General features: G+C 42.7%; 1 long non-coding RNA gene across 1 annotated transcript; it reads right to left on the bottom strand.

The window, feature by feature from the left end:
- Positions 1-13,134: 13,134 nt before the first annotated feature.
- LOC117360261 lies at positions 13,135-52,401 on the bottom strand. The gene is made up of 3 exons (XR_004539405.1): positions 51,951-52,401; positions 16,033-16,054; positions 13,135-13,193 (listed from the first exon to the last, which is right to left on the bottom strand). It is a non-coding gene; the product is annotated as an uncharacterized LOC117360261 (long non-coding RNA).
- Positions 52,402-72,089: the final 19,688 nt, after the last annotated feature.

Below are 72,089 nucleotides of genomic sequence, written 5' to 3'. Positions count from 1 at the left end.
AAAAACAAACTTCTGTCACCTACTTTAATCTTAGCATAACAACTTCAATCTGTCACCTTAAGAAATATTGTGCAGTAAACCAGATATTATTTTTCTTAACTGTCAGATATCATTGTATTAGCATTAAGCTTCTGACCTTTTATTTTTAATATCTTGTAATACAGGCACTTTTTTGTGTGTACCAGCTTCAGTACAGGTTGGTTGAATGCCATCTTGCTACAATACACAGAAACTGTGTTTTCTTGTTGACATCAAAAGTAATCCTTCTTTTTTTATAGATTAAAGCTGCTTAGCTGAAACAGACAGTCTTGGTTTTGATTGTTCTTTGTGGTATTTGTTTCTGCTTGTGCGGTAGAATTCAGAAGCTTATAGCCACAACCACTTGGAAATATAATATGTTCAGGAAACTCCAGATTAAAATGATTGATAACAATCAACACAATATGCCATGAACTCTGAATATTGCAAGTGTTACTATTCTTATACTTCCTTAGCATGACCCTAAATGGAGTACAGATTCTATAAACCTTAGCAAACAGTTTGAATAGACAAAGCTTATGTCTGCATTAAATAAAATCAGCTTTTTGGTTTTCCTTTAGTCATGGTGCCTTTTGGAGACCAATAGCAAATCCCCTAAAAACAGAGAAAAGATATTCTTTAAGGTACATGTAGGATTATATGGGGGCTAGAGTTAATAAATAGTGCCACAATTTATGCTGGGATTATCCACACTAAGCTAGTATTTGGTAAAGGGTACTCTGCATATAGCGACCTTTATAGATTACTAGTTTAGCATGATCGAGAACTTCCTGAAGCCCAAGCTGGATTTCATAAGGGCAGAGGGACCCATGATCACATCGCAAACTTGAAGTGGATCATAGAAACCTGTGTTTCATTGATTATACCAAGGCTTTTAACTATATAGAGCATGGCAAGCTTTGGAAAGCACTTAGGGCCTCTTCTATCAAACTGTGTTAGAGTTCCTATGAGCGTCAGGAGCAGCGCGGGCCATTCAGCGCAGCTCTCTGCGCTAAAAACTGCTAGCGCAGTTTGATAGATGAGGCCCTTAGTGAGGTAGGAGTGTCAGTGCAACTGATCAGGTTAATCAGATCACTCTACTACAATCAAGAAGCTACAGTGTGAACCAGGTATGGACATATAGAATAGTTCAAGATCCAAAAGGGTATAAGACTGAGATGAAACCTCTCTCCTTTTCTTTTCAACCTCTATGAAGAAGTAATCATGAGGAAGCTGGACTTAGATGATTCAAGTGTTGAGGTGAAAATAGGCAAAAGAACCATATGCAATTTGCAATATGCAGATGATACTACCCTGCTGGCAGAGAGTGAGAAGGACCTCTAGAAGTTGATCCTGAAACTAAAAGAAGAAAGCAAGAAGATGGGACTTTGCCTGAACATTAAGAAGACCAAAATGATGACTACCACCAACAAAAAAGTCCACATAAAGATCAACAACAAAGAAACAGAAGTGGTTAACAGTTTCATTTTCCTTGGGTCCCTCATTAATCATAGCGGTGGTTCGACAACAGAGATCAAGCATCAATTAGCACTGAGGCATGCAGCCATGGTGAGCATGGACCAAATATGGAAGTGCAAGGACGTCTCAGTCACCATCATATAAAGACTGATCACTGCCATTGTGTTCCCAATCATGACTTATGACTGCGAGACATTGACACTCACAAAAGCAGATAGAAGAAAAATTGATGCCTTTGAGCTGTGATGCTGGAGAAGACTTCTAAAAATGCCATTGACAGCTAGAATCACCAACAAAGATGTTCTTGATCATATAAACCCAGAGTTATCCCTACTTTTTATTCTTCCTGGCTCCATTCCTCTTGTGTCACTTTCCCTTGGGGAGGAGCTTCATAACATAAGAACATAAGAAAAGCCCTCACCAGATCAGACCGAGGTCCATCCAGTCCGGTGATCCGCACACGCGGCGGCCCATTTAGGTCCTCCTGATTGGAGACCCAGATATACCATAGTCCTCAATACAATTTGCAAGAAGGTGTGCATCCAACTTGCGCTTGAATCCCAGAACAGTAATCTCTGTCACAACATCCTCCGGGAGAGCATTCCAAATTCCTAGCATGCGCTGCGTAAAAAAGAACTTCCTGACATTCGTCTTGAACCTGCTGCCGCTCAGTTTCAGACTGTGACCTCTTGTCCGTGTCACATCTGAAAAAGTTAGCAATGCTTCTTCTTGGTCAATTTTATCAAAACCCTTTATTATTTTAAAAGTCTCTATTAAATCCCCTCTCAGTCTTCTCTGCTCGAGGGTAAACAATCCCAATTTCCTAAGGCGCTCTTTGTAGCTCAAATTCTCCAATCCCTTGACAAGTTTTGTGGCTCTCCTCTGTGCCCTTTCCAGCAGAATTATATCTTTCTTGAGGTATGGAGACCAGTGTTGGACACAGTATTCCAATTGCGGTCTGACCATTGCTCTATAAAGTGGCATTATTACATCTTCCGATCTACTCGTGATCCCCTTCTTAATCTTGCCCAACATCCTGTTTGCTTTCTTCGCCGCCACCACACATTGTGTCGAAGGCTTTAGGGTTCTGTAAATCAGTACACCCAAATCCCTTTCTTGTTCGCATTTTGCTAATGTCACCCCCAACATCTTATACTCGTGTTCTTTGTTTTTTTTTCCTAGATGCATCACTTTGCATTTGTTTATATTAAAATTCATCTGCCACCTTGTTGCCCATGCTTCCAGCTTGTTCAGATCCTTCTGGAGTTCATCGCAGTCCCTTTGAGAGTCAACAGCCCGACATAGTTTTGTATCATCTGCAAACTTTATTATATTGCAAGTTGTTTCCTCCTCCAGGTCGTTTATAAAAATATTAAATAAAATAGGCCCAAGAACCGAGCCCTGGGGCACTCCGCTAGTCACCCTCTCCCAGTCCGAGAATTTCCCATTTATGCTAACCCTCTGCTTTCTGTTCTCCAGCCACTTGCCGATCCATCTGTGCACTTCTCCTCCTACTCCATGGCTTAGTAGTTTCTTCATAAGCCTTGCATGCGGAACCTTGTCAAACGCTTTCTGGAAGTTCAAGTAAACTATGTCCACTGAATCTCCACTATCCACTTGTTTGTTCACTTTCTCAAAGAATTGTAATAAATTTGTCAAACATGACTTCCCTTTCCTGAATCCGTGTTGACTAGCCCTTATTAGGTTGTGATCCTCCAAATGTTGTACAATGATGTCTTTAATCAGTGTTTCAATTATCTTCCCAGGATTAAGGTTGCTCTGACACTGTGAAGGAGTGTCCAGCAGGGGGCAAAGTAGCATCCTATAGACTCTCTCACAGCACCTAATTGATGAATTAGCTTACACGTAGATTTGGGATTTGCACCAAAATCTGGGAGCCCAAATTTGGGTGACCTGCAGAGAGTCCAAGAGATATATTTCAGCATGTACATTAATGAGATTTATAGTTAAGATCAAAATACAGTAGAACTGAATATTCTCTGTGAGCTGCAATCTGAAGGCTAGACTATGCAATATTCAAAAGAAGTTATGGCAACCTTGAGGAAATGTTTCAAATTCTGTGTTTTTAGCTAATTCAATACAAGTTTGTCTTAAATAAAATGGCTTGTTAGTAAATGAAGATCGGATATGTCTGTCTATATACTTTTTTATGCTTAACTGATAACCGCCCTTATTGATTAGCATTAAATAAATACGTGGGTTTACAATATACAAGAATATGGAGACAGTAATTTTTTTTTTTTTTGCAAAATTTCAGCATAACTGTAGCTCTAACTGTGCTTAGAAATCAATGAGGTCTATTTACTAAACAGCAATAGTGCTCTACTAGGCTGTGGAGAGCATTAAGATCTCATTATTGCAGCTTAGTGAATTTAATTTTAGCATTAACACATCTTCCCACCATGGTGCAGGAAAGAGGATTTTATGAACTGAGCAAAATTTTGAGGAGGGGGAACAATTTAGAAAGCATGGGTTCCAACTTAGCCAAGTTAAACCAGTGTGCTAGCAGTAAAGGAAATGGCCAATCTAACACCCCCCCCCCCCCAATCTTTACAAAAACGCACATTGGTTTTTAGTGCTGGCTGCAGTGGTAACAGCTCCCACGCTTGTAGTGAGTGTGGGAGCTGTTACCGCTGCAGCAGGCGCTAAAAACCACGCTATGGTTTTGTAAAAGGAGGAGTAAATAAATACAGTGGTACCTTGGTTTACGAGCATAATTCATTCCAGAAGCATGCTCGTAAACCAAAATACTCGTATATCAAAGTGTGTTTCCCCATAGGAACTAAGGGAAACTCGCTTGATACGTTCCCACCCACCACCACCCCCCGAGGCCAGCGGCGCTGCTCTACCGCCCCCCCCCCGAGAACTGGCATTGCTCCCCCCGAAGTCCCCCCCCCCGCTTGATTCCCCCCCACCCCACGATCCAGCATCCCCCAGCACCCACCCGAACATGCTGCTTACCCCCATCTGGCACCGGCACCAACGCACAGGACATGCCAGTGCCCGAAGATCTGTGTCGGAGAGAGCATGAACTCGAAGGCCTTGAGCATGCGCAGATGCTCAAGGCCCAGCAAAGAAGAAGACGCAGTTCTTCGGGCACCGGCACAGGCATGTCCTGTGCGTTGGTGCCGGTGCCAGATGGGGTGTTCGGGTGGGTGCTGGGAGATACCAGATCGTGGCGGGGGGGGGGAGGTGCAATGCGAGCGGGGGATGCCGGATCGCAGGGGGCGCCGCTCGCTAATCGAGGCAAGTTCGGTTTCCGAGGTGCCGATTTTGCGAATGTTTTGCTCGTCTTGCAAAACACTCGCAAACCGGTGCACTCGTAAACCGAGGTACCACTGTCCTTTACATCACTAAATCAGCGTTCAAGCAATCAAGCTAAGCAAAGCAGTTGTAACAGAAGGAAAAGCCTCAGATGTAGAATGGGCACTATTAAACTGTGCTCACATTGCAATCAATCATCATCATAAAAATCTGAAAATTATTTTTCAAAATCCTCATACAATAGGAGTGCATACGCATCTCAAATAAATTTGTAAACAAAATTTTATTTTGAATAAAACTTCACACTTCTATTCAATAGATAAACTAGAAATAGAGCAACTTTTAAATTTGAAAGTAGACTCTCAGGGCCTGATTCTCTATAGGATGCCCAGTCTCATCAGCTGCCTGAGCGGCTTTTGAGAATCAAACACGAGCGTCCTATACAGAATTGCGTCTGTCCTAACGGACTGATGCCTAACTCCACCTAACTACCCCAATTCTCTAATCCATATCACCCTAATTCTCTAATCAATCACATTAAGGGGCCGAAATCCAAAACACAGGCTAAGTCGTGGGCCAGACCCCACCCAATCTACGCCCCAGAGCCCGCCCCTATAATAGTACTAATTGTAACACCACTTTTCCATTCATTTTCATATGTACACAGCAAAACAGAAAAAGGAGGCAAATTTATTTATTTAGATTTTTATCCCGTCCTCCCAGTAGCTCAGAACGGTCTACAAGCAAACATTCACAGTGGAGCATATTTGGACAATACAGAGACTATACAGTAGTTTAAATACATTTGGTCAGTACAAGACTATACAATAATTTAGTACAGGTTAAGAATGGACTGTACAGAAATTTAAGTAGAGGTTTCAAAGGGGGAGAGAGGTTAGAGGGGAGGTTTAAGGGGAGAGGAGTAGGCTGGTTGAATTTTAGTTGAAAAGGAGGGTCTTTACCGCTTTCCGGAAGGTCATCAATGAGTTCTGTAGTCTGATTTGAGGGGGGAGTTGGTTCCAGAGTTGGGGGATGAAGTGGCTGTAGGAGCGTTTACGGGCAGTTTCTGAAAGGAGGGATCTTCCTGGGGGGATGCATAGGCGTTTTTCCATTTCTGAACAAAGGGGGTAGGTGGGGGTGTACAGGGATAGCTTGGATTTTATGTATGTAGGGGTAGTGGCGTAAATTCTTTTATGTTGTATTACCAGGGCCTTGAATGCACAGCGTTGGTTAATTGGAAGCCAATGTTCAGCGCGGAGGGCTGGGGAGATGTCAAATGAGATGTCAAAAATCAACCAAAACTTTTAAAAAGGATAACCTATAAACAATGAACATCTAAAAGTATATTCTGCAATTTATAAAAACATATGTATCAACAAATGGCAAACAAGTCAATGTATAATGATAGAAGCTGTAATATGAAAAAGCAAATAATATGACCTGTGGTATGAAAGGCACCTATACAAAAACAGAAGCACCCAGTGAAAATGAATGCAATAGAGCAGGAAAACAACTAAAAGCATGGGACGTATACAGGCAAGCTGGCAGAAAACGAAACCAACAGTGAGCCAGCAGATATAATGAAGTTGAAAGGCAACGTATGGCACATATAAAGAAATAGCATATAACTGAAGCAAAAAGGTGTGTAACAGTAAAACAGCTGTACACTGGGAGAACAAAATGGAAAATACCTGCCGTTGATGATGACAATATAAAACAGCAGATGGGAGCCACAGTGTGCACAAAGCTGTGGGTGGCAACTCCTCATGCATCCCACACCTGAACCGGAACACTTAACTCTGACGTCGCAACATCAGAGGGAATGCTTCCGGATGAGGCGCAGGACACATGAGGAGTTGCCACCCATGGTTTTGTGCAAACTGTGACAGTGAGGAGGGAGCCAGCTAGAAGATAATACTGGAGGCATCACATCGCGGGCCGCATAAAACGGTCAGGCGGGCCGGATTTGCCCTGGGGACTTTGAGTTTGACACTTGTGGTTTAGAAAATCACATTGCCACTGAGATGATCACTGCAAGGGAACCGCAAAGCTGCGATCAGCTAACTGGCAGTGACAGGGAACCCCTGGACCCCACTGCAAGTCAGCTAACAGGAGGAATGCCCACTCCCTCCTGCCGCTATCTCCAGCCCTCCACAGTGTCCACAGCAGGAGAGATTCCCATTTCCTCCTGCCAGAACCCCTGAAACAACCTTCAGCAGGAGGGATGTCCAATCCCTTCTACCACTAACCCCCCCTCCCCCCAGCATCCCTAGCAGGAGAGATGCCCACCCCTTCCTGCCAGCACCCCATCCCTCAATGCCTACCTGGCCTCCCCGAACCTTTATCAACAAGGCCAACCAGAGGAATGCCTACTTTCTCTGGTCAGCAGGCCCGCCTCTTCAGAATGGCTGGCCTTCCACTTCCTGGTGCATTCTGGGATGCACCAGGGAGGGGCCTAAGGCCCTGATTGGCCCAGGTACCTAAGGCCCATCCCATAGGAGGAGCTTTAGGCACCTGGACCAACTGGAGTCTAAGACCTCCTTCCCAGTGCATTCTGAGATGCACTAGGAGTGGCCTAAGATTCCAATTAGCCATATTCCTAAAGCAATGTCCATGGGGGAGGGGGTTCAGGGGTCATGTGTTCATGGGGTGCTGGCAGGAGGGAGTGGGCATCCCTCCTGCCAGGGATATTAAAGGGGAGGGTTCTGGCAGGAGAAATTGGGCATCCCTCCTGTCCGGGATTGTTTCAGGGGTACTGGCAGGTATACTGGTAGTTGGCATCCTTCCTGCTGCAGACAGTGGTGGTGGGGGGTTCAGGGAATAACGGTGGGAGAGAGTGGGCATCCCTCCTGTGTCACAATCCGTCCCCTGTGGCTCCGCTCATCCCAGAGCTGCCGGTGACTAAACCCTATCCAGTCATACAGCGAGCTAACCACGGGGATAGGATTGTGACTAGTCCCAGGGAAAAATGTGTATTTCCCTTTAACTTAAAGCAGGCTGAACTGCAGGGAGTAGAGGAAGGGGAGCAGAACAGCTCAGAAGAGCTCCAGAGGAACCTCCCTCCTCCTGTTCACTCTCAGCTGAGACCCATAATGAAAAACCCAAGACAAACTAAGCAAACAGTGCAGGTAACTCCTCCCCCTCAGAGAGCAGGGTGTGTTCGGTTGAACAATATAGAGGCTGCTCTGAGGAGAGGAAAGTTAGTTGGCCCTGAGCCAGCTCAGGGAAGGGTCTCTCCTGATTATGTTCCTGACTGTGAGGATGTGATAATGCAGGAAGCTGACACTGACCCTATTGCCAACCAGCCAGCTCTGCCTGAACCCATGGATTGGGGAGAAAACCTTGGACTGCCTGAAGACATGCTCCTGGAGTGAGGATAAGTGGCAGGTCTGGAGGTTTGTGCAGGCAGGAGCTTTCTATGGTTAATAGAGTATTGTTGTGCAGTAGTGCTGTGTGTGTGAACTGCATAGACTTGTGCTAGGGAAAAAAAAAAAAAACGTTTTTTTTTTGTTAATTCAATTGGCCATGAATTGGGGACTCATTTATGTGAATGTGAGGGAAGTAAATGTTATGATTTTGGGGAGAATTCACTTAAGATCCAGGTTGGGATAGTGGGGCCATTATTGGCATTCTGAAGTATCAGAAAAGTAATAAGTGAATTCCTTTACTCCCCTCCCCCACCAACAGCTTCTCTGTTGGTTATAGCCAAGCTTTAAGACTTGCTGAGCTTGGAGGCCCAGAACTTGTGTGAGAGGGAAAAAGGTTCCTTTACCTTCTTAGGGTAAAGACAACTCCTCTAGAGTTCTGTTAGTAATTGCATTACTGAACTGTGACTTACCTGAATTGCCTGATTGAAGGTAGCAGTGGTAAACCCATTCCAGGGAATCCACTCCATACTTTATTTTTGATATTTGTTTAAAGCATTCTATTTGGACTTTGTTTTTTCTTTGAATGCTTAAGGGAGACGGTGCTCCCAACATCGTTTCACTGAATAAAGGGACTTTGAACAAGTGAAGCTGATTTGTTTTATTTTTGATATTTGATTCCTGACAAGTAAAGATATTCCAACAGGACTTCCTTCCTTCATCGGAAGCACGCCGGAGTTGCGCTCGGGTGAGCAGGGACCGGGTTCTGGAGAATACAGGTACCGGCCCTGTCACACCTGCCAGACGATTTGCGGTGGGATTCGGAGGTTCCCTGCCACTGCCACCCAGCTGATCGCATAAGGGAAATTTTCTTGCCACTATCAGTTTTGCGGCCATGTCTATTTGAAATGTAGGCCAGCATTACTCTGGGTGGGACTTACACTTAAGCACATCTCCAAGAATTATGACAATACCACTGAGGATTCAGCTAACCTCACTACTGACTTCCTCATGATGTTACAATAACGTTGATGTTCATATGCTACAATCAAGACTTTTATGTTCCTGTGTTCTGCTAATATTTGAGACATCTATTTTTCTAAGATGGATTTCATGTTGCATGAACCAGTACATGAGCTTTCATTTCACCAAGTATATTCACACATGCATATGACATCATTGTATCAACATCTGAACTCTCCAGACATGGCCTTGAAGTCAGGGACTTCCGAAACCTTGGCATACCTGGGGTTTTGGAAATCCCTCCAGGCACCCAGAGAGTTCTCTAAAAAGAAGACATTTCCAGGTTTTACCCAGACATCTAGTAACCCTAGCCTGGAGTATCTAATATTAGTACTTCTGACTGGGGGATGTTCATTCTCTTCCAAATAGAGCCACAAATATTTAGCATTCAATATTCAGATGTCTGCAGTGAGCAAGATGGCATTATTCCTGGATATTCAGAGCCGAGACCTGTGCAGGCTTCAGCTTTGAGTATCTGGCTGCGTACGTCTGGTAGCGCTTTAGAAATAATTAAGAGTAGTAGTAGTTATATTTAAGCCGGCTAACACCTAGCCTTTTAAGTCAATATTCTTCACTTATGTGGCCATGGGTTACCACATAAAAATAGGACAGGCATTTATGTGTCCTTTTTATGTGGTAATATCAGTCCTTAAGCAACCAAATGCTGATTCTGCCCCGGAATTCCTCCAAGATAGTTGGATATCTGTCTGGTGCTAACTGTAATATACAACTGCATTTAGCCAGCTGGGTTCAGCAGAATATTAGTGGCTAGCCACAACTGAGTGATTTAACTACTGACTGGTTAAATCGCTCAGTTGTGGCTAGCCAAATCATTTTAAATATTGGGCCCTTAATATTCCCAAACTTACCCTCTCTTCTACAAAGCCGCGCTAGTGGCCCCGAAGCCCATAGAGATTTGAAGGGCTTCGGGGCTGTTGCCGTGCGGCTTTGTAGAAGAGGGGGTTAGTGTGAGCGTCTGAGTGTGGTTACAAAAACTACAAGAAAAGTCAGTATACAAGTCCCAATCCCTTTCCCTAATACACTGTGAGATGCAAATCCAAACATTCTCCCAGAATTTCGATCTTATCATTAGGGATCAGCATTTCCTTATCTAACTGATTGTATGGACCGATATATTGCTCTGATCTACAGCATTTCTGTGTGTAAATTAGTTTATTTAGAAGTAAACAGTGCTCAGTCCTGCGCAGCCATTCATTCCGGTTTTGATAGCTACTTCTCGGTCTTTCCCTAGGGGACAATATACTGTAGCTGAATATCATTAGTAAACATGGTGTGGCTGATTTCGAACCATTCAATAATTTGTGCAAGTAGATGCATATACAGCATAAACAGCACTCATAAAATAACAATGGATTCCTGGTGACCCCTGACTGCAAATCCCATAGGGTAGAAAACACATTTCCCTAATTAATATACTGCATGCTGCCCTCAAACATAATGAGAACTAGTTCAGGACACTGCCTTCAACACCATAGCTGAACAACTTAAATAATAAGATATTGTTAAAGACAGCAGAAAGATCCTGAAGAATCATAAGTCAAACCCATTGTTCACTCTTCAGTATGAGTAATCAGTTAAAGAGACCAAGAGCTGGACTGTCTTGTAGCTAAGATCTTGGTTTTCTCTTGCAGACTTGCAGGTTTGTCAATCGGTCACGTTTTCAGGATATCCCTAATGAATACACATGAGAAAGATTTGCAAATTTCTCTCATGAACATTCATCAGAGATATCCTGAAAATCTGAACTTGTTGGCCCTCCAGGACTAGGATGGATTACCACAGAGCTAAAATATGGTTATCACCTGTCCTAGATTATCTGTTAGTTGCCTAGCCACAGCTTTCATGATTAACTTCCCTATGAAAGGTAGATGCAAGATAGGTTTAAAAGCCTTAACACCATTTGCTTCTGACAGACCAGTCTTTAAAATAAGATGCATGATAGTTTCCTTTATACAGTCTGGGAATTACTTTCAGCTAAGAGATGGCAAGTGTTTCCTTAGAGACCTTACAAACCAGGCTGGCACTATATCTAATGGAGAGGCACCAGGGTACAATTCTAACAATAAATTATTCACTAACTACAGTGCCAAAACAGAAAAGGAAGGCAGCGAGAAACACTGGTTGACTTGGGGAGGCTTCATTTGCTTACTAGTTTGTTTAACCAAAGCCTCTCCTGAAAGGATAGTATCATAAACAGGAGTGGCTGACTGAATGATAGCATCTTCCCCTTTCATTTTTACATCTAATTCCAGGCACTGACTAATGTCATGAGTTTTGTTAGAGAAATATCTTGCCATTGCATCTGCTTTGTGCTTTTCTTTGAGAAGGGATTTACATTTTAACTGCTTTCTTAAACTAGAGTCCTTCACAATATGGAAAAAGATCTCTAAGGGCTCTTTTTACAAAGGTGCACTAGCGTTTTTAGCTGGATTAGTGCACGCTATAGCGCGCGCTATCCGAAAAACTACCGCCTGATCAAGAGGAGGCAGTAGTGGCTAGCGTGCGTAGCATTTTAGCGCGTGCTATTCCACGCGTTAAGGCCCTAAAGCACCTTCGGAAAAGGAACCTTAAATGTGTTCAATGTCGACTTCCAGAAGTTTTGTGCCTCATATTTCACCCCCCAGGTACATTTTACCCCCAGAATTTTCACCCCCCAGGATCTTTTGCCCTCAATATTTTGCCCCCAACATTCACTGCTTCACTAAATTGCAATAATTTATTCATTACTAACTCAGTACTGACCTCTCATTTTGTGAATGTTTGTTCATCTGAGCATGCCATTATAATCTTTGTTCACTTGACCCAGAATTTTTGGCCCATTCATAATAGGTAGGGGCAGGAGCGTGGGAAGATCACTCCTGCCTGAAAATCCGCTAAACCACCAGGTAAGGCTTAAGGGGGGGGGGGTGCTTAACTGGCCTGAATATTATTCACAGTTTTTTAATATTCGCGGGCCGGCTCTGCCCCTAACCACCACGAATATAGAGGGGGAAATGTACATACATTTAAGCCATATATTTAAGCACTAATATTTGGCATTTATATGCATGTTATAAGCACATATAACAGAATGTCTACATATATCCAGTGTTGCATAGTAACTAAGTAAATGTGACTAAGAAAAGGTTTATAGTACTTTTACTTGTAAAGGATAGCATTTGTTACTTTTACATTTACTGAAGTAAAGTTTCACCAGTTTTTACTATTTTTACTCGGTTACATCTGATGCAGTTAAAAGTAGAAAGTAAAATTGAAAGCGATATGTAAGTGACAATTTCTCAGCAAACTGAAAAATAAACAGCAAAATTGGGAGCAAGATTTTGCTATTGCAGACCTCATCACTCAGACAGTAGATTATTTCATTTTATGTAAATTTTGCAGACCGGTGAATATAGCTTATATAAGAACTGTGTTTGTTGAACTGGTTACTGGTCTCCAGCCAAGCAGAACTGTTTGAGTTGGGTCACTTTAAAGCAGAGATGAGGCTGAAGCTGGTAGCAATTAAGAGTCCTTGGAGAGGAAGTCTGCTGGTCTGGCCTTAAAATGGAAGGGTTCTCACACGTTTCATGTTCTTGCATCAGTTTTTGCAGATATTCAAACAGGTTGCCATCAGATGAAAAAATTGTTAGAACAAAAGACAATAATTCCAACTTTGTGAAAGCTTTCTTTGTAATTGGCCAGCATAATGATGATAACAAAGATAAAGACAAAGAGCTCCTTTTACAAAGCTGCAATATCATTTTTAGCATACCCTGAATTTTAGCACTACTCACTAAACCCACCCTACGTGGCTAGAACTAATGCCAGCTCAATGCTGGCGTTAGCATCTAGCGCGCGGGGCAATTTAGCGTGCACTAAGCGCGCTAAAACCACTAGCACAGCTTTGTAAAAGGAGCCCAAAGATGCAAGTGATGAATTCTGGCCATCTCTAGAGGAGGTCCTCTGCTGGCGGTGCTTGGGGATCCCCACCAGTCACAGCAAGGGTCAGCAAGTACTTCAACACTGTAGAAATAAAACCAGAAATGCATTTCCTTTTCTTTTGAACACAATACAAAGACATCTGCTATATACATTTCCCAAAGCTAACATATTTTAGTCTTTTCCTCCCTTCACGCATCCCCTACCCTTTCTCTTCCCCCCTTTATGCAACCCCAACCCTTTATTCTGCTCTTCCTATATTTAAGTTCTTGTAAACAGTGCCGAGCTCTACATCCGTGGAGAAGATGCGGTATATAAACTTAAGGTTTAGTTTAGTAACAGTGATTATTCTTTGCAATATGGAAGTGAAGTGTTTCAGACAGAGATTTCCATGATTCATACCTGCATCCCAGTCAAAAGAGATCAGTAATATTGCAGCCTGGCCTGATTTCTAGTATATCCCCTCCCTCCATTCTTGTAGCCCATTATCTTCTCTCCCTCTCTCATGGCCTGACATCTCCCTATCCTTTTTCCTTCACTATCTTCCTATCCCATCTCTCTTCTCTCCTGTCCTTCCTCTCATGATCCATCATCTCACCTCCTCTCTCTTCCCTCCCCACCATGGTCCAACATTGCTCCCGCTTTTTTTCCTGCTGTTCTCTCCTCCTCTCACCCTATGATCTAGCCCCCCTCCCACCCTTGTCCAATTTTTCTCTTTTCTCCCTCCCTCTCATCCCCTGCTCCAACATATTTCTTGTGGTTAAAGCTACAGCCTCAGCACCCTGAGGTTGTGAGTTCAAACCCATGCTACTCCTTGTGACCCTGGGCAAGTCACTTAATCCCTCCGTTGCTCCAGGTGCATTAGGAAGATTGTGAGCCCACTAGGACAAATTGGGAAAAATGCTTGAGTGCCTAAATATATTTATGTAAATCGTTCTGAGCTCCCTTGGGAGAATGGTATAGAAAACCAAATTAATTAATTAATTAGGGGTTATTTTTAATCGCATTGAACAATTCACTTTCTGCCAGTGCAGTTGCAAAACTCCTTCTTAGATGCTCTAGATCAGGGTTGCCCAAGTCCGGTCCTCGAGATCTACTGGCAGGCCAGATATTCTGGATATCCGCAATGAACATGCATGAGAGAGATTTGCCTGCACTGCCTTCTTGGTATGCAAATCTCTCTCATGCATATTCATTGTGGATATCCAGAACACCTGGCCTGCCAGTAGATCTCGAGGACCGGACTTGGGTAGCCCTGCTCTAGATTAATGATTCATAAGCACAAATGCACGAGGGACTGTCGTTTTCAAAAATGTAGTTTTATTAAAAACAAAGTGGATAGACTTGCAGAGCAATAAAGTTTTTGGGATAAAAATGTGAACAATACATGCATTCATTGTAGTTGTAGTACTTTTACTTTTTACTCAAAAAGTGTTATATTAGGCAATAAAGTTTTTACTTTCATTTAAGTAAAATTTTAAACTGTTTACCATTGTACTTTTACTTAAATATTAAAAAATACATTTATTTTTACTTTTTACTTAAGTATGTTGACCCAGTACTTTGAACACTGCATATAACTAAGGTCAGTGTTAGGGGAGGGCAAACAGGACAGCTGCCCCCATGGTCCGGGCACCTCTTCCCCTTGTCAGGCCATCTCTCTCCCTTCCCCTCACCTTAAGGCGCTTTTCAAAGTCAAAGTTTTCTCTCTCAGAGGGGCTACAATATGACAGCCATTCTCACAAGGTGTACATGGCTACCCTGAAGCTTCTCCTCTGCTCAGGCGGAAACAGGAAGTTGCATTAAAGGAGAAGCTTTGAGGCAGCCGCATGCATTTTGTAAGAACAGCTGCCACGTTTTAGCCCCTCTGAGAGAGAAAATTTTGAGTTTGAAAAGCACTCGCGAAGGTGAGAGGAAGGGAGGGAGATGACCCGACAAGGGGAAGAGGTTGAGTGGCGCTTCAGGTGTATTGTGTGGAAAAAGAGGAGGGGGAGCAGACTCTGGCTGGAAGTGGAGAGAGGAACAGATGCTGAATAGAAGTGGAGAGAGAGAGGGGAGCAGACGCTGGATGGAAGCAGGAAGGAGAGAGGGCACATACCGGATGGAAGGAGGGGATAAAGAAAAAAGGGTACATGCTGGATTGGGGAAGAGGATAGAGTTAGTAAGATACTGGAAGAAGTGAGGGAAAGAGGTGGCAAGCTGTAGGTAGATAATGAAAAGATGGAAATTGAGAACTGGATAGTAAGAAAGAATTTAATCTAGACAGAGGCAGAAAATAAATTGAAAAGGAAAACCAGGGAAGGAAAGGAAGGGAGAGGAGAGGAAAGCGAGATGCCAGAGCATGAGGGAGGGGGAGGAGACAGATACCAGATCTGGGCGGAGGAAAGGGGGAAGGAGACAGATACAAGATCTGAAGTGCGGAAAGGAGGAGATAGAAATGCTAAAACGCTCTGGGGGGAGGGAGAGAGGGCTGGAAGGAAAGAAGACAGAGATACCAGACTATGGGGAGGGGTATGAAGGGAAGCAGATGGATGCCAGACCAAGGGAGGGGAGGAAGAAATGGAAGGGAGAGGAAGACAGTTTCAAGAAGTAGCATAAAAAGAGAGCAGATACCATATGGAAGAGGGCAGACAGTGGATGGAAGGAAGAGAATGACGAGAAGATGAGAAAAGTAGAAACCAGACAACAAAGGTAGAAAAAACTTTTCTATTTCTCATATTTAGTTAGTTAGTTAGTTGGTTATTTTTGCTTTAGGATAAAATAATATTGTATCTGTGTTGATAAACATTTATAAATAGAAAATGGAAATAAGTTGATTCTTTTATTGGACCAGTTTTAATACATTTTTGACTAACTTTCAGAGACCAAATCTCCTTTCCTCAGGTCAGGACAGGATATTGTAACAGGAGTATACTTTACATACCTGAAGACAGAGGTTTCAACTTCTGAAAATCAATTGAGAAATATATTAGTCCAATAAAGTGGTGAGCACTACATGTTCTTCCCGCCTTACCCATGCCTCCTACCCAAATGCAAATTATAAATACCTAAGTTGGTGGGTTTCCCAAAGACCTGTTGGCTGAAGATCTTTTCCTCTAGTTCCGTGGCCAGAACTCCAAGTTCTGCAGCTGGTGGCAGCTCAGAGACACTATTACTACTATTATTTCTACAGCGCTACTAGATGTAAGCAGTGCTGTACAGAGTCATGAAGTAGACAGTCTCTGCTCGAATTGCCGCTAGCTGCAGAGCTTGGAGATTACTGGCTGCCAAACTGGCATGGTTTTGGGATCCCCCATCAGCCACAGCAAGGGAGATGGCTAATTTTTGGTGGACCTGGGCCTGGGATCTCTGTGTTTTCAGTACAGAAATGGTGCCCATCCCCCACCCTCTTCTCCACCCCCCGTTCCTCCCTGATCCCCCCTGCCATGCGTGCGCCCCTTCCCTTTCCCGTACCTCTTCAATTTGCTTGACACGAGCAGCTTCGCAAACTTGCTGCCCGCATCGGTGTCAGCTCTCTCTTACATCACTTCCTAGGCAAGGGACCCGGAAGTGATGTCGGAGAGAGCTGACACCGATGTGGGCAGCAAGTTCATGATGCTACTTGCACCAGAAAAATTAAAGAGATATGAAGGAAGGAAAGGGAATGGGTGCGCGACAGGGGGGTTGGGAAGGAATGGGGGCAGAGAAGAGGACAGGTGCCGGCACCACTGCCAAGATGGCACCTGGGGAAGACTGCTCCCCTCCCCCTCCCCATACTATACCATCGAGTGCATATCTGTTTTTATTTCTCCAGTGTTGTAATACTTGCTAAGTTTAATTTCTTGGGGTTCCCAGTTCAATTTCTATTTGTGATCCCTTGTGTATTTGGTAAAGTTCTGTGTTTTGTGTATAAAGAAGTCACTTAAAGTTGTTTTATGTGTGGTGGTAGTAGTGAGAGGTGGGTATATCGGGGAGGGGATGGTTATGTGTGGTAGTAATGGGAGGTGAGAATATTGCAGGGAGGGTTCAGAGAGGAGAGGGGATCAGGGGCCCCGATCATGTCTAAAACCAGCCCTGCATATACCTACGATGGGCCGCTGAAAAAGTTCTCAGTCCAACCAAGAAGAAAATGATGTGGAGCCATGACACTTAAAAGTTATTCTGCACTTTTCCTGAGACTTTTTGTTTCAGTGATATGAAATGAAAAATGTCGAGAAAGGTGTTAAATAACTTGTAAATAAGAAACAACAGGAAGCTGTGTAACTGGGGGCAGACTGCAGCAGAAGGAGAGCATAGAGGGGGCCGTAGGCAGAGCTTCAGAATCACTGCTGCGGCCAGTTTATCAGTGGGACGGGGAAGGTAAAGGCGACATCAGTCTGGCACTGAAAGAAGGGGGAAGGCATGCCCTCCCACAGGGGGCCCCTTAGAGTTATGGGGTCCAGGGCAACTGCCCTGTTTGCCAGGGCCGCCATCAGGGCAGTACTACCAGTCCTGCATTCAGGGGCCCGGAGCTGACAGGGGGCCCGGGCTCCCCCAGGGTCCTAGGCAGTGTTCTAAGGCAGGGGCGCCAGTAGCTCACCAAGGCAAAGTGAGTCAATCACCCAGGACTCACTTTGTCTTGGCAATCTAATCTATCGGGCCGACCAGTCTTCCTCTCCCCGACGTCAATTCTGCAGTCAGAGAGGAAGTTCAGGCCAGCCAATCGCTGCCTGGCTGAGTGGAACTTCCTCTCCGACGGCAGAATTGACGTCGGGGAGAGGAAGACTGAACGGCCCGAAGCAGGGAGAGCATGCGTCGGCGTCGGCTTTGAGGCCTGTTATCCATTGGTGAGTCCTGTTCCCCGATGGCAGCGGCAGTGGCAGTGGCTTGGGGAACGGCAGGGAGAAAGAAAGAAAGGGGGCAGGCAGGGAAACAGAAGGAAAGAAGAGAAACAGAAAAAAGAAAGAAAGGTCAGGGAGAGAGGAAGAAAAAGTTGGGGGAGGGAATGAGGTGTGGAGGAGAGAAAGCATACAGGCTGATAGAAGGGAAGAAAGATTGGATGCACAGTCAGAAGAAGAAAGTGCAACCAGAAATCATCAGACAAGGTAGGAAAAATGATTTTATTTTAAATTTAGCAAAGTGGAGGCAGTATTACCACAGTTTTCAAAGGAATTTGCCCAAATAACTTAATAGTTAATTAGGTAAATTCCCAGAGATGAAAACTTCCCTTCACTTACTATGCACAGTTCTGAATTTATATCTGCTGTCTATATTTTACAATATGGTCCCCTTTTACTAAACCACAATAGTGGTTTTTAGCGCAGGGAGCCTATGAGCGTCAAGAGCAGCGCTGGGCATTCAGCGCAGCTCCCTGCGCTAAAAACTGCTATTGTGGTTTAATAAAAAGGATGGAGGGTATATTTGTCTATTTTTGTATGGTTGTTACTGAGGTGACAATGCATAGAGTCATCTGCCTTGACCTCTTTGAAAAAAACCCAGAATAGGAATGATAATTAAAATTTTCTCTGGTATAGTGTGCTTTGTGTTTTTTAATTTTATTGTTGGTAGATCATTTTGACTTGATCATTTTAAAGTAGCTCACAAGCTCAAAATGTTTGGGCACCTCTGAGCTAGAGCGTTGAAACTGTGTATTTCTATTTTATCCCCCCTTTTACAAAACTGTGGAGCGTTTTTTAGCGCCAGCCGTGGTGGTAGCAGCTCTGATGCTCAGAATTCTATGAGCGTCAGGGCTGTTACCACTGTGGCTAAAATCCGCACTACAGTTTTGTAAAAGAGTGAGGGGTTAGTTTGTGATGACATATTCCATACTAGGCGAAGGTGTTTTCTGTGTTCTGTGTGTTCGAAAGACATGGTTTTCTGTTAGGATTGACGGTGTAGGATTGATCTGTGCTGGTCTGGCTTGTTTAGTTTTACAATGGGTGTATTGAGGGGTTAGTTTGTGATGACATATTCCATACTAGGCGAAGGTGTTTTCTGTGTTCTGTGTGTTCGAAAGACATGGTTTTCTGTTAGGATTGACGGTGTAGGATTGATCTGTGCTGGTCTGGCTTGTTTAGTTTTACAATGGGTGTATTGATGTACTGCTCACTGCAATATGTAAGATGCTGCCTTTTCTAGGTACTCATGTGTGACGTGTGGTTTGTTACTAAAAATCATGTTTTTCTTACAGATGGGGGGGGTGCCAAAAAATGATGGGCCCCGGGTGTTACATATGCTACATACACCACTGTATGTAAAGATACCAGAAAGCTGGCGTAGCAAAAACTTTAAGTAAATTGTTATTCTTCTAAGTTTTGAGTATTTAATCCTCCCACAATCTCACGGGCACTCGTTTCAAGTTTCAAGTTTATTGAGATTTTGATTTAAACGCAATATCAAATATTTTCAATGCGTATAACAAAAATAAATTTGGGGAAATAAATAAAACCATTTGAACAATAAACATACAAACATATCCATAGATGATTAAAATTACATAAGGAGTACAAGGATAAACTACATTTGTTTAAAAATGCATTCTCCGCGCCTGCTCATAAATTTGTTGACTGGAAGGATCCAGCAATGTGGCCAGATGCCATTCAGGACAAAGACAGAGAAAGAATTGTGCAATTTGGATTAATGATGGAAGATGATTTAAAGCAAATGGCACAGTCTATGAGTAAAGATCTTGACGGACGTTCTTTTTATGAATATCTCCTCTATACCAAATCACCCAATGGACGTGAGAAGATTTTACGGGACTGGCTTAGGTGGAGCATTAGCAGAAAAGTATGTGTGTATTCGGCCCATGGAAGAAGGGGGGGTGTTGGGGGGGGAAGGGGTGCTTGGGGGGCCCAATAGGATTGCTCAGTAAGGGGCCCAGAAATTTCTGATGGCGGCCCTGCTGTTTGCCCTCCCCTAATGGTCGCCCTGCCTGGCTCCAAGGGTCCATTAGCAGCTCTGAGCTGCTAATGTACTATTGGCTGAAGGATGCAACTGGTGGAAGGCATAGGTGAGATACAACTGGAAACAGTTCAATCCTAAGCCCAATGAAGGAGCCAATGCAGAAAAGCTTGCATCCTTATACTGTTGGCTGAGTGCACAGCTTCTAGCACAAACATAACAGCAGTACTTCTTTACATCATCATTAGAGAATGACACGGGGGAAAAATTTGTCCCCATCTCTGCTCTGTCCCCGCGACTCACCATCACATCAGCTTTGCTATGGCATACCACAGGGATCAGTAATAGCCCCTTTACTCTTCAATATTTTCTTAAGCCCTATTACCACTGTAGAAAAAGATCATGGCATTACTGCCTTCTGTTACACAAGCAACATTATTATTTTATCCAATGTTGATTCTTTTTCCTATGTTATTCTATCTATGCAGTCTTGCCTATTGTAAAAGCTATTGCTACCTGGCTTAATGAAAATCATCTTGTTTTTAACTACATGGTTTGCTGGCCAGCCTTCATCTCCTTCTCTTTGTCCCTGTTCTGCTTGAACTTACCTTGTTGGTTGTGTTCCTTTTTTAGTGTACTACTTAAATGCCAATAAACAGTTTGAACTGAAAATATTTGGGCATTTACTTTGATAAAAAAATTGTCTTTTGAAATTCAACTCTCAGCAGAAACAAAATGTAGTTTTCTGGACGTCCTCAATTAAGGCCAGTTAGCCACTACTTGGTTCATTTTTCTAAACAAGCCCTTTTGTATCTTCTAATAACTTCACAATTAGACTATTGCAGTACTATGTATACAGAAATTCCAGCTTATCGTCCTAACAGATTAACTACAATTAGAATCCTCTGTTATGCCAAAAAGTATGATCGTGTTACCTAGCCCCCAAACCCCTTCTAATTCAACACCGCAGGTTACCAATAGAGTGCAGGATTCAATACAAAATACTTTGGCTTATTCATAAAGTACTTCACAGTGGCACTCTGTCTTCTTGATAATTCTCCCTACACCGGCCAGGGCCTTGTGATCATTGCATGGCAATCATTTATTTATTCCTACAACAATATATGCTTAATTGGACTTTGCTCGACATTTGGCCTTCTCTTTCACTGCATATTTCCTCTGGAATACTCTCCCCAGGAACCTGGGTATGGAGGCCTACCTTTTCTAAGTTTAACATGACTTTAAAAATACATCTGTTCTGTTTGGCTTACCCTAGTCAATTTAATGGCTGACAATTCGCTGTAGTACGAGATCCACAAGCCTTTATTTTCACTCTTCCCTCCAGGTGGTCTGATTGCAATGTATGCGTAATCTATTAACCCTAGAACTAATGTGCACTGAGCGATGCCTTAAGATTCTATTATAGCCTACTGAACGTGCTGTATTTCCCCAGAAAAGAAACATTGATTGCGCCTCTTGAAAAAGGCACTCAGAAATTTTAATGCAGAGTTTAATGGCTGAATGGCTTATTCCTGCTGTTTTCTCCAAAGTGATTTGGAAGTTTCTAGTGCCCAAAACGGTGAGGGGTAGAGTTATATTCAGCTATACAGGTATGGCATATCCTCTCCTAGCAGAAGGCTGCAATTCATCCTGTAACATCTGGCATAGGTATAGAATGGTCTTCTTAGCAAACCTATATCTATAGTGACATAGTAAGGGGGGGGCAGGCCGCCCCGGGTGCCATGTTGGGGGGCACTGGCACCCCTCCTCCTCTCTGCCCCCTGCCTCTTCCCATTCCTCCCCTCACCACGTGCGTGTCCCTTCCCTTCCCCCATAGCTCAAGCTGTTCACCATCACAAGCATCAACTTCAATGTGCTCCTTCCCAATGTCACTTCTGGGTGCCACGCATAGGAGGTGGTATCAGAGGGAGAGCCGATGAGGTCGCAAGGAGAATGTTGAAGATCTTGTTGTTCGTGGCGGTGAACAATTGGAGGTGTGGGGGAACGGAAGTGGGCACATGCATTGTGGGGGCAGAGATGTGGGTGGGGTGGGTGCCTCTCACCCTCGCAAAGCCACTGTATACCTGCATCGGCTATCCTGACAAGTCCAGGAACTGGGTGTCGAATCTGTGCATCCTCTACTACCGGGAGTACCGATAACGTGGAAGACATGTGGTCGACTTTGAAAGCAACCATACAAGAAGCAACAAACCGCTAAGTAAAATCAGTAAGTAAACGGCGAAGGAACAATAAGCCACAGTGGTTTACTGCGGAGATCTCAGACCTGATCAAGGAGAAGAAAAAAGCATTCATCTCTTACAAACAATCAGGGAAGCAGGACTCTAGAGCAGACTACCTGGCCAAATCAAAAGCCGTCAAAACAGCAGTCAGGGAGGCTAAATTCCTCATGGAGGAGTCTCTAGCAAAGAACATCCAGAAGGGAGATAAATCCTTCTTCAGGTATATCAGTGATAGAAGAAAAAACTCAGGCGGGATTGTACGTCTTAGGAAACCAGACGGAGACTATGTGGAAAAGGATTCGGAAAAAGCCCAGCTATTAAATGAATACTTCTGCTCAGTCTTCACCTGAGAAGCGCCAGGGCTTGACCCTCAGCTACAGACAAGGGTTGGCTCAGTTGACCCGTTTAGTAACTTTGAGTTTACGCCCAGCAGTGTCTACGGTGAGCTGTCAAAGCTCAAGGTTAACAAAGCAATGGGGCCGGACAACCTGCACCCCAGGGTGCTTAGGGAGCTGAGTGATGTCTTGGCGGAGCCACTGTCCGCGCTCTTCAACCTCTCCCTTAGTACAGGCAGCGTCCCGTTGGACTGGAGGACGGCTAACGTCATTCCACTCCACAAGAAAGGCTCAAAGATGGAGACAGCAAACTACAGACCAGTGAGTCTAACATCGATAGTGAGCAAACTAATGGAAACTCTAATCAAACACCAATTAGATAAGATCCTGGATGAGGACAACATGGATTTACTAAGGGGAGATCCTGCCAATCCAACCTGATCAGCTTCTTTGACTGGGTAACGGGGAAGCTGGATATTGGGGAGTCCCTGGACATCGTATACCTGGACTTTAGCAAAGCATTCGATAGCGTACCACACCGCAGGTTACTGAGCAAGATGAGTTCTATAGGATTAGGTAACACATTGACGAAATGGGTTGGGAGCTGGCTTGGAGGTAGGCTCCAAAGGGTGGTGGTGAACGGCACCCCCTCCGAAATGATGGAGGTGATTAGTGGAGTACCACAGGGCTCAGTCTTGGGCCCAATCCTATTCAACATCTTTATAAGAGACTTGGCAGAAGGGCTTTGAGGTAAAATAACATTATTCGCCGATGACGCCAAACTGAGTAATGTAGTGGGCAAATGCACAACAGACGAAGATTCAGTGCCCGACAACATGATGCACGACCTACTCCTACTGGAGCGATGGTCTAGGACATGGCAACTCAACTTCAATGCCAAAAAATGCAAAGTTATGCACCTGGGCAGCCAGAATCCATGCAAGTCTTATACCCTTAATGGCGAGATCCTAGCAAAAACGGTAGCAGAACGAGACTTGGGGGTAATCGTCAGTGAGGACATGAAGTCTGCCAATCAAGTGGAGCAGGCTTCGTCCAAGGCAAGACAAATCATGGGCTGCATACGAAGGGGTTTCGTCAGTCGTAAGGCGGAAGTCATTATGCCATTGTATAGATCCATGGTAAGGCCCCACCTGAAATACTGTGTGCAATTCTGGAGGCCGCATTATCGCAAGGATGTGCTGAGACTGGAGTCGGTGCAAAGAATGGCCACCCGGATGGTCTCGGGACTCAAAGATCTACCATACGAAAAACGGCTTGACAAATTACAGCTATACTCGCTCGAGGAGCGCAGAGAGAGGGGGGACATGATCGAGACGTTCAAGTATCTTACGGGCCGCATCGAGGCGGAGGAAGATATCTTCTTTTTCAAGGGTCCCACAACAACAAGAGGGCATCCGTTGAAAATCAGGGGCGGGAAACTACGAGGTGACACCAGGAAATTCTTTTTCACTGAAAGAGTGGTTGATCGCTGGAATAGTCTTCCACTACAGGTGATTGAGGCCAGCAGCGTGCCTGATTTTAAGGCCAAATGGGATCGGCACATGGGATCTATTCACAGGGCAAAGGTAGGGGAGGGACATTAAGGTGGGCAGACTAGATGGGCCGTGGGCCCTTATCTGCCGTCTATTTCTATGTTTCTATGTTTCTATCTCCTCCTCCTCTGAATCAAGGCCATGCAAACTACTAAACCAGTGTGCTCAGTCAGATATATAGTAGTGCCCAATAGTGCTGGCCGATTTCTGATTCGATTCACCGATTCATCGATTCGTTTTTGGTTGGGTTTTTTTAAATCGGCTTCCCGATTCAGTAACTGACACCCCCATCCCCCTCGCCCTCTAAAGCAGGAGTGGCAGCGCTGCCTCTTGCTGGCCGGCTGCTGCCATTCCTACTTTAGAGGGCGAGGGGGGGAGGTTCAGTCAGGAAGTGCTGCAGTGTCTTCTCCCCTGGCCTCCCACTCTACAACGCAGACAGCATGTAAACTAGCTATTGCAGCAGCCCTAGAGCGAGCGTATGCCCCGCCAGCAGTGCCTATATGACCACCACCACCTTTAACCCCCGGGGACAGAAAGAACTGAAGAACTGTGAATGCTTTTTTGGCCACATCTGCATTGTGCAGGGTGCTCTCCTGTAGCAGATCCTGGATGTAGACCTCGCAGAACCTGCTTAATAGTCTGTTAGCCATACCACGTAGCACGCGACCGCTCTTGCCAGTGAACATCGTCAGGTACTCCATGACAGTGGTGAAGGGGGGGGCCGTCAAGGTGAGAAAGAGGGGATGAGCTTAGAAATGGGAAGAGTTCCCGAGACTCGGACAGACTCAAAATGGACTCCGCCATTGTTGGTTAATAAGCTAAAAGCGATAGCGGGCCCATGTTTTTGTAGCTACTGCTGACTTCGGTCTCTCTCTTTCTCTCACTACCATTCCACGTCTTGCACACAAACAGTACAGTAGAAGGAACAAGGTAAAACCAGGATTTCCAGGAGCGCATGACACAAACTTTACTCACGCCATCCTGCCCTTTCACCCTTTGAGAGAATGCGTCTTCTGTCCCATATCCTCACCTCTCCCCCCCCCCCCCCGAATAGAGAAACTCCAGTCCTGCTGTCAACAAAAGTCAAGCGGCCACCCTGCTCATCTGCGCTCCAACCTGTCAGACTTCTCAGAGGCCCATGTAGCCCCCGGTTTCTACATAGGGGTGGAGGGGGAGATGTTAAAACAAAAAAAAGGTAGAGAAATCCATCTCGTGCCCACCACTTCCCTCTTTCGGGATGATTTGGGCTTGGCCATTAGCTGACTTCTCCAAAAGGTGTATGTCTATTATTTTCTAACAGCTGCTCTCCTGTAAGTGGTTGCAGAAGATGGGACATGTTAATTTCGTCGCAGTTTAGTAGAAAGTTCATTTATGTGTACTGCAAGGCCTACTACAGTGTGTTTTAGGGCTAAGCCAACCCTCAACTTTATGCTGGTTTCCCACACTGATTCTCAATTAGTTGTCAGATCCCTAGTCTAGCTCATCTGCTCCTTCCTCCAAGATTTGGAAAATTGAGCTCCACAATCTTTATCTCTCTAGGACAGTTCTATATAAAAAAACATAATTAGATGGATGGTTAGCATGGAGAAAGAAGGAGACCCTGATTAGAAGACAACCAGAGCCTGGGACCAACATGATTTGAAAATGCCCAGACAACAAAAGGTAGAAAAAATAATTTTATTTTCTGTTTTGTGTTACAATATTTCAAATTTAAAATGCCAGAGCTAGTGTTAGACCACGAACGTGAGCTAGGATTTAACAGAGAGAGGAAAAGTCTTTTTTGTTTGTTTATTTTGTTTACATCTCAGTGCCAGTGTGGGTAGGAGAGGGGAAAGGGGGTGAAGAGGCTATACAAGGGTGAAGAGGCTATAAAATAAACCCACCAGGATGTTTATTAAAAAAAACTTTAAAAAAAAAACCACCCAATTGAGCAGGAAAATTGAATTGAATGGGAAAATCAATTCAATAGGCTAAATCGAATCAAATCGAAATTTTTTCCCCTGAATCGGGCAGCACTAGTGCCCAACACCAGCACATTTAGGTACCCTAACAACATGCCCAGAACCACCAATCCACCTAAAACTATCAACAATTAGCTTTACAGTCTGAGAATCAGATGAACCTTGAAGTTTTGTCACTGAATCTGGTGAAATCAGTAAGAATGTGTCAGTCTATGGTGTCAACACAGAGCACAGTTTTATGGAATCTGTTGCCAATTGAAATTAAGCAGTCTTCTGCTGTGATACAGTTTAGAAAAAGTTAGAAACTTTGCTGTTTGAGAGAGTATAAAAGTAAATGCTTTCATTTATTGTCGGCAGGTTCTTTTTATTATATTTTTGCAAAATAAGTAGAGATAATAGTAGTTGAGTGTAATTTTATAGGAGTTTTATCCTATTAGGTTGTTTGTTTTATCCTATTAGGTTATTTGATTATGTGTGTTTTCGTAACCCACACAGAACTATGGATGCAGTGGGCTATAAATTTTTAAATAAATAAAAATAAACAAACCCAGGCCCTCTACCACTACTCCAGTCACACACATACACAACACACACCCACACCCTAGATGGTGCCTAGATTTGCACACCAAAATTTAAGCATGCTCCTGAGATGAGCACACAAATTAATTTGGTAACTAACATCAATAATTGAGCACTAAGAACCAATTATTGACATTTCTTGGCATCAATCAATATTTACTTGTGTATCTGGCTGCATGAACTTAAGAACATAAAAATTACCATACTGGGACAGATCGAAGGTCCATCAAGTTCAGCATCCTGTTTCTAACAGTGGACAATCCAGGTTCTAAGTACCTAGTAAAACAGATTTTATGCTGCTTAACCTAGGAATAAGCAATGGATTCCCCCAACCCATCTCAATAAGGGCCTATGGATTTCTCTTTTAGGAAATTATTGAAACCTTTTTTAAACCCCGCTAAGCTAACTGAGAAAAACATCACTGTAGAGAGAGAAGACACCAGGGCAGAGCCCAAATGGGATTATGTCAGAAGAACGTCACTGTATTCTAAGAGTGTGTAACTGGGCATATCAGGAGCATTTTGAAAAGTTACGCACATTGTTACAGAATACTGCTTCAGGATGCCTAACTTGGGCATTAGCGCTTTCACCAGGTTTCAGCAGAAATACGTCTGCTACCCAAAGTTAGGTACAGGAATCGGCACTAAGCATAATTCTAAAAAAAGGTATGCACCCGCTGAGAGATGATGTTTTTTTTTCTGCACCAAATTGTCAGCACCATTTATACCCACCATTTATACTCACCATTTATACCCACCATTTATACTCACCATTTATACCCACCATTTAAACCCACCCATTTATACCCACCATTTATACCCACCATTTATACCCACCCCCAACACCCACTATGCCTATCTGTTCGGTATCTGAACCTTCTTTTCATAATTTAGGAAAGGCCTGAAAAGATTTTTGTTGTCTCAGGCTTTTCCAGGCCATTAGATTTTGATTTGTGAGGAATGTATTGATGCCAATCTCTTTTTATTTTATTATTATTGTACAAACCTCTTCACTGAAATTCTGAGTATATAAAATACACGAAAAACAAACAGTACACAAAGGAATAGTGCTATAAACCAATTATTAAATGCCACCTCTAAGACTCAACTTAGCCCATATAAGAAACCAAAGCCCCATTCTATCAAGCTGTGTTAGGGGTTTTTTTAACGCGGGTCGCTGCTGTAAAAGCTCTGACGCTCATAGGAATTCTATCAGAGTCAGGGCTTTTACCAGATTTTTTTAAAAACCCTAACGGGTTGATAAAAGGGGACCCGAATGTCTTCACAGTGTTTTGAATGGACCGTCCAGTCAGTTGCAGCTATTTCACATCTGTGTGTTAAACACACAAAGGGGTCCTTTTACTAAGCTGCGCTAAAAAGTGTCCAGCACTATTATTAATGAGGGGCTTTCTTGCATGCTGAGGCCACTTTTAGCACAGCTGTAAAATGACCACATTTCCTATTTCCTCCATTAATGCACACATGCTAATTTCCCATTAGTGCATGGGAATAGCACATGAGCCATAACTGATACCCATTTTCTAGGCGATAAGGATTAAACTAAAGTACACTAAAATTTAGCTTTATATACCGGGTCATCAACCAGAGGAAGCTCGACTTGGTTAACAATAATTAAGAAAAATCTGCTGAAATTACAAGGGAATTAATTTTCGAAGTGTTTAGCAAATAAAAAGGTTTTTAATGATTTGCAGAAGAATTGGAAAGGACCAGGGCATCTCAAAATTAAAGGAAGTTCATTCCATAATTAAGAAAATTTGAAAGGCTAAAGTTCTTGACTCCTTTAATTCCTTTCCTGGAAGGGAGGGAAAGTTTGAATTGTTGAATGCCTCTTGCATAGGAAAATCTGTAAACGTTCCATAGCAGAGGAACAAGAGGAATAAAAATAGCACATAAGATTTTGAAAGAAATGCAAGCACATTTAAATTGAATCCTGAGATAAATCGGGAGCCAATGAAGGCTCAAAAGCAAAGAATTCACATGGTCGAATTTGCTTTTTCCATATATCAGCTTTGCAGCGGTATTCTGAATCAGTTGTAACCTTTGGAGACAGGTCTTTATGATGCCAATACGGCCATTTTTGGCATGGAGGAGAGGCAAACACCCACCCTTTCCTCCTCATAGTCGAACCCTTTCTCCCTTCCAAGGTACAGCCCTCCATAGGTTCAGGTCCTGCATGTAATGGCATAGGCGCAAGAGAGAGAGAGAGAGCAACCCAGTTGCTCAATCCTATACCTACCATGCCCCACAGTCATGATAAAACAATTACAAACAGTACAAAATACAACTCTCAGACTGATCTATTCACTGAACAAATATGACACATCACCACCGCATACCGAGACACTCACTGGCTCCCAGTACAAACACGAATACTATTCACATATTACTGTCTACTATTCAAAGCCCTCAATGTCAACGGCCTAACCTACTTGAATGATCACCTTATCCAGAACAACTCTACCAGACCAAGGAGAACCCAGACACCATTTACTCACCCCCTAATCAGAAAATGTATGATGGAATGTATGATGGCCTACTTGCTACACAATCAGCAAAACTAGACTACCACCTTTCCAACCTACTGATCATAACACCAGACTACAAAACCTTCAGAAGAGAACTAAAGACCTTGTTATTCAAGAACTTTATCAGGACATACTAATGTCGTATCTGATCATTTCAATCTATTCCCAGATCCTACAACTTTCCAATTAAAAAGCTAACATGTAATTGGCCCCTATTATTTGTTCCTAATCCAGTAATTCGCCTGGAGATGTCCAAAATAACTCTTTTGTAATTTGTCTAGAACCGCAAGGTAATGGAGGAATAAAAGTCACTAATGTAATAAGAACATAAGCAGTGCCTCCGCCGGGTCAGACCATAGGTCCATCACGCCCAGCAGTCCGCTCCCGCGGCGGCCCAAACAGGTCATGACCTGTCTAAATCACCAGAAGGGGCCCCCATGCCACCTTGGTTTCCTGATGAGTCCTATCTTCCCATCGAAGTCCTAGCCCTCCGGTCTTGCACATGCATGACCTGGTTGGGTTTCTATACTTTCTCAGTATCCCAGTATCCCACTATACTTTCTCAGTATCCCACGATCCCTTTATCCCCCAGGAATCTGTCCAGTCTCTGTTTGAATCCCTGTACCGTACTCTGCCCGATCACTTCCTCCGGTAGCGCATTCCAAGTGTCCACGACCCTTTGGGTGCACCTGAATGTTAAATCTTTAAATGTGGATGGGATTCATTCTCCCATCAAACGAACAAAATTATTAGCTTATCTTAAACGAGAACATACTGACATTGCTTATTTGCAGGAGACTCATTTGACCTCTATTGAACATGACAAATTACGGCGGGAGTGGGTGGGACAGGTGAGCTATGCTTCTTATACCGCTAGGAAATGTGGGGTGGCTACCCTCATACATAAAAATGTACCCTTTCATATTCATACCCACATTGCTGACCCTAATGGGAGATACATTATACTGGTTGGCGAACTTTGGGGAAAGCCTTTAGTATTGTGTAATGTATATGCTCCTAATACTTACTCTCATGCCTTTTTTGCAACACTGGTGGATCATCTGGCACCCCACCTACCTCACCCGATCATATTGGGTGGTGATTAACTTTGTAGCCCACCCCTAATGGGACCACCAGCCCGCTAAACCGGTACCAAAGGGCCATTTCAATAAAGGGGTACATTTTCTCATGAAGGAGTTGGGTCTGTTGGACTCCTGGCGAACCCTGCATCCAGGAACCCTTTTCCTTTTACTCTCACCCGCACTCGACTTATTCCCTTATAGACTACATCCTACTTTCTGCTTCTTTCTTCCCCAATCTATCTGCTGCCAGTATTTCTGTGCCTGTAATTTCTGATCATGCCCTTTTGGGCCTTGTCATACAGTTTGGGTCCCAGGCAGCGGGTCGCATTTGGCGTATGTCGCCCTACCTCTTCCAGGATACTTCATTTCATGAGTTCTTTCAAAAACGGTGGGATGAGTTTGTTCATACCAATTCCGTGGCGGATGTGGGCCCAGTTATTTATTGTGAAGCTGCCAAGGCGGTCATGCGGGGGCATATTCTAGCTTATTCCGCATCCTTGAAAAAGAGAAGAGATGGGGAACTTCTCTCTCTGTCCAGTGAGCTGGCTGCTTATCGCGCTCTTCATATTTCTCGTCTCGACGCTGCCTCTAGACAGGCCGTGAGTGTTCTTAAATCTAAAATCAACTCACTTCTCTATCAACGTGCTAGTCGCAATATATACTGTTATAAATATCAGTTACATCGTTGGGGAGACAAAACGGGGCGGTTGCTAGCTAATTTGGTGCGACCTCATCGGGCGCGGCATACTATTACATCCATCAGGGATGGGCAGGGAGTTGCCCATGTCACCTATCAGGCTATTATGCAACAATTTGTGCAACTTTATTCCGACCTTTATGCTGTGCAATCTTATGATGAGGCGGCTAGTGAGGAGTTCTTCCGGGGAGTATCCCTTCCCTCCTTAAATGATGAACAGCGTGCCATTCTTAATAGCCCCATTACTGGTGAGGAGCTGCAGGTGGCCATTAAAAAACTTAAGCTTGCCAAAACACCGGGCCCTGACGGATTTGGTCCGGAGTTCTATAAACTCTTGGATTCATCGGCCCTGTCATCCTTACAGCAATACTTCATGGGACTCCGCACTGTTACTCCCCCGGGGGATTCCCACAACAGAGCACACATAATTATCCTTCCCAAGCCTGGGCGCCCGCTTGATGCTCTGGTGTCCTACAGGCCCATATCTCTTTTAAATCAGGACGTGAAAATTTTGGCTAGTATCTTGGTGACACATCTTAATGATTTCTTACCATCTCTCATTCATGAAGACCAGGTGGGCTTTGTTCCGGGGAGGTACGCATCTATGAACCTTTTGAAGGTTCTCGAGGTGCTGCAGTCTCCACGTGCCCTTGAAGATAGAGCGCTCATTACCAGCTTAGATGTTGAGAAGGCGTTCGACATGGTCTCCTGGCCCCATCTCTTTGGCACCCTTGCCCGCTTCGGCATTCAGGGCGACTTTATAGACTGGCTGCTAGCTTTGTATCATAACCCGCACTCGCAATTGTTAGTTAACAATGGAGTATCGGAGCCCTTTCCTCTTGGGAGGGGTACAAAACCGAAAAAAAACCCGAACAAAAGATCCCGCATGGATAAACAATGAGGTGAAGAAAGCGATAGGAGACAAGAAAAAATCATTCCGGAAATGGAAAAAGGACCAAACTGGGGAAAACTGGAATGAACACAGGAAACGCCAAAGAGAATGTCATCAAGTGGTTAGGAGAGCGAAAAGAGAATATGAAGAGAGACTGGCCAGGGAGGCAAAAAACTTCAAATCATTCTTCAGATATGTTAAGGGGAAGAAACCAGCGAGGGAGGAAGTAGGACCGTTGGATGATGGAGACAAAAAGGGAGTGATAAAGGAGCAAAAAGAGGTAGCCGACAGGTTAAACAAATTCTTCTCGTCAGTCTTCACAAGCGAGGACACATCCAGTGTACCGGAACCCGACATGCTCTTCCATGGTGACCAAGAAGAAAAACTGTCAGCAATAGAGGTGAGCCATGAGGATGTCCTCCAACAGATAGATTGAAAAGCGACAAATCACCAGGCCCGGACAGAATCCACCCTAGGGTACTAAAAGAACTAAGAAATGAGATAGCGGGAATACTCCAACGAGTTTGCAACCTATCCTTGAAAACTGAAGAGATTTCGGAGGACTGGAAGATAGCAAATGTTACACCTATCTTTAAAAAGGGGTCAAGAGGAGACCCGGGAAACTATAGGCCGGTAAGTTTGACATCGGTTCCAGGCAAGATGGTAGAAGCACTGATAAAGGACAGCATCTGTGAGCACATCGAAAAAAATGGGCTGATGAAAGCGAGCCAACATGGCTTCTGCAAGGGAAGATCGTGTCAAACAAACTTACTGCACTTCTTTGAGGGGGTAAACAGCCAGTTGGACAAAGGGGAACCTGTAGACATCATTTACCTTGACTTCCAAAAGGCCTTTGACAAGGTACCCCATGAGCGGCTACTTAGGAAGCTGTGGAACCACGGGGTGGAAGGGGACGTACACAGATGGATCAAACACTGGTTGGCAGGCAGGAGACAGAGGGTTGGAGTGAAGGGTCACTACTCGGGCTGGAGGAAAGTCACGAGCGGAGTTCCGCAGGGGTCTGTACTTGGACCGCTGCTGTTCAATATATTTATTAATGACCTGGAAACGGGGACGAAATGTGAAGTTATAAAATTTGCGGACGACACTAAACTCTGTAGAAGGGTTAGAACTACGGAAGAGTGTGAGGACCTACAAAGGGACCTAAACAAACTGGAGGAGTGGGCGAATAAATGGCAGATGAAATTCAATGTAGGGAAATGCAAGTTCATGCATATAGGGAGAAAGAACCCGATGTTCAGCTACCAAATGGGGGGATTAGTATTAGAGGGAAGTAACCTTGAAAGAGATTTGGGTGTACTGGTGGATACAACAATGAAGTCAACGGCGCAATGTGCAGCAGCCGCGAAGAAGGCAAACAGAATGTTGGGTATTATTAAAAATGGTATTACGACCAGAACAAAAGAAGTCATCCTGCCGTTGTATCGGGCAATGGTGCGCCCGCACCTGGAGTACTGTGTTCAGTATTGGTCACCGTACCTTAAGAAGGATATGGCAATACTTGAGAGGGTCCAGAGGAGAGCGACACGAATGATTAAGGGCATGGAAAACATTTCATACACTGAAAGATTGGAGAGGCTGGAGCTCTTCTCCCTGGAAAAGCGGAGACTCAGAGGAGACATGATAGAAACCTACAAGATCATGAAGGGCATAGAGAAAGTAGAGAGAGATAGATTCTTCAAATTTTCAAAACATAAAAGAACAAGAGGGCATTCGGAAAAATTGGAAGGGGATAGATTCAAAACAAATGCTAGGAAGTTTTTCTTTACTCAGCGGGTGGTGGACACCTGGAATGCGCTTCCAGAGGACGTAATAGGGCAGAGTACGGTACTGGGGTTTAAGAAAGGATTGGACAATTTCCTGTTGGAAAAGGGGATAGAGGGGTATAGATAGAGGATTACTGCACAGGTCCTGGACCTGTTGGGCCGCCGTGTGAGCGGACTGCTGGGCACGATGGACCTCAGGTCTGACCTGGCAGAGGCATTGCTTATGTTCTTATGTTCTTATGTCCCCTCTCGCCACTTCTTTTCCTCCTCTCCTTAGAGCCCATGGCCGCTCAGATCCATCAGGATCCTGCGCTGGAGGGGCTACGGGTGGGTAGTCGAGAATTTCGAATTAGTATGTTCGCTGATGATATGCTCCTCTATGTTAATCACGCTGACCGTACTATGCCCGTCTTGATGTCCCTTATTCGATCTTATGGCGTTTTCTCCGGTCTCAAGATCAACTTTGACAAGACGGAGGCCCTTTTGTTAGGCACCTCAGTTGTGGACCCTTGGTGTCAGGGGCTGGGCGTCGGCATAGCGCCGGGGAAGCTGAAATACTTAGGTATTATGCTTTACCATAATCCCCGCAAGCTGTATGACGCGAATATCACTGCTACCATTGGACGGATTAAAATCCTCTGTCTTAAATGGCATTCGCTCCCCCTTTCCTTGCTAGGCCGCGTAGCGTTGGTGAAAATGGTTTTATTTCCGAAACTGTTGTATCCGCTGCAAACGATTCCAGTATGGATTTCCCGTGCGGATGAACGCTATTACAAATCCATTGTACGCTCTTTTGTATGGCGGGGGAAGGTGGCCCGTATTAATGCACTTAAATTATCCCAAAACCGCGACAGGGAGGGATTGGGTTTACCTGATCTTCGTCTCTACAATGCTGCTGCGTTGCTTTGTTGGATTCATGAACAACTGGTATCTTCGCGTCGCTATTCCCCTGCAGCCTTGCTAGAGGACTGTTGTCTGCCTTGGTCTTTCTCATCTTTCATTCATGGGGTGAGAGGTGGGGGGGTGGTAATTTGGTCCTTCCCTTTCTCCTTCCTTTCTGGAGTGCTTGGCGTTGGTGGCGCTTAAACCAGGGTAAGCTGCCTTCTGTTTCCCCTTTCCTTTCTCTCATTCACAACCCTGACTTCGCTCCTGGGGCTGGGGGCCAGGGGGGACTGAGGGGATGCCAGGAGCGTGATGTCACTCTGGGTGCGCTGATGGCTTTGGGGGGCGATTTGATCCCTTCCTTTGCTCAATTGCAGGTGTCCTGGTGCTTTCCCCCCGCCCACATCTTCACTTACCTCCAAATTCATTACTACTATCACTCTTTGGTGCGAGCCCATGGGGAGCGATGGGGATATGGTACGTTGGACTCGATTTTCCTCTCCACCCCCATGAAGCACAATAGGATATCCACCTGGTATGGAGCGGGGAGGGACTATGTTGGGGAGAACTGTCTGGGTATTCTGGTGCGAGAGTGGTCAGCCGAACTTCGGATGGATCTGTCCGTCCACGATCTTCGGATCTTTTTCCAGACGTTGTACCTCCATGTCAAGGTGGCGACCCTCCAAGAAACTCAATTAAAACTTTTACATCACTCTTATATTTCCCGGGCCCGAGGACACGTTATGGGGTTATGGCCTGATGATCAATGTATTAAATGTAAGACCCATAGGGGTGACTTCCTTCACTCCTCTTTCATGTGTTTAAAACTGTCTTTCTGGGACTCGGTGCAGAGGTGCCTGACTGTTGTTCTGTCCTGCCCGTTGCCATGGAATGCACCTGCTCTGCTGTTGGGGGATGTCTCTGACCTACAGAACCATGGTTTGGACTCTACCTCCCAGAAATTTGTTCTGCATGCAATTTTGGTGGGGAAAAAGCTCATCCTGAAATATTGGACTTCTGAGGAGGCGCCACCCTTTACCCTGTGGTTATCCATGATGAAGCAGCAGGCCCGCTTCGAGCTGGACACTTTTGCGTCACGATCCCAGGCCCATTGGAAAGCTTATTGTTCCCAATGGCAGCAGATCCTGGATATGGATACTTAAGAGTATAATCAGTTTATGTGCCACTTTGTGTGGGTTTCTGGGTCTCTCGACTCTCATGCTGCTCTGGCGCCTTTGACAGTAGACTGACCGTGTTTGTGTGACTGTGTGTTTGTTGGAATGTACCGGTTCACTTGCAGGTTGTGGTGTGAGGTGTATGGATGCGTTTTGTATGGTTTGGGTATGTTGTGCTTGACTGCGGACTGATAGTGCAGGATCGTTTGGGGATCCTGGATGTTTTCTACATTTAAAATGGATGGGGGGCACTGGGGTGCGGGTTGAACACCTCCTTTGTTTTGTTTTGTATTTTTCTTCGATTGTGTCCTGGTTCTGTGGTATCCCACAAGTATTTTTGCTAATGTCTTTGCTTTGTGTACTTATTGTACTATGATGCCACTATGACATTCTCTGTATGTCTATTTCGCTGCTTGTTGATTGGCTCTTGTTCTCCTGTTGGCCCTTGTCTCAATAAACATGATATTAAAAAAAAAAAAAAAAAAAGAAAGAAAGAAGTCAGATACATATAGAAGGGGGAGAGGCCAGACAGTGGATGGAACGGGCAGACGCTGGAAGGAAGAGTGGAAATAAGATGAAAGCAGAGACCACAAAAGGTAGAAAAAAAATCATTTTATTTCTATTTTGTCATTACAATATATCAAATTTGAAATATATATCCTGCTAGAGACATAACTGGGGACTGCAAAGCCTAACACTATTCCTATCATGTGTGACTGCAGTATTCTGTTAGCATGATATATCTGTGTAGCATTCTGTAATAATTTGGCTTGTTCAGTTTTCTTGATAGTAGAGGGGATATATGTGAAGGGGAGGGGAGACAGGGGTTTTGTTGGTCCTTGCTCTGAATATTTATATTTATAAAATGACAATTGTACAGAATATTGTTTCTTTTTATACTTTAATAAAATACGTTCAATATAAAATCATAACTGAGGCTTGTGCAGATGGGATCAGATGGTTTGTGGGGACCGAGCTTGCGGAGACGGGGCGAAAATGTGTTTTTTATTTCGGTCTTAGTAGTTTGCCGGTCCACAAAATAATTCTTTTATTTCTGCCGGTCCACGGGTGTAAAAAGGTTGAAGAACACTGATCTAAACAACAGTAAGCAATGCAAAAATCTAGGTAGAGGAAAGAAATTATCCACAAATCCTTGGAGAGACCCTTTCGATATCCCTGAGGAAGTCTCTTAGATCGAAACATGGACTGTGTTGGGTCCTCTTCACTTTCTCAAGTTGTGGATGTTTTTTACTTCTTACTATCTCTAAATTGTGGATCATCCCCTTGGTACAAATAAAGTCTGCATCAGTAATATCAATCTCCAAAGCTCTTTTTGTTTTGGATCTTCGCTTTTCCTGTAGATTCAACAGGTCAACTCTTTGGTGGATTTTCCCCAAGCCATCTCTATAACAGCCTATGGACTTTTCTTTTAGGAAATTATCCAAACCTTTTTTAACCCTGCTAAACTGATTTCACCATATTCTCCTGCATCAAATTCCAGAGTTTATTTACATATTGTGCGAAGAAATATTTTCTCCAGTTTTTTTTTTTGTTCTTTTTTAAATCTACTACTTTATTGCATGCCCCCTAGACCTAGTATTTTTGGAAAGAGTGAACAAGCAATTTACATCTGCCCTATCCAATCCACTCAGGATTTTATAGACCTCTATCATATCTCCCCTGAACCATCTCTTCTCCAAGATGAAAAGCCTTAGTCATTTTAACCTTTTCCTATAGGAAAGTTATCCCATCTGCTTAATCACTTATGTCACCCTTCTCTGTACCTTTTCTAATTCTACTATATCTTTTTTGAGATAGGGCAAACTGAATTGTACACAGTATTTGAAGTGCAGCTGTTCCATAGAGCGATACAAGGGCATCATAGCATTTTCCTCATTGTTTTCTATTCCTTTCCTGATAATTCCTAACATTCTATTTGCTTTCTTAGTTGCCACCACACATTGAACTAAGGGTTTTAATGCATTTTCAATGATTACACTAGATACTTTTCCTAACGTGGAACTCTGCATCACATAGCTGTAGTTTGGGTTCCTCTTTCCCACATGTATCACTTTGCACTTACTCACATTAAACGTCATCTGTTATTTTGATGGCCAGTCTCCCTCTTGTGATTTAACAACTTTGAATAACTTTGTGTCATCGGGAAATTTAATTATCTCACTAGTTATTCCCATTTGTAGATCAATGATAAATATGTTAAAAAGCAGCGGTCACATCACAGACCCCTGGGGAACCCTACTATTTATAAACCAATGCAACCTCTCATAAACAACATTCAAAGGAGTAAACCAAAATCATTTAAGTTCAGACCCTCTTGCTTTATTTCCATCCATTACTTTTATATATGGACTAATATGGCTAATGTTATGTATTTGTTCATTTGTTTGGCTGTGTCTCTGGAGACTCTGCAACCAATCTTCACTTACTTTGTCACAGACACAAAGACTACTGGGATTGTGTACTTAAAGCAGACAATTTTATACAATACAATTTAATTCTTCAATCCCGCATAATACCTTCTTAGTTCAATGTGGGTAACATATATTTCAAGAGGCTGGAAACAATCCAGGAAGATTAACATGTTTGAAGCAACAGTTTTAAGCTAAAAATCACTAAGTCCTTAATAAGAAATCTCTAAAAAGCACTGATTTTACCATCTTTCTAAAACTAAGATAAGCCATTAATTGTCTCACAGTAAAAGGAAGATCATTTCATGCTACAACTGCTTTGTAAGAGAAAGACAATGCTAACACGCTCTTCACAGATGGATAATATAATTTCAAATAATTTCTAAGACCATAGTCAACCACTGGCCAACATTCATTTTGGTGCCTCAAATGTTAGACCTATTTCTGGGTATATTTGACCTGCTGAGTCCAAAAATGGCACCAGTTTTCTCCTATCAGCTCTAGTTTTTGAGATATAGAGCATGTGCCATATACTGACTGCCATATACCTGACTGCCTGTCAGGTAGAGCAGGCCTCATCCAAGGCAAGACAGATCCTAGGTTGCATACGCAGGGGTTTCGTCAGCCGTAAGCCGGAAGTCATTATGCCATTGTATAGATCCATGGTGAGGCCCCACCTGGAATACTGTGTGCAATTCTGGAGACCACATTATCACAAAGATGTGCTGAGATTGGAGTTGGTTCAGAGAATGGCCACCCGGATGGTCTCGGGACTCAAAGATCTCCCGTACGAAGAAAGGTTAGACAAACTGCAGCTATACTCGCTTGAGGAGCGCAGAGAGAGGGGGGACATGATCGAGACGTTCAAGTATCTCACAGGCCGCATCGTAGCGGAAGAAGATATCTTCTTTTTCAAGGGACCCACGGCAACAAGAGGGCATCCGTGGAAAATCAGAGGCGGGAAACTACGAGGTGACACCAGGAAATTCTTTTTCACTGAAAGGGTGGTTGATCGCTGGAATAATCTTCCACTGCAGGTGATTGAGGCCAGCAGCGTGCCTGATTTTAAGGCCAAATGGGATTGACACGTGGGCTCTATTCACTAGGCAAAGGTAGGGGAGGGTCATTAGGGTGGGCAGACTAGATGGGCCGTGGCCCTTATCTGCCGTCTATTTCTATGTTTCTATGTTACCACTCTTCACTCTGCTCGCCCACTAAAAAAATCAGGATATTTAAAGTTGTGTTTAAATTAATATCTTTTAAGCATGAAGGAAACATATTGAAAATTAAAAGAAAAGTGTGCAACATGAAAATCTACTTATTTCATATCAAAAGCACAAGTTTATGATGCAACTTTCCAGTCATTCGACACACAAGAAGCTCCTTTTGTAAGACTTCCAAGAGTGGGATCTGCCAGGATAATCCCACATAAGATTCCAAGAATAGTCTGCCGTCATGTGTGCATCCCATCTTCCTTGGTATCTGGCTTCCATTGTTTTTATATCTTGGTGAAATCTTCCACCTTGCTCTTCGCTTAAGTCATCAAGGTTCTCTGGAAAGCGATCTAAGTGACTGTACAGATAATGGACTTTAACATTCATGTTACAGCAAAGCCTGTTGAAATGAAAGAGCATATCCTCTACCAATTTTATGTAGTTGCCTGCCTTTTTGTTGCCAAGAACGTTTTTCGCAACAAGAACAAATGAAGACCAGGCACATTACTAAATTTCATTCATTGATGCTATGAAATGTGGGTCATTTATAAGTTGTCTGAACTGTGGACCTTTTACAATCCAGTGTTTTAAGAAGCCACATTAGCGGCTTTATTGCACGCAATTGTTTAGCGCGCGCTAACCCCCGCGCTAGCCGAAAAACTACTGGCAAATTAGCGTGCTCTATTACGCATGTTAAACCGCTAACACGACTTCATAAAAGGAGCCCTATATCTGCTAACTTGTTTGCAAAAATACAAACCAGGTAACAGAAGACAAAGTTGAAAAACTTATGTGCAACTGTTTTAAATAGATCAGGTTGAGAAACCTTCGAAATACAAATTTATGTAGTCTAAGGAAAACATGTTTGCCATCTAAATTTTTGTACATAATTATATAATATAAAAGAACAAAGGCGATTTTGACATTTGAACTTTACATTTTTATGTCAGTGTGCATTATAGGAAAGGAAGTAGATGAATAGTTGTGAAACAAAGGTCATTACACACCCACCCCCCAAAAAGGTGGGTAATTTAAATACATAAATTTCATATTCAAAAAAGAAAGCTTGTTATGACATCCCAATTCTGCAGAAGAGATCTTTTAAACAGCAGTAAAAAAATTAATAAATTCAACCATATCTAAGAAACGAGAGCTGATGTGGTCTATCCAATGTAATTTTCTGAATCAGCACCCCAAATAATCCCAGGAACAGGTCAAAAAACCCAAGACACCAATAATTTGTTGTTGTTGTTGTTAGCCTGTGAATTCTAATGGATGGTTAAAGTAGATCTACAGTATTAGAAATTGAGAGACCAAACCTTGATAGACTTTAAATACCAACATACATATTTTAAACCAAGAGGATTGTGAAAAATTGCAAGAAGACCTTGTAAAATTGAAAGACTGGGCATCAAAATGGCAGATGGCATTTAATGTGAGCAAGTGCAAAGTGATGCATGTGGGAACGAAGAACCCAAATTAAAGCTATGTGAAGCTGGGTTCTGTGTTAGGAATCGCTGCCTAGAAAAAGGATCTAGATCAGGGGTGTCCAATCTTTTGGCCAAAAAAAAAATTTTCTAGGGCCACACAAACACGCAAACGCTGCAGCATGACAGAGGAGGGAGCCGGCAAGACGGTAAACACCCGGGGGCAGCAGAGGAAAACACTGCATCACCCTAGACCGGGCCCGCACAAAATACTTCACAGGGCTGCTTGGGCCCTCAGGCCGCAGGTTGGACACACCTGATCTAGATGTCATTGTTGAGGATACGTTGAAACCCTAAGCTCAATGTGCGGCGGCTGATAAGAAAGCATATAGAATGTTAGGAATTATCAGGAAAGGAATGGAACACAAAAAAGCTGAAAATGTTATAATGCCTTCGTATTGCTCAATGGTACGGCCGTACCTCAAATACAAATAACGGAATTAGAAAAGATACAGAGAAGGATGACAAAAAAATGATAAAAGGGATGGGTTGACTTCCCTATGAGGAGATGCTAAAGAGGCTTTGACTCTACAGCTTGGAGAAGAGACGGCTCAGGGGTAATACGATAGAGGTCTATAAAATAATGAGTGGCGTGGAAAGGGTAGATGAGAATCACTTGTTCACTCTTTTCAAAAATATTAGGACTAGGAGACATACAATGAAGCTACTAAGTAGTAGATTTAAAACAAACTGAAGAAAATATTTCTTCACACAATGTGTAATTAAACTCTGGAATTTGTTGCTGGAGAATGTGGGGAAATCAGTTAGCTTAGCGGGGTTTAAAAAAGGTATGGATAATTTCCTAAAAGAGAAGTCCATAGGCCATTATTGAGATGGCTTGGGGAAATCCACTTCTTATTCCTAGGATAAGCAGCATAGAATCTGTTTTGCTACATGGGATCTAGCTAGGTACTTGGGACCTGGGCTGGCCAATGTTGGAAACAGGATACTAGGCTTAATGTCCCAGTATGGCAATTCTTATGTTCTTAACCTAATTCTGGCCTCTACAAGGCAGTCAGTGTAAGGATATCAGGAAATGTGTTATATGATATTTTTGAGCAGAACAAATAAGTCTAGCTACAGCATTCTTTATAATCTTTAACTTGCAATGAATATTTTTGGATGTGGGGGAAGTATGCAAAGTGGTATAGCAGTTGTAGGGGTAGGTTTTGGTGTTAGTCAATTGCAAGGGGCAGTTGCAGAGGGATAGTTTTTGGAGATTGGGCAAATGAAGAGTGATGGGGCAAATGTGGATAGATATTTTGTGGACTTTGGGGGTAGTTTCGGAGTAGGGCAATTGTGAGGGGGTAAATTGTCATGGAGTGGAGCAGACAGATGATTTGGAAAAGTAGAAACTTCGATCTGTTCAACTGCCTTGCTCTGTTTTTTTTACCTGGTACATTTCACTCTTAGGACTCCTTTTACAAAGCCGCACTAGGGCCTTAACGAGCGGAATAGCGCACACCACATTGCCGCGTGCGCTAGCCGCTACCGCCTCCTTTTGAGCAGGCGGTAGATTTTGGCTAGCGCGCACTAATCCAGTGCGTGCATTAAAAATGCTAGCGTACCTTAGTAAAAGGAGCCCTAAATTTCTATGCTATAGAAGCCGTAACTCTTTCCCATTGAAATGCAGTGGACAATATATTGTGGGCTCTTGTTCTCTGGAACCCCTGGTCAGATCTGGTCCACTTTTAAACTCAAAGTGTGTTTTTACTTTTTCTTTTTCTTCCCACGTATGCCAAGTTTCATCTCATTCCATCAATTGCTCTCTGCTACAGAGACTGGAACTTCTTCCATAGAAATGCATAGGATCATTTTTAAGGGGTGGAGGGGAACAGCTTATGTCTCAGGAATCCCTAGTCCACTTAGGCCCATTTTCAAACTCATTCTGTCTTTTTATCGGTTGTTCCCTTTTGCCAAGTTTTATTCTGTTTTGTAAAATGTTTGGAGAGTTCTCACCCCGCACCCCCAGACAGTCAGAAATTTTAACATCTTTTTGTATAATTCTTTTCACTGTCATTGGGTCGGAAAAAAAATAACGAGAACAAAAAGATGGCCCCATTGTTTCTTCATGGACTTTAGCCTATATGGATTGTTTTATGTGATCAAAAATTCACTTTCATTATTGTTTCTCTGTTTACCTTTTGTTATAAGCTCCCTATTTTCAGACATATTTTATCCTTGATTTTTGCTTTTTCCTTATGCATTCTATACTCTATTTATTGACCAAAAAGAGAATAGTAATATCAGTCTCCACTATAACAACATTTCACTTATTGGAAATTATGATTCTTTTTTTCCTATTCTTTATTGATTGGCCTCTAGCAGAAAATTCTGTCTCATCCTTTATTGAAGAGAGCTAACAAACTTGTCTATATGTCTACACTTATTTCTCATTTTAGCTAATAAATAGAGCAGAAAAGAAAGGGATACCTTTTTTATTGGATTAACAATACATTTGTTTGACAAACTTCCAAAGGTAGAGCCTTTCCAGGCTTAGCACCAGCAGCAGTCAGCAAAGCGCTGATCACTGCCAGCTGAGTATTGGGCCCCCAGTCTTTAATTCAGGTCAGTTTTAAGCAAAAAATGACAATAACATATATGTATATAGTGAAAAATGGCAACCACCCTACTGTATCATGTTATTTCTTTTGTTTTCTATGCTATCATCCCCACTGAGCTCCCTCCTGTCCTGGCCCATCGCTGGAACACCAGGGATTTAACAGGAATTCAGGGGAGGAACACGGGGGAAATAAAAGTCAGGGCAGCAGATGGAAAGAACCCTCCTGTCCCAGCCCACCGCTGAACCACAAGGCCTTACAGCAGACCCGGCAGAGACCTACAAAAGGTTCGGGAGTGGGGTGAGTCAGCTCTGACCCGAATATAAACCGAGATCCTAATTTTTGGGCCATTTTTTTGCATTTTGTATCAGTTTTGTATCATGTGTATCCCTCTAAACAGGACAGCTGTCCTGGGCACCAAGGCTGCTATTGCTACTTTTAAAATACAAGTGTTTTTCTTTTAAAACACCAGGTCAACGAAATTTAATTGAACAAATATTTCTATCTGTTAAATGAGTAGTACTCCTTATTTCTCACTATTGCTCTTATTCTAATGCTCTCATTCCTCTACCAAACAGAAATATTTAAAAGTAGAGATAAATATTTAATCATCTCTACCAAATCTGCTCAAACTTCTATTGAAATTTACTCATAGAAGCTTTCCAATATATATTTACTTTTTTTTTTTTTACCTTTTTCCAGCTCTTCCAAAAAACGTTTCTATAAAATGGAGCAATTGATTCAAAATTTCCCCTGACAACTCCTAAATGTCTTCTTACTTTTCTTAGCTTTCAAAATCACTGTTATCTAGCCAACTTTAATACCAATTCTCATCAAAAGAATTCTCTCTAAACTCTACACAAATAATACAGGTCCTGTACCTAACTCTAACTGCCTCTAGAAATTGTTTGGAATATTCACATGCACACTAACATTCTTACTTCACTCATGCAACTTTCAAACTCTTCATTTGCCTTATAAACCAAACCTGTATTAAAGTTAAAGTTTTCTTTATTTGTTAAAAATTACATTTTAACTGCAGCACCTAAAGCTCTTCACCCAGCCCCCCTTCTCCTCGCTCGTGCCAGAACACAAATAACCTCTAAGCAAATACAGAACCACAAACTAAAAGTACTAATATATATATATTAGTACTTTTATATATATACTTATATATATATATATAGTACTTATATATATATATATATATAATACTTATATATACTTATATATATATATATAATACTTATATATAGTACTTATATATATATATAATATATATATATATAAGAAACCCTAAGATTCAAGACTCTGCATGCAGTACAACATCAGAGAAATAGAAACAAATGCATTTCTTCCTGAACAGTGCAAAATATAGGCAGCAGATGTAATTTCTCAAAACTGACACAATTCAATCACTAAATTGAAAATAAAATCATTTCTCCTACCTTTATTTCCTGGTGATTTTGGTTTTCAAACCATCTTTCCCAGTCCCTGGCTGCATGTCCTTCTCTCTGTGCTCTTAACTGTATCCAGGGCCATCTTATCCATTTGCTGTTTTTCTCTCCTTCACTTTTTGCCTTACATCTGTCTTTAGCATTAACTTTTAACATTCAACTTTCTTCCATTTTTGTGCTTTCTTTTCAAAATCTACTTTTCCATGCCTTCCATTCCCATCAATCCATGTGTACCATCTCCTCCCTCTATCTTCTCTCCTCCTCCCATCTATCCATAAGAAGAATTTCTTCTTATCTGTTCCCTGTCGCACTCATTGCTGTGCACCATCTCTTCCCTCTGTCTTCCCTTCCCCTCCATCCCTATGCACCATCTCACCCCTCTCCCATGGTCAGATATCTCTGTCTTTCCCCTTCCCCCATCATATGGTCTGGCATCTTTCTCCTCTCCTTCCCATAGCCTGGAATCTCTCTCCTCTCCCCTGGTCTGGCATCTCTCTACCCTCTCTCCTCCCTTCTCTCTCCTCTCCTTTCTGTGGTCTGGAATCTCTCTCTCCCCTCCTTCCCTTCCATTCTGTGGTCTGGCATCTCTCTATCTCTCTCTCTCCTTCCCATTCCAGTGGTCTGACATCTTCCCCTTCTTTGGGTCATCTCTCCTCTCTTCCAGTGTAACATTTCTCCCTCCCTCCTCTCCAACACTATCATGTCTAATAATTCTCCCTCTTTCTTCCTTTCCCCATATATATCATCTCTCTTTCCCTCTCACACCACACACCTATGTCCAACAATTCTCTGTTCCTTATCCCTCCCCCCACCAGCATCATTTATTTATCTCCCTTCCCACTACTCTATCTGTGCAGCATCTCTCTTTTCCTCCTTTCCTAACCCCTCCCCCAGCCCATGCATTTGTCCTTCCCAACCCTCTCCTAGTACGTGCAGTCTCTGTCTTTCCCAAGCCCCTGAGCATCTGTCCTCCCTGCTTTCCCAACTCCTTACCCCCTGCATCCAGCCTCTCCCTACCAGGCTCTGCACCCAGCCCCCCTCTCTCCCCTGTTAGGCACTATATCCAGCCCACTTCCCTCCCTCCACTGTAAAGCTCTTCACCCAGCCCCCCTTCCTTCCCTCCCTCCCTCCCCTTTCAGACTCTGCACCCATCCCCCTTCCCTCCCAACCCCTGTCAACCTCTTCACCTAGCCTCCTTCCTTTCTTCCTTCTCTCCCTCCCCTGTCAGACTCTGCACCCAGCTCCCTTCCCTCCCAACCCTGTCAAGCTCTTCACCCAACCCCCTTACTTGCTTCCCTCCCTCCCCTGTCAGATTCTGCACCCAGCTCCTTTCCCTCCCACCCCCTGCCAGACTCTGCACCCATCCCCCCTCTCTCCCAGGCTCTGCAGTGCACCCTACCCCATCCTCCTACCTCCTCCCAGTTGGTGGCAGCTGTTTTCTTCTGCTGCTGAACGGCAACCAGCAGGAGAATGTTTTGGTACTGCCTGCTTGGCGCTTAGCGGCTTCTTTGACTGGCTCCCCGGGGGGACGGGACACAATAGCAGCAGCTTTGAAATACTATTGCAAGCTGCAAAACTTGGAAAGTTCTGGTTGCTGGACCTTAGAAGGGGGATGAGATGGTCATCAGCTGGTGAGGCTTGGGGATCTGCAAGGGAGATGCTCAAAGTGGGAGGCCCAGCTCCCTCTCATGCCACTGATTGTGTTTAGTACAAAATGAAGTACTTGCTGAGTTTAATGTTTTGGGGTTTCCAGTTCAGTTTTGGTATTCATATTTCTAATTTGTGATCTATTGTTCTGTATATGATGAAGGTCTAACTGTGTTTTGTGTGTGAAGAAGTCATTTAAAGTTGTTTTATATATAGTAGTAATGGTGGGTGGGAAAATTAAAGAGAGGGGCCCCCTTCTTAATTTCTGCCCTGTGCCCCAGCATGTCTAAGCCCTGCCTCTAACTGATGGGTGAGGAAGGACATCACCTTTTTCAACCATTTAGAACTGAGTAATGTGTGAAAACACATGTAACCTGGAATCTCTGCTTGCTGGATCCACTGAGACTGCTAGGAACTTCCTTAATTACTACTTACAAAGGAGATTTCTTTCTTTATAGAGTTTGCTATACTGAGAAAATGTGTTTATTTTAAATACCTGCTGTGAAAGTTTATAAGACCTAGAATTTTATTTTAGCTATAGAAGGCTACGAGTATTTGAGAAGCTTGCAGTTTGGAAAGTATGGTAAAGTTAGTGGTTCTAAAACATTTCCTGCGGTAACACTAGTCAGTCAGGATTTCAGGATAATTGTAATGAATATACATGAGAGAGATTAGCATATAAGCCCATGGAGGGGCATTTTTGATAGGACGTATAAGTCTAAGGTTGGACGTTTTGGGCAGGAGAAAAAATACCTATCTTTTATTTTTGAAAATGACCTAGGTATAACTTTTGGTCTTCAGGACATCTACCTTTTTTGGCCATTTTCAAAAATAAAAATGTCCATGTGAAAAACGCACAAAAGTAAGTTTTGTAGATATACCCAACTACCTTGTCTGATCAGGGCAGAGAAATCCCCATCAGCTAAGACAGTTTCAGGGATTCTTGCCGGTTCAGCTGAAGGGAATTCCTCCTTCCAGGATCAGCTAGAGCCCTACACCCCTCCTGCAACCCCCCAACATCCCCCCATCTACCCAACATCCCTGCCCCTCCCCATCACCAGACACCCCTGACATTAGACAATACCCTCCACATCACCTGACACCTCTGACTTCAGGCAACACCTCTTCACATCACCTGACACCCCCCAACTTCAGACAACACCACCCTACATCAGCAGACACCACCCAACTTCAGGCAACAGAACCCCTCATGTCACCCGAGACCCCCCAACATCAAGCAACACTCCCCCAAGCACATCAACCGACACCCCAGAACCTTGTGCTGCAATATCAGCAGGAGGGAAGTCCACACCCTCCTATCTATAGGGCCAAGTGCTGTGAATTACGGGCCTTCCTCCTCCCAATGCATCTTGAGATGCAATCTGCTGATGGCAGGCCTCAATGTGCTGTTTTCCCCTCATCTCTGGGCGGTGGAAGGGAGTCATGACCACTGAGAGAGTAAGGAGGGGGGTTATGCCTTAAACTCTCCAGTGGTCATCTTGTCAGTTTGTTCACCTTTGGGACACTTAGTCCCGGAGTACAAGTTCCACCTAGGATGTCCTGGAAAAGCTTTGATTATGAATATGTCCAGGTGGAAGCCTGCCCATAACACACCTCCCAAAACGTCCCTTTGAGCTCTGGATGCTGCATGTCTAGAAAGAAGGGCTACTGCATGTCTAGAAAGTTGGTTTCGTTTATCAGCACTTGAACGTTCCTGCTATTAGGACATCATTAAGTACAAAATGTTGTTTAAAAGAACTTTTAAAATGAATTTCAATGCACCTACTGATGCCTGAAAAATTGCGCTGGAATCACACCTACGGAGGTGCTTTACAATGCTACTGTAGATGTGGCTAATGCCAAAAGTGGCGTAAGGCATTGTAAAGTGCCTCCATTGATGCGATTCACATCCAAGGTAGGCACCAGAAATGTAGGCCTTGAAAACCTTGGCCTACATTTCTGGCTTCTACCATCCATGAAGGCACAATTGTATAAATGGCACCATCGCATGACTAATACATGATCGGCGGCCGCTTTTAAGGCGGCTGCCGAGAATGTCACTGTGTTTAGAATCTGGGCCATAACGCCTCCTTCGCTTGAAAGTTTATCTCGTGTGAATTCATTGCAGATATCCTGAAACCCAGATTGCTGGTGTTCCCCAGGATAGGTTTGAAAACCAGTGAGTAAGAGAGGCAGATTTTTAGAAAGCTGCGCTGCCAAGCAGAGCACGTTAAAAGCCAAGCTGCCCATTGAAATAGCATGGGCAGTTCAGCATTTAGTGTGCGCTGTTTGGCAGTGCAGCTTTGTAAAAGGACCCATACCTAAATTATCAGAAAAAAGTATGCTTATTTATGTGCTTAATGGAGTACAGACCAGTATGTCTTATTTTGTTCTTATAGGGAAGCTTTTCTCCCTCAAGTTTCTTGAATGTGACTTATTATGGGTGTAACCTCCTAGTCTCTCCTGAAATTCACTTCTGTATTTCAGCAGTGCTGTACTTCCTTAACTCATATACGAGAGGCCGCTGAAAAGTTCTCACCTCAACCAACCAAGAAGAGAATGATGTGGAGCCATGAAACCTACAAGTTCTCTTTTCTTGACACTTTTCGCTTCAACGATATGAAAGAAAAGTGTGGAATAAGTTGTAAGTTTCATAGCTCCACATCATTCTTTTCTCAGTTAGGCTGAGAACTTTTCGGTGGGCCCTCGTATCCTATCATTGACAGGAGGATGTTCAAAACATTTGCGGTAGAGCTCCCTCTACTGCATGAAAATCAGTGCTGCAGGCTCAGAGTAATGACCATGCAAATTTATGCCACATTAAAACAGCAGCAGTAATTTATTGCTCATTACACTGGCTAACTTTCCTGTCAGTGCCTGAGTGCTGACTGGCTCAGGCACTGACAGGAAAGTCAAAAACAAACACAAGCTGGACACCAATGAAACTGCATAAAATTAACAACTTGTATAGCTCTTCTTATTGGTCATGTGGTCAAAAGCAAGACACACTGAAACACGTGATGTTTGAATGCCACATGGTGCAAAATATTTTGGAAGTGGGTATAGAATTTTATGCAACAAATTATGGAACTGAGCTTGCTTTTTCACTGTGAGGGAGTTATGTTTAATGCAGTACACTGACAGTAGCGCGCTGGACAATTGTGCCCTGACAATTCCACTCCGTCAAATGCACACATGGACAAGTGCACGCATGAAGGAAGCGGAATTGTTGGGGCACAATTGTAAGTGTATTGGGGGGTTTGCGTCAATCTTCTAAAAAGCGCATCGGCAAAGCATTGCGCACCCACTCTGAATGAGAGCACGAGTGTATTGGGGGGTTCCCCTACCCCCCCACCTGCACCCACCCACACCCCTCTCAGAATGCAAATGGGAAAGGATAGGGCAGCAGAGGGAGTTGTAAGTGTAGTGGGTGGTTCTCCCCCACACACCCCTGAATGAGAGCACCAGTGACCCCCCCCCACACCTCCCCCCTCAGAGCAAAAACAGGAAGTAAAAGGGTGGCGTGCATTTTTCATGGCATAAATGTCAGGGCGCCAATGTCCTGCACACATTTGACGGGTCACCGTTTAATGCATTTGATACCCCATTGTGAATTGCAGAAGGTCAACGTTGCTTAATTTCTATACTCACAGCAGCGGCTATACAAGCTATACTGAAAGCGTGGGAGATCTCATCCCTGATGAAATTTCATTTTTGGTGGAATACAGCATGTTTATTTGTAAAATTTGAAGCTAAAATTATGGAGAAATAAAGAAAAATTATAACAATTTAAACATATCTGGCTACCACTACAGAGGTTTGCCACTTTACCTTAGGTCTGCTAAACAAGCAGTATGGGTTTGTCTACTGCTTTTAGTATGCTTCCTAACTTATGTTTCAAATTGTGTAAGTCAGTGGGGGAGAGGGATAGGGGGATTGGCAGGAGAAAGGGTTAATGAATGCTGATTGTATACTCATGCCCGCTTTTGTTATAGCATGAGGTGGTTTTACATCTTTGTATGTTTTCCTAAATATAAATAAAGACTGTGCATTAAAATCTATATTATGCATTTGTGGATATCCTGAAAGCTCAACTGGCTGTTTCCTAAACCCCAGGACAGGTTTAAGAAGCACTGATCGAGGACAATGCAGCACTTGCTATCTCATTTGCTCTAGTACAGTCCAGGGGAATAAATTGGTTGTAGCATTGTCTGGCACTTCCTTCTGCTATTCAAACTGTCATCATTATTCCACATGTTCTAACTGCACTGGAAGATATGAAGAGACCTACTGAGGAAAAATTATCTGCACAGATGTAGATGTGCCTTAGTCTCTTTGCAGATCTGAGCATCACTACCTGTTTCCTATGATGAAGCAAGGACGGTAGCTAAAGTGTTAACAAAAAAAAGAATCCAGGAGTCACCCAAGAAGAGAATTACAGGAATGTGAGAACAAAAGCACATAACCTCAGAGGAGTAGAAATGGTACCAAATTATAAACTGAAACTGTCAGAATGAGAACAGCCTGAACAAACAATGCAAAAGGGCAAAAGAATAAATATTTTTTTCTGGCTCCAAATTGTCTCTTTTTAGAGTGATGTTTTTATCAGGGCCCTGAAAATGTTTCAAGCCTCCAGAATGGTCCTTTCTTTGTGGTTCATGTGTATGCTAATGAAATAAGCTGTATTATGTACTATGCAATATAGAGTCAATTTCTATGGTTTTAGCACTGATTTCGGATGTGTTTAAAATTGTGACCTGGTGAGTGAAAAGTTACCAAAAGTGGGGTTACCAATAACAAAGATAAAGGCTATACAAAATTGGAGAAGTTTAAAAAAAAAAAAAATATATATATATATATATATATAGTTTGTCACCCGCACTCTCAGTGCTAGGAGTCCAGGAATGCGGGGACAAGATTTTGGGGCCTTTGTAAGCTGCGAGAGGCTGCCCCAAGAGTTGTCAGAATACTGGCTTAACTTAAAAGGAAAAATCAGAACGAAAATCTGGACTGGATTTATTGTATTCCACAGCAAAACAAGGAAAATAAACTTTGTTCCAGTTTCTTCAGATAAATCCAACAGTTCCCAAAAGTAAACTTAATGTTCATTCAAGATAGTCCAAAGAAAAATACCAAAACCTCAGTCCCTCTGAGTTTTATCTTTAGAGTTCTTTGCTTCAATCAGCAACAACACAAACAGTCCTTTTCCATTCCAAGGAAAAAAAAACCAAAGAACAAAATTTGGCTCAAAAGGCAAAGTGTAACTGCACTGCACTACTTTAGCAGATAGTAGTGCTGGCCAGGTGGTGGTGCTCCACGTGTTGACATGCGCTACATGAAGAGCCCTCTATCCCACCTCGAACGTGGGGCTAATTCCCCCCTACCACACTGGTAAAACATACACCAGAAAAATACAAGACAATTTAGTGTCCTTAAAGTAAAATGGAATTATGATACCTTTAGTCAGGCAGGGTGGCAATTGCCTTGGAGACGCCGATATCCATGGCTTGATCGTCCCAGGTTGCTTCACCTTCCAATTCCATGTCTTGCAGACTGTCTGAGCACTCAGGAGACAGCACAGTTTCACTTTCCTCAATCTCCATACTTTCAGCACATTGAGGATCCTGGCAAACTCTTAGCCCGGAGCTAGCCTGAGGGAGCTGTGTTTGAACCTCATCTCCTGCTCTCCAGCCCTGCTTCTCCCTCTCTAGCCGTTCAGACCTTCGGTTAAGGAGCCTACAGCCCCGCCCAGCCTCCCCAGCTGAAGTGCATTTCCGGTTTGCAGCCTTGGGAAGAGATGGGGGAGGGGAAGTCTGAACTTCTACCCCCAAGCTCCCTCTGCTGGGTTTGGAAGAAATGTCAGGCAGAAGGTTACTTTGGGGTTTAACTTGAGTGGCTGGGAAATTACCTGTTCTAACCTGGGGCTTTAGATCAGGGTCAACCCTAGCAGGCATACTCCGCATATCACAATATATATATATATATGTATTATAGGGTCAGCAGCAAATGAAACTGCATTTTTTTTCAACTTTGATATTTTTCATGTTCAACAGCCTAAAAAATTAAAATGCCTAAAAGGTACCTAGAGAGGGGTATGTGATTTCTAGGGGTGCTGAAAAGTTGTCAGCCCAGCAAAAAAGAATAATGTGGATATGGTTCAATCAATGACCTGAATGTCAAAACATAGAATTTTCTTTCTGCAAATTGACACTTAAAATAAGATAACACTCTTTTCAGCTACAGTGACAAAATTATGCTCAGAATTTAGGAAGTTGGTTGATTGAGCCGAGATCTTTTCAGCAGCCCCTCGTACATTTTTATTGATAAACATTTATCATTATGGCCCCCTTTTATCAAGCGGTATTAGGGGTTTTTTTTTTAATCATGGGTCATTGCAGTAAAAGCTCCAACACTCATAGGAATTCTATGAGCAGCACAGCTTTTACCTGTGATTTTAAAAAAAACCTAACCTGTGATAAAAAAACCAAAAACAAACCTAACACAGCTTGAAAAAAGTGGGTCTAAATGTTTCTCATTTTTTTAAAGATATAATTAGTCCATACCTGAGGCTGAAATTTGGGTAGGATTATGCAGTTGATATCCCCTCTATATAAGTAAATCACATCCCCCATTTTTGGTACTTTTTGCCCAGCAGAACAGAAATATTTTCCATGCACTAAACATGTTAGCACATAGGGCTTCTTTTACAAAGCCATGGTAGCAGCTGCTGCTGCGGTAATTGCTCTGATGCCCATAGGATTTCATGGGCGTTGGAGTGTTTGCCACGTGAAAGCTACTACTGTGGCTTTGTAAAATGGGGAATAGTTTTTGGGGCATTCATCTGGAAGTTATATTTTAATACCTCACATGGAAATGCATGTTAATGACTGTCGCTGCAGCAACGTGTTTAACATTTGGGGATTTTTCCTTACTTTTCCTTTAGTGTTGAAAATGTATTTCATCTCTGGAGGTAAAATAACATTTTTAATGTAGAAATAAAAGTGTGGCCAGAGTTCACAATGTAGCACTCTGCTGCAGTTGAACAGGAAACACAGATTGTTTCTGTTGATAGATAGATCTTTCTGCTCTAGCTTGGAGAGAGTATGTGCTGCTTTTTTTTTTTTTTTTTTGTATAAAGACATGGAGTAGACAATATTTTAAGCACATTTCACTCAAGTGACAGCGCCTGTTGTGCAGGGGTTGTGCATCTTTCTGCCCAGTTGCCCAACCATATGCATATACAGTATAAAGCTGAATAAAGAGCAAGGAGGGAGTGAAGAGTTCAGATCCCACCACCCAAAGATGTTCCGGAGTGACAGTGAGGTCAGAAGAATGAAAGTCAGCACCAGAGGGACCCGAACATCCATGGCACAAAGTCAAAAGGAAAGCTGCAGAGGCACGACAATCAACATTCAAGAGGGAACACAAGTCCCACTGGCATAAGTAGCTTCCCATCACAGTATAATCCTCAGCATGCTGGCAGACCCTCAAAACATGCTTCCAAAACCCTCAGCATGCTTCCACCCTCAAAACACAAACACACACACTTCTCAGATATTCCACTGCTCAAGTCGTTTATTATATGGTAGGGTATGCAGACCAATCATTTTTGTTTTTTTGGGGGGGTAGTCCAGGAAAAAAAGCATAATTTAGGGGGGTTCCTTATGTTTCACATTAAAAACAACATGAAGCATCATATACCCTGATATTGACATTTCAATTTCACATGTTATTTCTAATAAACGCATATCATTATAATGAGGTGACCCCCCTCCTCACAAGCATATTTGCCTTAAGAACATAAGAATAGCCTTACTGTGTCAGACCAATGGTCCATCACACCAAGTAGCCCGTTCTCACGGTGGCCAATCCCTTCCAAGCTTAAGTGCCCCAACCATTCTAGTCTTTCCTCATTCACACACAAACCCTCCACTACACAGTCTTCCCTCCCCCCCAACACACATACTCACCCCAGTACATTCATAGAACTATCCCATTGCTATTGCACAAAATTCCCACACAGGTGCAGCCAATCCCTACTCATGCACATGGAGGGGCATTTCCGAAAGGACATGCAAGTCAGAGCTGAGACGTCCAGCTCATAGCATCCAAAACGGATGTCCATCTCACGTATTTTCCAAAAGGAAATATGTCAGGATTTCCTGTTTGAAAATATGGGAGATGGACATCTGGTGTGCTGAGCATGAGCAGCCATTTTACAAGCTGGAATGTCCAACAAATGAACAACAGAAAAGCAAGGGCAGGATCATCTGTCTGGCAACACGCTTAAAAGAATGGCCAGACAAGCATCCCTGCCAGGCAGAGGGGCAGCCTAGTGATTAGTGCAGTGGACATTAAACCAAGAAACCCAGGCTCAGATCCCACTTTGACTCTTTTAGGCCCTCTTTTACTAAGCCATGGTAGAGGTTTCTACTGCGGTCAAGGGCACTAAATGCTCCGATGCTGCTCCAACACTCATAGAAATGTTATAACACCCTAGTATCACTCTGTGGTACAGCCACACTTCAAATACTGTGTGCAGTTCTGGTCACTGTATCTCAAAAAAGATGTAGCGGAATTAGAAAAGGTACTAAAGAAGGGTGACAAAAATAATAAAAGCAGTGGCGTACCAAGGGTGGGAAGGGGCAGTCCGCCCCAGGTGCAAGCCCCAAGGGGGTCTACAGCCAGCACACCGGGTCTGAAACTCCCTGCCTTACTCTGCTGCGGGACCTTCCCCCACCTCTGTGCGGCTGCCGGTCCACCCACCTCTGACGTCACTTACTGGTTCCAGAGCAGAGTCGGCAATCGTGGGGAAGTGCACCAAGGTCCCACGATAACTGCGTCTGCCGGCTCTGCTCCAGAACCAGTAAGTGTCATCAGAGGGGGGGTAGACCGGTAGCTGCATGGAGGTGCTTGGATTTCTTCCTACTGAGAACCCTTGAGCTTTTAACGGTGTAATTGAGTGGTGGTGGTGGGGCAAAATGGCGACTATGCACAGCGGAGTGAGTGGCTCCAGGAAACCGCAGAACAGGTAGTGGCAGGATTTAATCGGCTGCAGCAGGAACAGTGAGGTATGGCTGCAAAAGTTGCAGAGCTAGAGATGGAGCTGAATGAACACAGTCTTGTTATCGACACACTCAAAGAGGTAGATCAAAACAGGAAGTGTTACCATATGGTTGGTTGGTTGGTTGAGGGTTGGGTTTGGTGGAACGAACTGTGAAAGAGGTCCTCCCAGCCCTGGAAAATAACAAGGAACAGATCCACAAAATTGTTGAGTCTCTGAACATGCAGCTGCAGACCAAGGGCCGGGAGCTGAATGAGTTCAATGAGAATCACAATATTAGACTGATGGGTGAGGAGGAGCAGAAGCAATCACCCAAAGCATCCTTGTAGAGCATCATTAACTTTATTCAGTTTATTGGTGGGAGGAAAGGGAGGAGTGTTACTCTTGTACTATTGTTGTTAAATAAATATTTGAAATGTAAAAACAAACAAACAAACAAAAAGATTTCTTCCTACTGGTTAAACCACTTTGCTTTTCTCCTGATAGGCTTGCTTCTATCTGAAAGTAATAATCAGGATCAATAAATTGTGGTTCTAATGAGTAAGAAAAGAAGTTCAAACAGTGTGAGAGATGCCAGACCACTGGAGGAGGGGACGTAAGGAAAGAAGATGGATACCAGACCAATGGGGGTGAAGGGAGAGATGCAAGGGGGAGGCATACAGTTTCCGGAAGGGGCATAGAAAGAGAGAAGATGCCATATAGAAGGGGCAGAGAGAAGGCAGACAGTGGATGGAAGGAAGAGAGTGCCAAGAAGATGAGGAAAGCAGAAACCAGAGAAGACAAAGGTAGAAAAAATGTTTCTATTTATTTTTTTGCTTTAGGATAAAGTAGTATTATAGCTGTGTTGATAAATATTTATAAATAGAAAATGAAAATAAGGTTTATTGGACTAATTGTAATACATTTTTGACTAATTGAGACTAAAACCCCCTGAGAAAAGAGGTTCTGGCTTCTGAAAGCTAATTGAAAAATGTATTAGTCCAATAAAATGATATTATCTTATTTTCCATTTTTGTTTTATTTCCCTCTCCTCCAACTCCCTTTGGGCCCCTTTTATGAAGCTGCATTAGGCTTTTTTATCGTAAGCCGTGACAATATTAGTTCCGACACTCATAGGAATTCTTTGAGCATCAGAGCTTTTACTGCCGCAGTCTGCAATAAAAAAACCTAACGCAGCTTCATAAAAAGGGGGGGGGGGGATTATTGGTTCATTTGTAAAATGGTGATCTCTTAGAGAGAGGAAGAGATAATGGTTACTGTAGATGGGCCATTTGGCCTTTATCTGGCATCATGTTTCTCTGTTTCTATATCTCTGTTTTTTTCAAATTTACATCTGCTATCTTTATATTTTGCTCAATATTAGGGGATATGCATCACTGTTTCTGTGGTGTTGCATTGTATGCAGAGTCCAACTTCTTGGTGGTTCAGTTTAACCTTTGTCTACGTATTTCTATGTTATCCCCCTTTTACAAAACCGTAGAGCATTTATTAGCACCGGTCGTGATAGTAACAGCTCTGACGCTCTGTGGCTAAAAACTGCACTACAGGTTTGTAAAAGGGGGAGGGGTTAGTTTGTGATTACATATTCCATACTAGGCGAAGGTGTTTTCTATGTTCTGTGTGTTCAAAAGACATGGTTTTCTGTTAGCATTGACTGTACAGGATTGATCTGTTCTAGTCTGGCTTGTTTAGTTTTACAATGGATGTATTGATGTTGTACTGCTCCTGCAATATGTAAGATGCTGCCTTTCCTAGGTACACTCTTGTGCGACGTGTGGATTGTTACTAAAAATCATGTTTTTCATACAGATGGGGGGTGTCAAAAAATGATGGGCCCAGGGTGTCACATATGCTAGGTGAGCCACTGGCTAAAAGTTATGGGACGACTTCCCTATGAGAAGAGGCTAACGTGGCTAGGGCTCCTCAGCCTGGAGAAGAGAAGGCTCAGGGGTTATATGATAGATGCCTATAAAATAATGAGTGGAGTGGAAAGGGTAGATGTGAATCGCTTGTTTACTCTTCCCAAAAATATTAGGACTAAGGAACTTGCAATGAAGCTACTAAGTAATAGATTTAAAACAGGCCGGAGCAAATATTTCTTCATATAACGTGTAATTAAACTCTGGAATCCGTTGCTAGAGAATGTGGGGAAATCAGTTCGCTTAGTGGGATTTTAAAAAGGCTTGGATAATTTCCTGAAAGAGAAGTCCATAGGCCATTATTGAGATAGCTTGGGGAAATCCACTGCTTATTCCCAGGATAAGCAGCACAAAATCTGTTTTACTACTTGGGATATAGTTAAGTACTCGGGACCTGGGTTGGCCACTGTTGGAAACAGAATACTGGGCTTGATGGACCTTCGTTCTGTCCCAGTATGGCAATTCTTATGTTCTTATGCACTTGAGTGTACATATATGAACAAATTAACATGCATTCCAAGTTTCCAGGTTTATTAGTTTTTAATATACCGACCATCAAACAAATGTCTGGCCGGTTAACAATAAAATTCAATTGCTGTTCATGCGCCAAAAGGTGCCAAAAACACATACAATAGCTAACTTTTGTTTAAAATGAAGACTTACCTGACTTTTTTTCTGGCTGTACAAATCCCTCTTATTCATCTGTTTCCAATTTCCCTTTATGCCGAGTTGTACTCGCTCTTCACTGGCCTTCGCTGTCTTTCCTGCTCCTTTCATCTTCTTTTGTTTGGGCCTCTGGTTGTGTCCAGATCATAATTGAGCTCTTCCCCAGGGCTATACCCATCAATCTTTTTTCTCTCTTCCCAAACTTTATTCCAAGCAGCCTGTACCTGGCCCTGGGCCATGCGGTTGCCTTTATCTTATGGCACCTGTAGATTCTACTAGAAATAGATAAAGACATATTCAAGCAATTGGTAGAAGGTGAATCAAAATAAATAACAATGATTCATATTTTACCACCAATAGAATTTATAGGAATTATCTGTGTTCCATTTTTATGAGAGAAACTTTATCTTCATTTTATACCTTGTCAGAAAATCATCTGAACACTGGATGCTAATGATTCTTTATTACAATTTTGTGAATTTTTCCCTTCCTGCTGAACAGAATTAAATGCATGGTCTAAAGATATATTTTGAAACTGTGCCAGTAAGCTGACCTAAGGGCTTTATAGTGGCATACCTACCTAACATACAGTATATTAACAATATCAGATATGAAAGATTATTTATTCAATTTCTATACAGTTCTCCCAAGGGAGATCAGAACAGTTTGCATGAACTTATTTAGTTATTCAAGCATATTTCCTGTCTGTCCTGGTGGGCTCACAATCTATCTTATGAGGAGTGTGTGGCGCAGTGGTTGGATCTACAGCCTCAGCACCCTGGGGTTGTGGGTTCAAACCCCACGCTGCTCCTTGTGACCCTGGGCAAGTCACTTAATCCTCCATAGCCCCAGGTACGTTAGATAGATTGTGAGCCCACCGGGACAGATAGGGAAAATGTTTGAGTACCTGATTGTAAAAACCGCTTAGATAACCTTGATAGGCGGTATATAAAATCCTAATAAACTTAAACTTAAACTAATGTACCTTGGGCAATGGTGGCTTAAGTGTCTTGCCCAGGCATACAAGACGCAGCATGGGTTTGAACCCACAACCCCAGAGCGCTGAGGCTATAGCTTTAACCACTGTGCCACACATCATTTGATAATGGTATTCTGCATTATTTTTCAAATCACTGCATTCATTTGAATATTTTTTTCCAGCACTAGAACCATGTAACTGTTCTATGGAATAAGGTATGAAATGTCATTGTTGGTACAGAAAGAAGAGCATTAAACTCCGTGTAAGATTTTGACAATGCTATGTTTGTGTTTGTTGGGAAATGCTTCTTGGAATTCCCAGGTCACTTTCTTAAAGACAAAATTTTAAGCACTAATTCCCTCATTCTATAACATAACACCTAAACTTACACACCTTAGCACAGATTCTATAAACGGCATTGTGATCGGCAGCAGTCCACATAAGCGGTGCCAGTCTTAGGCCACACCCAGTGATCCCAGAATGCACTGGGAAAGAGGCCTAATACTCTGGTTGGTCCAGGTGACTAATGCCCATCCTATGAGAGGTTTTTTTATCAGGGCCTTAAGCCCCTCCCCAGTGCATCCCAGGATGCACCAGGAAGGGAAGGCCTGCCTTGCTGAAAAAGGCATGGAGATGGGGGGACTTTGGGAAGGTTGGGATTTGGGGGAGTCATGTTTGGGAGGGTGCCAGCAGGAGGGACTGGGCATCTCTCCTGCTGGGGGTTGTTTCAATGGTGGTGGCATCAGGAGGGATTGTGCATCCCTCTTGCTGGGGATGTTCACTTTCACATCGTCTAACTCACAATGTTTAAGTTTCATCCAGGATGTCTAGTAAAACATTTGATTATCCCTGCAGGACAACTAAGTCTAGGTCGGCCCCCATCCCACCCAAATACTGCACTGACCACTCCTCCAGATATGCCCCTTTCAGCTCTGGGCACACAGGGCACTCAGAGGCATAAAAAGCTTTTCACACTTAAGTATCAAATGTATGATACTTCTTTTTAAAGAAGTATACAACTCAGGAGACATCAGAGATTCCCCCTGGCAATCCTTTATGTGCTTCTCTAGACTCCTTTTTTTACTATAACTATTGTAGTTCATCCCCTTTTCCTGTCGTATCATTTTTGTCCTTGTGTGCTTTGAGATGTATTCTAATTTTATAATAATGTACCCCATTTTAAAGTGTACATTGCTTAGAAGTATTATAAGCGATATAATTAAATTTTAAATAAATCTGAAACCACTTCATGACCAAAAACTCAGTTTGATTATTGGCATTTGAATGACCTGTCTATTAGGACGTCCAATCACTCACTTAGGCTAACAAGCTCATGAAAGAGACATTATTATAATATGGATTAAGTGGAATGAGAAGATACCTATTAGAAAGTTAATGAAGTTATGCATTAAATATATCATTACAGACAACTATGGGCTCCTTTTATCAAGGTGCGCTACGGGGATTAGCGCGCTAACCCACGCGGCAAGCCAAAATACTAACGCCTCGTCAATGGAGGCGTTAGCGGCTAGCGCGGCAGACGGTTTAACACGCGGTATTCCGCACGTTAAACCCCTACTGCACCTTGATAAAAGGAGCCCTTTGAGTCCTCAAATTACAGATTCTGTTTACTGGGGGATTTTTATTGTTGTTTTATTTCCCTAGTAAGCCTGTTTCTTTAAAATACCATCTAATCATCATTTGATCCATGTGATAACAGTTTAATTTAATCAAAATAAATAATCTGAATAAGGGGGGGGGGGGAGTGGGAGGAGGGGTATATCTTTTGTTTTGGTATTATTCCTGATGATGATAATGATGGATGGGGGAGGGAATTTTTATCTTTTGTATAGATACTGATTGACTATAATAGGCAGCCCGAGAGCTCGTCTCGACGGGCGTACCTAACGCGGAGCTGGGAGGCTTGCGTGGTAGCCCGTCGGAGACGCGGGGCCGTTGGGGGGAGCAGGAGGCAGGGGATTGGTCGGCAGGTCTTCCCGCCGCTGGGAAGACCTGCCATTGGATAGTCGTGGCCGCGGAGGGCGTCGGGAGGGGGGAGGGTTTATAAGTCAGGCCTCGGAGGACTAAGGGTGTTTTCTGGTCCTCCGAGGCGGCTTTCCCGCCCGCCCACCTTCTGGGTATAGGGTATAGGCTTCTGGGTATAGGGGGTGAGTTGGGATATTTGGGCGGTATCTCGAGCTACTGGCTGGGCTCATCGGGGGATGAGCGGTGGGCCGGCTGGGAGCCGTGCCTGGTGGGTCAGGTGACCCGGGTTAGTGGGGCATGTGGGGGACATGCCACCCCCCAGATTCTTGCTTCATGGCGGGGTCGGGGGCATAACTTGTTTTACAGTAGCTCGAAATAATTTTGTGTTATAATGTTTATACTGTTTATACATTGATATGTTATTTAACAACCTGTTATGACCAATAAACAGGGCTGCGGCTATTTTTCACCATAATTAGTGTTGAGTTTTGTGGGAGAATGTAGGGGAGGGGTAAGGGTTTGAGATATATAGGTAGCGGGCCTATCCAGATTCCGCTGTTAGTGCTTGGTTGATTATCATTATTTGTATATAAATTGTATTGCACTTTTTGTTGGCATTAAAAACTAAATAAAGTTAAAAAAAATAAGAATCTGAAACAGCTATGGATGAAAGTTGAAATATTTTCTAACAACCCCTCTCCCTTTCCATCTACATTAGCTCAGGAATGCCCAAGAATAAAGATATTTTTCTTCTCTGCATAGGTAATATATCTCTTAGATGGATATCAAATAATCTGAATGACAGGGGGTTAGTCATTCCTTTCTTTTCTCCGTATTTGTTTACCTGTAATACTGGCAGTGACATTCCTTGAAAGCCTTCTGTGAATGATCAGACAAGAATGGATAGTCACGGATACCTGCATTTGCACAAAGACCAAAGGAATGCTATTTTACAGGAGAAGAAGGTGGAACACATTATTCCAAACTTCCATTCTTTAGAAAGGCATGAATTGTTTTTCACAGATTAAACACCTCTCTTCATCTTCTTTGGGCCCTAAATTCTTTAAAATAAATAAAAAGGGGAACACGGCCCTTGGGAGTTTGTGGTATTACTTTTCTAAACTCTAGCTTTAATTTTTAATATTACAGTATAATTAGCGACACACGTACGAGAAGGTTGTAATGATATGGGGCTGCCTCTTGTGCCACACTTCTAGAAGTTGACTGCAAACAACTTTGCCACTGTGGGTTGATGCAATAATAATTCAGTGGTAAAAGTAAATAAGTTTTAAAAACTCCCTTACTTTAAGCGAGGGAGTTTCAGTGAAAGATGCAATAAATGAATAAAATAAAGAACAGTAGAAAATTGCAAAAGTTTAATTTTGGAAATATGTATATTGGGATAATATCCCGCTACAAGGAGCATTCAATAATTAATCTGCCTCAGTAGGAAAGAAAAGAGTTTTCAAAAATTTGTTATTTTGGGGTCCTTTTACTAAGGCGTGCTAATTGATTAAGTGCATACTAACTGATTTAGCGCGTGCTAACTGATTTAGTGCGTGCTAAAGATTAGCACATGCTAAATGCTAAGGCACCCAATATATTCTATGGGCGCCTTAGCATATAGCACGTGTAATCTTTAGCATGCGCTAAATCAGTTAGCGCCTTAGTAAAAGGATCCCTTTATTTTTCATTATAATCCCCATTATAGCCTCTGATACACTTCATCCACTTTTCCTGCAATGACTTTAACCCCTTTGAAAATAATTCTTCTGTTTGACCTTCACTCCAGAACGTCCCTACTTCCTTGACATCGTCATTACTTGAAAACTGCTGTCCAAGGAGAGTACATAGGGAGAAGTATGTCCAGTAAGAAAAAGGTAGAATTGATGCCCCTGTAGCAGGGTCTTCTAGAAATAGAAAAGGAATTAATGCTCCTATAGTGGGGTCTTCTAGAAGTAGAGAGATCCTGGATTCTCTACAAGGAGAACTGTTCCATCAGGTGGTAATGGAACCCATGCGGGATGGGGCCCTAATGTACGTGTTAGTATTTACAAATGGAGAAAGTGCAGTTACACTGTAACCCATGTTACAGTGGGTGATCATCTGACATCCAGTGATCACCGCATGATGTGGTTTAATATTAATCCATAAAAATGTGCACAAGCCTGCAGAACTTGGACTTAATATTCTGCAGGCTTGTACACTATTTATGGTGTAATTGGCTATTTCTGTATTTGTAGTTCCCTTTCTTTGCATTGGCAATGGTTTAATATTAAGACAGGTATAGAGAGCGCTCATTCAAAAGTAAAGGTTCTAGACTTTTAAAACAAACCTTTGTTCAGATGGGGGATTACATCAAGGAATTATCTAAATGGGAACATCTGAAAGTAGGAAAGCAGTGGGAAAAAGTGAAAGGAGCTATTGTATAGATAAATTATTTTGTAAGGAAAATAAGTAAATTAAGAGGAAAAGAAGATTGCTATGGTTCTCAAAAGTAACATAGAAACATGATGGCAGATAAAGGCCAAATGGCCCATCCAGTCTGCCCATTCACAGCATCCATTATCTCTTACTCTCTCTATGAGATCCCACGTGTCTCTCCCACACTTTCTTGAATTCAGACCCAGTCTTTGTCTCCATCACCTCTTCTGGGAGACTGCTCCACGCATCTACCACCCTTTCTGTAAAAAAGTATTTTCTTAGATTACTTTTCAGTCTATCACCTCTTAACTTCATCCTATGCCCTCTCATTTCAGAGCTTCCTTTCAAATGAAAGAGACTTGACGGCTTTGACAATGTCCCATATAGGCATCTAATAAATAAATTGAGTGCCCTCATGATGACAGACTGAATCAAGAACTGGTTGAATGGAAGGCGACAGAGTGTAGTGGTCAATGGAGATCTCTCTGAGGAAAAGGATGCTACCAGTGGTGCACCTCAAGGTTCGGCTCTTGGTTCTGTTCTTTTTAACATTTTTGTAAGTGATATTGCTGAAGGGCTATCAGGTAAGATTTGCATCTTTGCAGATGATACCAAAACCTGCAGTAAGGTAGACATCCCTGATGGTGTGAATAACACGAGTAAGGACATGCCCCCTCTTTTACTAAGGTATGCTAACCTATTAGCGCACGCTAAACACTAACACGTCCATAGACTAATATGCACACATTAGCGTTTAGCGCGTGATAATCAGTTAGCGCATCTTAGTAAAAGAGGGCCATTTGGCAGCTTAATGCTAAGAAATGTAAGGTCATGTATTTGGGCTGCGAAAACCCGAGGGAACAGTATGGTTTAGGGAGTGAAGAACTTTTGTGCATGAAAGAGGAGCAGGATTTGGAAGTATGTGATAATAATATGTGATAATAGTATGTGATAATAATATGTGATAATAATAGTATGTGATAATAATAATAATAATAACTTTATTTTTCTATATATTTTTCAAAGTGACTTTTAGGCGGTTCACATAGAAAGAAGGCTGGACAATCAGCGAATTACAGAATGCAAGAAGAAAGCCTGCTATTTAGATAGACATTGGGGAAGATACTAATTGCCCTGGAAATGGTAGAATGGAATCTTGCTACTATTTGGTATTTTTGTCAGGTACTTGTGACCTAGATTGGCCACTATTGGAAGCAGGATACTAGGTTAGATGGACCATTGGTGTGACCTAGTATAGCTATTCTTATGTTCTATCTCAATGAAAATGTAGCCTCCTGTATCTATAACTATAATCCCCTTTAGTACTCAAACTCTTATCACACTATATAATAAAAGGTAGAAAAAGTAGCCATTCTAATTAATTGTGCTACTTGTGAAATAATATATTACAGAATATCTGACAGAACTGCTCCTTTAAGGGGAAGATGAAACCTATATTTTAAATTTGCAACAGGTATTAAGGAGTCATCTACAGCTGCAAATCATCTGTAACAAGCATCTCAGCGCAGAATTAATCATGTAATTTATCGTCAGAGGAGAAAGGTTTAGGGGGTTACCTTTTATCTCCTCTTCAGTTTTCCTTATTAGAACTGTAGTATATTCTCGTGAATCAACTATTAAATGGGCCTGCACATTTCAAAGAACTTCATGTAAATTATAATTATGGAAGATGGTTTGGGGATTTGCTAACCATAAGGCATTACCACATTTCTTCTAAAAGCTTGTTCGTTATTAAACACTTTGCACATGCACATGTCTATATACTCCCAATTAAGGACGCAAGGCAAAGTTTGAGATATATTCAACCTCAAACTGACTGTTGAACTGGTTATTCATGCTTTATGGTTACATTTTAAAAATGATCTTGCCTGTTGTTAATCATTTCTGTTATTTAGGAATTTGTCTTTTCTATTATTATTGAGAAAAGCTTGGGATCTTAAGACAATTGTGCTCTATTAAATATTTATGTGATAATTCTTCGTTGCATTTATTTGTGCATTCTGTGGTTATTTCTTGGTTAGATTATGGAAATATGACTTTTAAAGGGATTACTCAAAGGAATGTTAAGAGACTACAAAATTCAGAACTCTGCTTTGAGGTTGTTAGGTGGGATAAAGAAATATAATCACATTATGCCATTTTTTTCTCAAATATCATTTGCTGCCAATCTATTATAGAATTAGATTTAAGGTCTTGACTTTAGTACATAATGCATTTTATGAGAAATATCTAAGCTATCTTAATAACTCCTTATGTGCCAGCAAGCATTTTGAGATCAATGTCTGCTTGTCACCTGTTAATTCCATCTAGTTCCACTGCTCAGTATGCTGCCAGGCAGGATACGAGCAGAACCTAATTGGAAGAAATTTAAACAATCGTTGAACACTTTCTGTTTTGAATCTGCATTTAAAACATAACGCAGCGAGGGGTGGATAATTTATTAGTGCACTGGGGAACATATGGAAGAGAATAAATGATTGGGGGGGGAGGATTAGTGCTATTTCCTATCATTATATGGCATTCCTTTTTTTTTTATTTGCTATGAATTTTTAATATATTGTAAACTGTTTTTGTCCTGCTTGTTAGTAGCGGTATATCAAATTTTAAATGAATTGTAAACTGTTGGCTGAATGTTTCTGACTGAGCCAAGTCCTAAAAGACCCCTACATTGGCAAGTATCCTTGCTATGAATTTTCAGTGGCACTATCAGGGTAGCTCTATACAGTTCTATATAGTGCCACTTCCATCTATAGGTAACAAAAACCTTACTCTATACAGTTCTATATAGTGCCACTTCCATCTATAGGTAACAAAAACCTTACTTTTGGCAAGCAAATGGAAGTTAATGGCTATTAAGCGCCAAAACAATGGCAGTTAAGCGCTTGGGCCTGATTCTATATTGTCCACCTAAAATATCAGTGTCGACTAGTACAGCGCTAAGCATGATTCTATAAAAGTTAGGTGCACTGTATATAATCGCACTTAACACTGCCTTAGGCATCCTAACTTTAGGTGTCTAAAACACACCCTATAACCACACCCACTTTTAGGTAGGTGCTTTGGACTAGGATTCTACTTTTTATAGAATCGTGTTGCACATCCAGGGAGGGAGGGGGGAGGGTTGGAGGAATATAAGGGTTATAATCAACTATTATTAAGGATGGGGGCAGGGTGGTTTATAAGTTTAAAATATGTCTAAGTGGATAAATGTGTAATTTTATTTTTAAAATATGTAGTGAATTACGGAATTAAGATAAATTTATAGATACTTGAATGATAAAGAATAGTTTGGGTGGGGGGTTATTGATCTGTAAGAATCTTGTAATATTTTAAGTGATATCTATAGTATAAATGTTTTATTTATTGTTCTTCACTTATTGAAATTATTTTAAAATGAATAAAGATTATTAAAAAAAAAAAAAAGAATTGTGTTTTTTCAAATTAGGCGCCTAACTTTCAATTAAGCCCAATTAAAGCCAATTATGAGGAGTTAAATGTCAATTTTCAGTGCCAATTACGCTTACTAATCAATTAAGTTCGGTGCGCTGATGCAGGCACCTAATCTTAGATGGACTATAAAGAATTTGTCAGCTAATGTCTACTTAAGTGCTATTCTATAACTAGGTGATTAAGGGGCTCATTTTCAAAAAGGATAAATATCCAAAAAGTGGCATAAAGGTGTAGACATTTTCTCAGCAAACCCTTCCAATTTGCTATTTTTGAAAATTAAATTCCAGATGGATATCTATGCTATTCATCTGTAGTTCATCTAAATTTTAAAGGGGCATGTTAGAGGTGTGGGTTGGGTGGGATTAGGGTGGGCTTATGACTTGGACATTTTTCTTCCATAATTGAACATTTAAGAATATATCCAGGGTACAAGTTAGACGTTTGAGGCTAGACCTGTTTTAGTAACAAGTAAGTGGCAAAAAGGTGTCCTAATTGACCAGAAGACCACTGGAGGGATGTAAGACTTCCTTCTTTTCTGCATAGTTTTGTGGTTCATTATACAGCACGTAGATCTCTTCATTCATCAGACCAACATCTTTTGTGTACTCCTTTTAGGCAATTATTCCTTGTACACAGAAATTCTTCATTTTTAGTAATGGCACCTGTTCTCTGGAACTCTCTTCCTGTTTATCTTCGTGAAGAAAAATCGTTTATTACATTTAAAGCCCAATTAAAGGCATTTGGTTCTCTCAAGCATTTACCTTATAGGTTGTTGTTGGTTTTTTGGGGAAGTTATATTATTATGGGTTCCCCTTTTTTCCTTTTCCCTAATTTCCCATTGCAAATTTTATTGTAATTTATCCTGTTTTTCCCTTTAATTGTAACAGAGTTTGTTTTGTATCGTTTTATTTCCCCATTTTATATGCATTGTAAACCGTGTGAAGGGGCAAAATCGAAAGGGACGTCTAAGTCCATTTACGTCCATCTCGCAAGTCGTCCAAAGTAAAAAAAACAGCTTAAGACACATTTTCGAAAGATATGTCCAACTTTTTTTTCGTTTCGAAAATCGTCTAATTTTACGTCCTGCCGATCTGATTGTCCAAGCCACTAAATCATCTATCTTTATACCACATTTCCGTCTAACTTTCTGTCCAAGCCAAAACGCCTAGAACAAGCCCTGTTGGATGTGGGAGGTGTCTGCAAAGTGATGGACTGCACACCCAGACATGCCACCTAAATAATGGGGTACCTTACAGGGCACTGCTGTGAACTTCACAAAAAGGGTGCCATGTCTTCTCCTCACTACAGCTCCCTTATAGGTCATGATGATCCCCCAAACCACCTCCAGCATCCCCTAGACCCACTTATCTACTACCCCAATAGCCCTTATGACTGCAGGAGGCACTTATATGCCTGTACAAAAAGGTTTTGGGGGTGTATAGGGGAGTGCACATGTTTAAGGATCAATGCAGTGATTACAGGGGCTTATGGGATAATCATTTTCAAAAGGAAATCATATGACAAACAATTGCAAAGGTACATTGATATTGATCATAGATTGCAATTGAAATATAGAAATTAAAAATACTTGAAGATCATAAGGTTATGGACATGTTTATAAGTACTATGAGAATATACAGTATATGCTGATAAATATAATGCAGATAATTATGTTGATTGATGAATGGATATACTCACAGATCTAATGTGAAGAAATATGGTGATTGATATAAATTCTATTTAGAGAATGTTTCATATCTAGATTAAGTTAAATACTTTTGTCAACATATGAAGGGTGATGCACAATATATTCATAGAGCTATGTTTTATATGTATTTTGAACCAATAGAACACAGAATCTCCTAAAAAATACTTTTATTAACTTTCAAAATCCAACAAAAAAAAAAACCAAACAGAATTCATTAATAATCTTCTTATCCCATATAACCCTTCTAAGACCCTTCAATCGTCAGCCCCAAATCTTCTCTCTGTTTCGTCACTAAAGTACATAAACACTGTGGGCCTGTTTTATGAAGCCACACTAGCGGCTGCGCTGCGGTAACGGCCCCAAAGCCCACAGAGATTTAAAGGGCTTCAGAGCCGTTGCCACACGGCAGCCGTTAGCGTGGCTTCATAAAACAGGGGGATATGAGATCTTCCATTTTTTTCTGTGGCTGCTCCTTCTCCTTGGAATAGTATCCCAGTCGGCCCCACAGGGAAAAGCAGGGAGAACTTGGCACCGGCCTGTTCCCAATGGCGGCAGTGGCACTCAAGTGGCTAAAGAGACGCAGTTTGCCAGCCTAGGGAGAACACTGGAGGGTGGCCAGCTGTGCACCCCCTTGGGGCATAAACCTGGGACAGACCGCCCCCACCCCCACCTTGGTATGCCACTGTCTGTACCTCACTCCCTCCCTATGACCAAAAATTCTCCTTTCTTCTATTCCCCGTGTACACAACCATCTCTTTCCCTCCCTTCCTCTCTCCCAAGTCCTTGCCTTCTGTGTCCAAAAACACATTCCCTCCCCCACCTCAGCATCTCTTTCCCTCCCTTCCTCTCTCCCAAGTCCATGCCTTCTGTGTCCAAAAATGCATTCCCTCCCCCACCTCGGAATCTCTTTCCCTCCCTTCCTCTCTCCCAAGTCCATGCCTTCTGTGTCCAAAAACCCATTCCCTCCCCCACCTCAGCATCTATTTCTCTCCCTTCCTCTCTCCCAAGTCCATGCCTTCTGTGTCTAAAAACCTATTCCATCCCCCACCTCAGCATCTCTTTCCCTCCCTTCCTCTCTCCCAAGTCCATGCCTTCTGTGTCCAAAAACCCATTCCCTCCCCCACCTCAGTATCTATTTCCCTCCCTTCCTCTCTCCCAAGTCCATGCCTTCTGTGTCCAAAAATGCATTCCCTCCTCCACCTCAGCATCTCTTTCCCTCCCTTCCTCTCTCCCAAGTTCATGCCTTCTGTGTCCAAAAATGCATTCCCTCCCCCACCACAGCATCTCTTTCCCTCCCTTCCTCTCTCCCAAGTTCATGCCTTGTGTCCAAAACGCACTCCCTCCCCCTTTTGTGTTCCCCGTTTGCCTCCCAGCCCATCTTAGCAACTTTCTCAGCAAAATGTAGCTCAAGCCACGTAGGCTTGTCTTCTATTTCCTGCCTGTCCCGCCGCGCACACATAGCCGACCAGAAGTCTTCCCCGACTTCAGCGCTGACGTCGGAGGGCGGGCTTTGCTTAAGCCCTCCCTACGACATCAGCGCTGACGTCGGGGAAGACTTCCGATCGGCTGTGTGAGCGGCAGGGCAGTCGGAATAGAAGACGAGCCTCGCGGCTCGAGTTATATTTAACCACGCGGGTCCCCCATCATCCCCGTTCAGCTCTCTCTCCTGTGCACCCGGGGCGCACCGCCCCCCCTAGGTACGCTACTGGCCCGGGCCCCCTGTCAGCTCCGGGCCCCTGAATGCAGGACTGGTAGTACTGCCCTGATGGCGGCCCTGTCTGTAGGCGCGTACACACCCATGACAAACCTTACCACACATTAGTAAAAGAGCCCCATAAGCACCTAGCTGTCTTTCTAAACTAGCAATGAAGTAGACGCCTATTTGCTCTCTTAAACCAGGTGTCCCCTTATAAAAATTACCCCCTACAAATTAACTATTTGGAGTTTTCACCACTGCACAAAGGTCTGCTATGTATTAGTAAACAATAGCAGTACTTTGTGATGTTTTGCAGCTTTACGGAATAAGCTGCATTCATCGCAGTTGATGCCAACTCACATAGGTGTTTTTGTGTGTGTGTGTGTATGAGTAATTATGTTAGCAAATTAGTAACTGAGATTAGTTTAATGTGAATGATGGGATGACTGATAATTAGAATTTCATTTCTAAGTTGTAGTTCAGCTGTGCTTAGGGCTGCATACAAGGTACTGTTACACAAATATTACTTCTTTGTTCTGTGTGCTCTTTTGACTTCCTCATAACTGTTTACTGTTGCAAACCACTAATGTTTAGCTACAGAACAAAATACTCACTATTTTGAATCATCTTAGGCTAACAGTATCACTAGAAATAATTGAATCACATGCTGACAGTATCACAGGAAACAACTGAAAACTCAATTGTTCATTTTATTTTATTATTTTTATTATTTTATTATTATCATAGTTCCCTATCTGTCCCGATGGGCTCAAACTCTATCTAGTGTACCTGGGGCAATGAGGGGATTAAGTGACTTACCCAGGGTCACAAGGAGCAGTGAGGGATTTGAACCCACAGCCTCAGGGTGCGGAGGCTGTAGCTCTAACCCCTGCGCCCACATTTTTTAACACTGATTGACTGTATGTTATAAGTTAGCAAAAAACAAAAAGAAAAGGAATTGACCCCAAAATATCCACAAAGAAGAAAATCCAGAGAAAACAAAAAAAACTCTATGGAGTGACAATGTTCCTAAATGGACTTCATTTGAAAGTGTCAAAGTTCCAAAGGTACACTGAAATCATCCACATAAAAATAAATCATCCACATAAAAGCCTTAAAGGACCTAGTCCGCTAGGGATACAGGACCCAACACGGTCCGCGTTTCGACAAAAAAGTCTTCTTCAGGGGTCCTTGGGGATCCTATAAAGGTGAGTATGTGGGAAACAATTGTGTGGTGAGCCGGAAGTGAGACACTGCTTGCATTTGCCATCGAAACACAGACCGTGTTGGGTTCTGTATCCCTAGCGGACTAGATCCTTTAAGGCTTTTATGTGGATGATTTATTTTTATGTGGATGATTTCAGTATACCTTTGGAACTTTGACACTTTCAAATAAAGTCCATTTAGGAACATCGTCACTCCACAGAGGTTTTTTTTGTTTTCTCTGTTATAAGTTAGCATCATATTGCCTCAATGGGTTAACGAAGAAGAGATCTTGAAAGATAAGTAAGAGTTTTAGGGCTCCTTTTACGAAGGTGCGCTAGCGTTTTTAACGCATGCACTGGATTAGCATGTGCAAGCCGAAAAATTACCGCCTGCTCAAGAGGAGGCGGTAGCGGCTGGCGCACGCTATTCCGCGCGTTAAGGTCCAAATGTGCCTTCATAAAAGGAGCCCTTAGTTTC

The sequence above is a fragment of the Geotrypetes seraphini genome, chromosome 1 (genome assembly GCF_902459505.1).
Source record: "Geotrypetes seraphini chromosome 1, aGeoSer1.1, whole genome shotgun sequence".
Classification (NCBI taxonomy): Eukaryota; Metazoa; Chordata; class Amphibia; order Gymnophiona; family Dermophiidae; genus Geotrypetes; species Geotrypetes seraphini.
The sequence above is the reverse complement of the archived record's forward strand: the minus strand, read 5'-3'. Positions and strand labels throughout refer to the sequence as shown.